The sequence below is a fragment of the Rhyacophila brunnea genome, unplaced genomic scaffold, assembly GCF_057557595.1.
Source record: "Rhyacophila brunnea isolate RB1 unplaced genomic scaffold, BYU_Rbru_1.0 scaffold_17, whole genome shotgun sequence".
Lineage (NCBI taxonomy): Eukaryota > Metazoa > Arthropoda > Insecta > Trichoptera > Rhyacophilidae > Rhyacophila > Rhyacophila brunnea.
Genome location: NW_028232827.1, coordinates 10,985,354 through 11,035,869, shown reverse-complemented (window position 1 = coordinate 11,035,869; position 50,516 = coordinate 10,985,354). Strand labels below are relative to the sequence as shown.

General features: G+C 34.0%; 2 protein-coding genes across 3 annotated transcripts; one reads left to right on the top strand and one right to left on the bottom strand.

The window, feature by feature from the left end:
- The first annotated feature begins 2,674 nt into the window (after nt 1–2,674).
- Nucleotides 2,675–10,213, top strand: LOC147073661 (translocon-associated protein subunit gamma). The gene is made up of 3 exons (XM_085944211.1): nt 2,675–2,940; nt 5,477–5,696; nt 9,905–10,213. Exons 1-3 carry the CDS (start codon nt 2,805–2,807, stop codon nt 10,101–10,103), a joined length of 555 nt encoding a protein of 184 aa, XP_085800337.1. The 5' UTR covers nt 2,675–2,804; the 3' UTR covers nt 10,104–10,213.
- Nucleotides 10,214–15,810: 5,597 nt separating this feature from the next.
- On the bottom strand, nt 15,811–50,137 carry LOC147073660 (uncharacterized). Of its 2 annotated transcripts, XM_085944209.1 has the most exons (3): nt 48,831–50,137; nt 29,527–29,637; nt 15,811–16,673 (listed from the first exon to the last, which is right to left on the bottom strand). In XM_085944209.1, exons 1-3 carry the CDS (start codon nt 50,125–50,127, stop codon nt 16,555–16,557), a joined length of 1,527 nt encoding a protein of 508 aa, XP_085800335.1. In that variant the 5' UTR covers nt 50,128–50,137; the 3' UTR covers nt 15,811–16,554. The 2 variants fall into 2 exon arrangements, with proteins under 2 accessions (XP_085800335.1, XP_085800336.1); XM_085944210.1 differs by lacking the exon at nt 29,527–29,637.
- Between the last annotated feature and the right edge of the window lie 379 nt (nt 50,138–50,516).

Below are 50,516 nucleotides of genomic sequence, written 5' to 3'. Positions count from 1 at the left end.
TTGTAAATTTATGGCTACGGCCGTATGTTGTAGCTTAGCCACTGGGAAATGCCAATAGAAATGGCGTATTTCAAAAAAATACTATCTTATTCTTAGGTCAATAATTATTATAAAGCAAACATTATTCATAGAATGTTTATCACATTTGAATGGTCAAAAACATAGCTTATAATTAGTATCTTTAGAATTATCTTCAAATGTGTTAATCATGCCCATTTTTTGAATAATAAAATGCCTAATTCTTGTCAAATTTGGGATCACAGAGATTATCAATATTATTTTTTATCGTAAATATTTCACTATAATAATGTCGACATAAATTATGCTGATGGTTTTATAAATGCGTTTAAAAATTAATAAATGTAAAAAATCTTAACACCACTGCTCATTTATGTACTGAAATATGACTATATTCTAAAACATTAGAGCGAGAGGTTTAAAAGAATACTATTTTATATTGTAATAAAAATACTTTATGCAGTCATCAAATGTTTAAAATAAATATATAGGATAATAAGGCTTCAAAATTATATAAATAGATTATCTGCAACGTTTAAGGAATGTCCAGGATCATGCTTTGAGGATAGCATAAAATCTCCATTTTGACCTACGCGGCGCATGTCCCCCCTTAAATCAAAAAGAAATAGCGGTAAAAATTATAAAACTCTCAAAGGCAAGATTATCAAGAAAAAAACTTTTGTCTATGCGGACTTAGTGCTGTCATAAGTTGTGCTATATATTATTTTCAGTTGTTAAACAAAATAATCAGTTTTCCCAAGTTTTGGGAAATAGGAAACAAAATTCAACAGGATGCACTGCTATTTACATATTTGGAACGGAAGCCTAAAACTACACAAGTTGTTGATTCAAATGCAAAGGTGAGGGATTTTCAATGGAAGTATTTTGTAGCAAATAAGGGAATCAATGTGAATGTGTGTAGGAAGTTTATATTATCACTTTTGAATATTTCGGAAATGAGGCTATGAACTATACAAGAGGCCAGGAAAAACGATACTCCTGTAGTAGAACGCAGAGGACACCACACCAATCGGCTGCACAAGATTGATGGATAAATTTGGTAAATGGTTGAAGAAAACTGGGCACTATATCCACATAAACGTTCCCATTATAAAAGACGAACATCTCACAACTACTTTGATGACCCAACTTTGAACATTCTGAAACTTTTCAATGGTTTTAAACAATTATTTACCGTTTTACGGAAAAACAGCGTTATTTTTTTTCCCGTATATTCGTTATAAACATGATTGTTTATCAAATAAAGTTTTTTTGATTAATAAACAGTGTTCACAATTACTCAAACCACCTTTATTCAAAAGAATTAAATATTTTCGATAATGGGTATCTCCACAACACCCAACTGAAATGTTTAACTGCCAATATCTCCGAACGCCATTTTCAGGATAACGCTCGTTTTCCGGATATGGGCTCAATTGAACCATCAAGTTCAAAAATATTTATAAGTAGGTAGGTACCTACTTTATCATAAATACTTATATAATTTATAGGTACAGACATTGCCGACTGAAGAGGAAAGCCGATACATTTCACCACTGGTCCTACCTCTCCGCCCTCTCGTTCTCTATGGATGACCTGTCATTGCCTGTCATTGTCTATAGAGTGCTCAAACTGACGCGTCTGTCGTGTTTACTTGTAAGAGTATTCTTAGTTTCAGATTTCTTTCAGATTATTTTAACATATCTTGGAGACCTTGGAGTTCATCTGATTTAGTGGTTCTGTGTTATTAATAATTGGAAGTGACGATCAACGTAAGGAAACTTCTTCTGTGTATAATGTCATTGTCAATGTGACAGTCGATTCTAAACGACAATAACTAATAACCTATTTATACTCTTCAGTCATTATAGAATACCAAACTCTGCTTGCAAGTTATTTTATCAATAAATAGTATGCCAGTGGACCACTCGTTGCTTGTGCAAAAAGTTATGCTCAGGTTTTATCTGAAGATGGCGGTGGTTCAGACCTACAATCTTATCTGGAGAATGAGATGGGAGAGCTACTGTCGAAAACTACCCAATCAGGACTCGTAACTGGCAAAATCTGACATTCAAATGACGTTTTTCAATATGGCGTCCTATGATAGTTCGTAGTTCCATTTTTGGCCATTCTCCAGATAAGTTTGTAGGTCTGTACCATAGGGTATTAAATAAAAAGATGGGTAAAGAATCGGCTCACTCATACAACTGAATGAAGCAGGCCAACAATAACTGACGACTTACGAGAAATAGCGACGCGATAAAAAAAATGCAGGGCCCATATAATATAATGTTACCGTGGAAATTTTGCTGCAAATTGATTACCAGCCTGCCTCATCATACTTGCCGGCTTCACCATACTTCCATAATATAACCTGCCGCCCCTAGGTCTGTACCTATTTAGTGCTTTTATGTTTTTGGTAAATACGTAAAATAACATAGAGAATAATTTGAAAATTACAGTATTTAAAGAAATCATTCAGCTATCGTTGTGTTATATATTTTCATTTACATATTAGAGGAAATGATAACATGTTACAGAATATTAATAATATAATAATGAAATGAATGTGGGTAATGACGCGAACTGGTGTATTGTATTTTATTATACATCCACACTAGTTTAGCACTAGGCAACACTTTTGACACGTAACGTCATTCGTGGCGAAAGTTGGATTCGGTGTTGAGTTACTTTTATATTTTGTGCTCTTAGGTCAGCTGTGGTCGGAGTCAATTCGGTGGATTTATCTGTTATAGTTACAAGTACAAAATTATTATAAATTAAAGATGACCTCAAAAACAGTGAATAAGGCTTTTACCAAGGAGGAAGAGCTCCTATTGCAAGACTTCAGCAGAAATGTGTCTACAAAATCGTCAGCTTTATTTTATGGAAATGCTTTTATTGTATCTGCTATTCCAATCTGTAAGTATACGAATATTACTTATTAATATATGTAATACTAAATTAACAGCATAAATCAAACATTCATTAATTTATGAGAATTTAATCACATACTTGCCAGAGATATTGTTTTATACAAGCGCTTACCAGCATTATAATTTATAACCTACATATTTACTCTCCAGCATGAGAAAGTGTACATAGTAGATTGAAATTTTTCTAGTTTTCTTTTGAGTTTTGCTTTGATTTATCTATCTCATTTTAACACAATCTATTGTTTTTCTAAGATATTATCACTTATCTACATACTGATTCAATAGTTTCTACAAAAACTGTCAAATATCTCATGAATAAATCTACTCGTCTTTTTACTGGTTCTCCGCCGTCGCTCGCTGTCATCTGTCAGTGAGCGCAATGTTGCCAACCGAACTATAATTATAGTACATTTTGGTACACATTAAAAAAGTAACATTTTCGTCCGCGTACTATTAAAAAGTATAGTACATATTATGTCAAAATTACCACAATTTTCTTAATTAAATTCGCCGGTTGTGCGAATATTCCCCATTGCTTTTAAAAGTTGTCTATATTGTCGATGTTTAAAGTTCCGTAAAATGTTCGTGCTTCAGTCACAGCAAATCGTAATAACGTGAAGCGAGGAATGTAGTAAGTATAATCTATATAATATAAGATCTCAGTGTGCGATATTAGTCTATGGACGTAGTCTTGCATTGTATACTCTAAAAAACTAACGTGACAGTTAATGACGGCGGCCGGCGTTAGCATTTTTCGATCATAAGAGGTGTTTAAATAAAGCAGGGCGTCGGATTTTCTCGAATTCTCCGTTATGTTAATGTGACAAACTAAAAACTTACATTTTCAAAACTTCCTATAATTTTTGTCGAAATACTATAATGTCTTGGACCGCGTACTATAATTCGATGACAAAAAGATAGCTGAATTCCAAAATGGCGACTGACAGATAAAGACGGCGGAGCACCATTAAAAAGCACCAATTAATGTAACAGGCAATGGAGCCAAGAAACAATTCATATTAATTGTTGATTGAACATGGTGGATTTATACTGGATTGCGTTACATCAATACTATTGTAGGTACTTATAAAATGCTGTCAAAATTCATACCGGATTGTAGGGCCAATATTGATGATTATAAACAACCAATATGATTATTAGATATTATATTAGGCCACATCTCCGTAACTACATTCGTTATTAGAGTTATCGAAATAAGTCAGTCGATGTATGGACATTGCAAATGAAAAATTACTAATATTCATAATTCAATTGGAACAGTTCCATCCCTGCCGACCATTGGCATTGTACAAATGTCTCTCTGAATTTGTTTTGATACGTTTGTGTTTGTTTTAAATATGTACTTGAACAATATACAATAATAATATGAAATTTAAATATATTAAACACAACCAGTAACTTGTTACTTGTACAAAAACAATCTTCAATATTTTGTGGTGACATCTTAAATAACAATATCCGGGAGAGAACAAAAGATGTTTAGTCGTTTACATGTAAATTGTACGTATTGCATTTCACCGTAGCACAGTTCGCCGCGAGCTTTCTTATCCGAAAGAGATGACCGTATACTACAGTCATCTCTATAGCACCGAGATGAAAAAAATACGCATTGTTTGTGACGCATTTTCATAACCGATTTTGGCAAAATTCACGAATTCAAGAATGAAAACCTAACCTAACAAATAATCGTACTTTCATAATCGATTTTAGCAGAATTCACGAATGAAAACCTAATCTAACAAATCATCCTATTTTCAAAATTTGTTTGCCGCTGGCTTCCTGTAAAGTATAAACTGACAAGAACCGTGTTTTATTTAGACATGAATTTTATCTCTGTACTATACGACCATATATTTCCGATACAACATTTCACGGTGAAGTGTGATACGGCGAACTGCATACTTACAAATTTATAGACACAATTTTGGTCTACTTAGAAATTTTTCAACCTATCAACACCAATGTATTTTATAAGCCAATTGATTTGCCAGCGTTATGATGATCCAAATATAATCAGAATCATTGGGTGTATTAGTTAAATAAAATCTCTGAGTTCATAAGACCGTAATTTAGTCATTATGACTGTGACAAGTAAAGGAACACTTCAATCTATCAGACAAATTATCAGTCTATAATCTGACATTTACATCATTGTTATATTATAATATGGTACATAAAGTGTTCTGTGAACATTCACTGTGAGGACAGTAACAGAATTAATTCAGTTTCCCAAAATTTCCCTGATTTCAATTTAATAACGAAATGTTTATTTCTTCCGTCTGCCAAAGTAACTGACAGTAAGCTGTACTTCTTGTATATGTCTTACATATGTATGTATATGCATGTATATTTCTTACATATGTAACTGTTGAGTTAATATATGAGAATTCCGATTTCAGGTATTATCGCAAAATAATCATGCTCGTCAATATGCACATTTTCAAGTCTTCAAGAGGTATACCTATGTACATAATTTTATTATTGGAATTTGACAATTTCAGGGCTCTTCTGGAGAGTACACATGATGGACGTCTTCTCATCACTGGCGTGGTTCGTCCTGGTGACGTGTGGTAGCACTTACCTCATGGCGATGGCATACAGGAATACCAAGTTCACCCTCAAGCACAAGGTGGCCATCAAACGAGAAGATGCCGTTAACAGAGAAATGAGCAAGAAACTCGCTGAGGATAGAAAAATGAGCAGGAAGGAAAAAGATGAGAGGTTAGTAATACATTTTCACTGCCTAATTCTCATATTTTTCTTCAGCCGCGGCCCCTCCGATGTTATGTATGCCTGGCGAGTGTCCTTTTTGAATTGACACGTCATGGTGATATCATGCTCATTTAATTTCATTTTGCTGGGATTATTAATTGTTATGTATTTCATCACTCTAATATTGTTTAAAAAACTTAATTACCATTTTCGTTCTTAAGCGTATGACCTACACTGAGAGGAGGTTATATTGACGAATTTGTTTTACGAGGAATGGTTGTTGGCCATTAGCCTAAACCATTGGGTCATTGCACTGGATCAAACAGATTTAAAAAAAAAAACAAAATGCATTTCATTTAATCGGTTGCGAAATTGAAACACACATTCGAAGGCAGTCATTGTAACAATTTTTTGATTAAAATTTATTTGCTATACACAACCCTTGAAATATCAAAGTACACTCCGATGTTCAATTTGCACTGATGACATCCGTGGTGGGTAGCGAGAGAGATGGTCAGGGCGAAACCCTACCTGCGGGAAGTAAATTTGCTGAAGATGCAAAATTTTATCGACTCACATTAAGTTTAATGGAAATGTGTGTCTTCTAGTTGTGATGGTACTTACTGGACATTGATATCTCTTAATTGACTTGTAAAGCCTAAAACAAATTTTAATGCTAATTATTGGTACAAAAAACACGAGTGTAGTAAACACATATCGTTAGTCCTTAGAAGTCAATTATCACCTGTTACTGTTACTAGAAGTGGGATTATGTAGTGGCGAATGTACTGTAAAGTAAAGAAACTGCAAAGTCAAGAAACTACCCGGCGACTCCCCTGACGAAACTAAAATACATAAAATCTAGGCATTGCCATCAAAATACCTTCCGCATGCCATAGATTGCTGACCACCGGTCTAGTATTATATCTATCAGTGGCGAAGGGTGACTTTTGGGAAGAGGTAAGCTGTAGAGATCAGAGAAAAATAGCACACTTGTAAGGTATACTTACAGGAAATAAGAAGATAATACTTACGATATTAGTACTGATGAATAATAATATGTGCACACTAATGACAACGCCACACTGAATCGTTGAAATTTCAATAGCTCACCGACGGTATAAAATTGAGCGATGAGTTTAAATTATGTATTTTCATAAACATTCATACACGTAACATACGCCCAAAAATATATCATTGGTGGCTTTGAAAAAAGCCGTTGTTGTCATTTTGCCATTCAAAACACTTCAAGATATTTCAGTAGGTAATTAATATAAAGGCTTACTATATGATCATTTGTACTCTAAGTCAATTCGTCTGTTTTTCTGCAGAAATTTTTTTAAAACATCATCATAAAATGTTTGCCCACGTTTTAATTTAATTAATAATTCTTTTTCAATAGCTATAATTGAAAGATTCGATAATCTAGTTTGATTTTGAGTATTTCGACAATATGTGTGGACACGTTTTAGAGTAGAAAAACTCCTTTCTGCCGTCGCTGTCGTGGTCGGTAGCGTTAAAAATAATTTGACTAGTTTATAAGTCTGTGAGAAAGCTTCCACTAGACATTTTTTGTTTTTAAAATATTCGAACAACTCTCTTAAATTTGAATCTTGAAATTCTGGTAAAGAATAAATGACTTTAAGTTCGTTTTTCAATTGACTTGAATCAAAAATACCAGAATAACTGTTTTTCAGGGATTCAAATAGTTTATCTGGAAATTTTCGTTTAAACGATTTAAATAGCGTCGGTTCAAGTAATTCTAAAAAATTTAATTTTTCAAATGAAACAAATCTATCGTTCATTTGCATTAAAATGTTATCGCAAACCTCCTTAAAAATGATTTTAAAATATTGCTCATCATTTAATTCATTTCTGCGACGTTTTTTTGGTGGTTCACAGAGGTTTTTATATTTATTATATAAATTACTAAAACTATTTTGGAAGTCGGTCTCTAACCATTTTTTAAATTCGTTAATTTTTTTAATGGAATAAGAAATGTTTACAGTTCTACTTTGAATAATTTTAAATAAAATATCCGTTCGGGCATAGATTTCGGAGAATATTCCTAAGTAAAAGTTAAATTCAAATTCTTTAAATTTACTATCATAAGCATCTGCAAAGGTTAAAGAATCTTCATCCCATTTAGAAGAATTATTCTGTATTGTCTCGAATGTCGTTATGAAATCAGATCTATTGTCATGTATTACATTAAGTATACAAGAGTGGTAGTGCCACCTGGTCGATGCAACACTTGGAAGACGGCGATCCATTATTTCATTGAGCAATGCACTTCTCTTTGTAGATGTATTAAAAAAACTCACTAATTTATTAATGTGTCCAAAAAATTTTTTACATTCCGCAACATTTTCAACGGATCTAGATAAAACTAAATTTAAAATATGAGCATGGCACGGTACAAATATGGCCATAGAACATTTTTCTCGAACTTTTGATTGAACTCCGTTTAATTCTGAAGACATTACTGCAGCCCCATTATAACTTTGCGCTACCAATTTTTCACTACAATTAAACTTTTCTAATATGGAGAATACATGTGAACTCAAAACAATGGCAGTTCTCTCTGAACTTACGTCTACATAACCTAAAAATCGTTCTTCTACAGAATTATTTGAAACGTATCGCAAAATGGTTGTTAACTGTTCACGGCGACTAATATCTGGTGTTTCATCTATCATTATAGAAACAAAACTAGCTTCTGCAATTTCAGCCTTAATTTCTGAAATAATTACGGATGATATTGACGAAATTAAATCATTCTGAATCTCCTGATAATCCAGAAAAGGCGCACGAAGATTTTAATGAATTAAAATGTCCTTCAATTACAGAATCGTAAGATGATAAAAATTGAAGAGATTCTATGAAATTTCCACGATTATTTGATGATTCACTTTCATCGTGTGCTCGAAAAGATAATTCTTGTTTACCCAAAAAAATTGTTGTATCTATCAATCTACGCATTATATTAAGGTTTCTGTCAACTTTCTCATTGTGTACTCTAGCAATTGCCTTTTGTTGTTTATCAACGGCAAATTCGATTCTAGTTTTACCAAAAGATTCCAGATTTACGATTGAATGTAAATGTTTTTCTGTAGTCACATGTTTTACCACTGAATTTGTCAAATTATTTAAATCACTTATACCAGAATAATTCCACGCAGACTTATCTGTGGCAAATAGCATACATGGCCAACAATATAGTTTATTTAATTGACAACTGCCAGTCAAAAACGAATATTTGTCATATAAATTGTTGTGGAAATGTCTAACATAAGTTTTTTTTGCTGTATGCAAATTTAAATGAACGGTTGATCTTCCAGCTTTGATAATTTCTGATTTTTGGATAAACGTCAAACTTGAAAATGATATTTTTAAAATTTGATCTGTACTACAGCAATAACCAATTTCAGTTGGAAAACTAGACATTTTTACAAATAATTTGTATTTGAAGCACTGACGAATGACTTAGGGTACAAAAAAAGATAATCTATCCACATTCAGAATACAATAAATCACAGAATTGTCTCACAAAATAAAACTATACCACTATGTTTTGAACAACAATCTGACTGAATTAAAACGATATAAATTATGTTTGTCTATGACTGAACTAATCTAAATAATTATCACGAGATACAATTATTTGTTATTTTTAAAATCAATTAATAATTATATCTGATTGAACCCAATAGACATTATTTTTTTAAATCATCTTATTTATTTATTATTATTTAAAGCGGCAGGCATAGACAATAAACTTTGCAAAAAGAGTTGGAAGGCGGTCACTCGAACGCTTCCAAGACGTGATAACATTTGTAGACTTGCTCGAAGAGATGAGTCATAAAAGGTATAGAAAACAATTTTCGATTATGAAGTCAAGAATCGACAATCGTCATTCAAAGAAAAACAACAGATGTCGTTACTCGCTTGTAATTTTTTGTTTGATTCTAAACTTGGCTAATTTACATAGTCTACATTCAAATTCACACAATAGATGACTCTTAATATTTTAAAATTTTATATATATTTTTTTATTGCAATTTGAAATAAATACTTGAAGATATAGTTTTCTTAGAAGGTAGGCTTTAAATAATCGCTTAGTATGGAGCCTTCGCCACTGATATCTATGTAGATAAAGAAATCTTTGTTTCTACTGAGTGACATTAAATTGATTGGCATATTGTTAATTATTTTAGAATTCTGTGGAAGAAGAACGAAGTAGCAGACTACGAAGCGACCACTTTCTCCATCTTCTACAACAATGCCATCTTCCTGGCGCTTGTAATCCTGTGGAGCTTCTACTTCCTGCGTTCCTTCTCGCCTGCCGTCAACTACGTCGTGTCAGTCTCGGCCGCCGCTGGACTTCTCGCTCTCTTGTCCACCGGAACGCAATGAGTTCCCATCAATCGTTAACATCCAACATGGCACACTGATGTGGCCCCACTTGTTCATCAAAAACTACTATATTTATTGTGTTTTTTCAATAAACGAGATTTTTTAAGGTACAGTTTGTTTTATTTTTGTGGGTGTTATCGTCTAAATAAACAACTGGTATTTGGCCGTGTGTCAGGCCAAAGGTTACAGGGAACGAGGAGAGCTGTCTCCCAGACAGAAGGATCGGATCGAGATTACCGTGGGTTTTCTACTAACTGACCCTAGCCCTAGTACCATATCGACAAATAGGAAACAGATTAAGTAATAAACTTATTTTCAATTAACTATTTTTTTTATTCAACGAATAATTCACAAGATTTAAGAATGTACCATTCTAATTATTACACATACATAATTCTGAAAACACTTCTGAGAGCACTAATGAGCGGGTATTAATTAAAGCCAATAGTTAAAGTTTGTCGCAATTAAGCATGGCAGTCGTAGCATAGTGGTAATACACAGGGCGCGATACCCAAGAGACGCAGGTTCAATTCCTGCCGGGTGTCTTACTTTTTTCGAAAAAGATTTTTTCTATTGGCTATGTTTTCTCATGAGTGTTTTCAGAATTATGTATGTTCAATAAACTTATTGATTGTATATTGGAATTGACATCGAAAACACAACATTGACTGATTTAATTAGACAAAAAAATTATGTTAGTACATTAGTTTCACTATCCTTCATACTCTCAATAATACTGTTCAAAGAGTTGGAAATTGAAACAAAATATTTTGTGCAGATTGTGTTTGTTTAAAATTTAAATCATTATGTAGGTAATTAAACTAACGATTGGGCAGAATTGCCTATTACTGCCACCCTCTCGATGTATCATTGCTATAATAGTGTGTTTTGACAAATGAATTACGATGAATACGTTCTTCTGGTGGGGGTGGATATGCTTTTTGTGGATTAAAATACATAATATGTATGCGTTTTTAATTGGCTCTGCAATGGATTTGGTGAGGTTTCTTTACCAATTTTTGTTTTACGAGAAATAGATGTTAGTCACATGATCAACCTATTAGGTCCATGCTCTGGATTCAGACACATTGGGAAACAGCATGTGAATTTTTGTCAGACCCGGGATTCAAATTATAAGCCAGACGAGTAGCCGCTCGACTGTGGGCGATTTGTTTGTCTATTTACGCAAACCAAAAATCTGGTGTCGCATACTACTTTGTACAAAATCTGCCGTGTGCTGAGTTTGGAAACATTTGGGCGGATAAATTTTTTAACAAGTCTGCGTGCACAAACTTCAGAGGCAACGTTGAATTCCGTATTGAAAAATCTGTTGTATTTATGTTTAGGTATGAAAAAGATAGGCGTCTCCTATTTTGATTTCTTCAATTAAATTTTGTAGTGTTCACGTTTATGACTGATATTAAGGTAATATGAAAACTGGTTCCAGAAAGCATCTTTTAGAAAGAAGCGGACCACATTTTATATTGTTCTAAGTTACAAGTTTATTTCAATAATTTTATTAGCAGTTATTACTCGGTGGTAAGACAAAAACTTTTTATGTCTTAAAATTATCAAGAGTGAGCAGTGTTACACATTCCAAATTTTCTTCAGTTTCTGTAATATTTTATGGATAATTATTATGAAAAGGTGATTGGAGGATAGAATTCAGTAGTACATGGGTAATAAAACAATATTGCCATTCATTGAAAAATCTTATATATTATTTACATTTTTTTTACAAATTGTATTCTTACAAAAATAGTCTTACGAATTATTAAATTAAATATTAGTTTCAGAGATTGTCATTAATGCGATAAAATAACTTGAATATTTCATTTTCCATATTAATTTTTAAGCCAGTCTGGCTAAATATTATCGCACAGTGAGTGTAAAACCAAGGCATCTGCAAATCTTTCAATTTCGAGATTAAATGCAAAACAACTGCAAAAGTCGTGAATTTGATAATGTAAAAGTGAAGTAACTGAAAGAACATGCAATATAATGTAGAATAAAATTGTATAAACCAAATATTATGGTTTTTTTTTAGAAACTCTATTTCTCCTAACAAAACGAAGACTTCAAACCCTAATATATCCAAAATATGTCTTTTGCAGATACCTTGGTTTTACACTCACGGTGCGTTATGTTGACCGTCTTTTCTGTTAGGTATACATATTTAACTCTCGCTTAATGAACATTCGTTATATGGAATTGAGAAATCATCCTACAAATTCCCATATACTGAATAAAAAAATTATTGACTGATTTTTTCAAATGCGAAAACGGCGAATCAAACTTTTTGTATTCGATTTACAGACGAATTTTCAAGAATGAAAGATTTTGTCAACTGAGAGTGAGGTGTGTTGTGATTTATTGTATTATGATATTTTATGAAATAATCGTGAAGATATTTCATTGATAATTTAGAAAAACTAGTCACACAGCGCATGAATCTCTTGCCAGAAAAATATACTATCTATTTGTTAGTCGCGGAGTTATATATAAAAAATATATTTGTTAAAAATACAAATTACTCAGTCGACCGAGTTTTCTTTGCAATAACGTTTATTATCTAACATGTGGTTCTAAACTTAATGAGACCGTAGTTACAGAGATCACGGCAAATGTATTTTTAATGAGCGACTATCGAAAGCATGAACCGCCTCATAAATTATTATAATACCTATACTCGAGACCACAGAAAAGATCAATAAATAGAATACCGATATGCTATATCCAATACGCCGCATCTTGATGCAGGGTTTTGAATGTGTGAGTGTCCTACGAAAATGAAGCACGCATTATGCGCGTGCAATAGTGTGTGTAATACACCAACATTAAATGAGCGTAAATGCATAAACGAGAGCAGTTTTCAGTATTCGACGTATAATGTATTCTTGACACGTGTGTAAGTTTAACCTGGATTCTTCCTTACTCGAGTTGGTTACCTGCTATTGCCTTACCCGTTAGGTATTTCAGTTCCCATTATTTCTGAGTTCCCTGCTCGAGACATTATATTATATATGTCATTATATTTTATTCGAGACGAGAATATGATAAAGATACCGGTTAGTTAGGCCGTGTAACGTATGGGACTTGCGCGTATGTGTAGTCAGTTAATACCGAGTGTCCCTTTATTTCGCACATTGTTACAATATCCCTCAACTCTGTGTTGTTCATCACTGTGTCCAATTATTAAAGCTCAGAATCACAAGACGCTCGGCGTGACATAGCTCGAGTCCACAGGTATAAAAAGAATGGTCAGAAGGGCTTGTTAGGGCGTGTATTGATATCTGGAGGGAAATATTAGCCTCAGCTGCTGCCACACCTATGGGTCGTGACCTGCAGAGTGGTCGGAGGGTTTTTTATAGGGGTTTCCGACTACTAAATAGTAAACTGAAAGAAATATTCACTATAATTCAAAATTTTATATGGAAATTCATTTTTAATCGGTGTCTTAATATTGAATATGGACCTTCAGACGGAATTTCATAAATACTATTATTTATCTTATGTCAATTCTATGTATGTGTCACTCCTGAGGGATTTAATCTCATCTCTCGCCGGGAGCCAGTCTCGGTATCATCTAAATAATGAGAGACCGCTCTGTAAAATCTTTGTAACAAAACTAAAAGTTTGTAATTGCTGTGTTTATTTCATCTTTAAAATAAATCTCAGATTACAAAAGTGTAATGTTTCCCGCAAATGCATCTGCAATGTGAAATCACTTTTAATAACTTAACCTTAATAATTATGTAACCTTTTATCGACTCGTCTTTCTTATTATATTTAGGCTCCCTCTCGATAGAACGAGGTTTTATTTAACGGCTATGGTTTCTACTATTCTTATAAGTTTTGTGTGTAAAATTAATCTTTTATTGGTTTAAAAGTTCGATTATGTCTTTCACACATAGTGACATTTACCTATCATTGTAATTAGTATGTGTGTATAATAAATAAAATTATAGACTTTCCGTTTTAGAATTAATAATTTAATATTGATTTGTGGTAAGTATTAAGTTAGTATTCTGTTTTTCTGTCTATTTATTAAATAATAATAAATGGGAGAAACTTCTCATCGGGAAGAGTTACCTACTTAAACATAGTAAAGTCCTTGAAATATGTAGGTATAAGTACAATTATTATGTATTTATTAATTAATCTAACCTACACTGAGACTTAAATTTAGATACAATAAATATTTACAACACACAAGCAACTTTTAGATGTATAAGTTCCTAGTATTTTTTATATAATGTTGACAAGCTTTTAAAATTTAAAAATTATAAAGGTTACCAGGGTACATATTAGGTTTTTTTTCAAGGAAAATAAACATCATAAATTTGAACAATAGAATAGAGAAGCCATGGCATCAAGAATGGTACATTTTTTTGAAAATGACTCATTAATTTATTATATAGAAATACTTGCACTTAATCACAATTATTAGCCCCCCGATTAACAGGCCAACAGCATCACAAAAACAAAATATGCAATTGCGAGTAAACCCTTCAAATTACATAAGAAATTGTTGAAAAAAAAATAGATAAAATATAGGTAAGTAAGTACCTCCACAAAATTGAAAAACTTTTGAACAAAATGTCATTGGGCTAAAGGCAAAAAATGTAAGCTAATTATTATAAATAATTACAAGATAAAAAGAACTTTTTATGTACAACGTTTTTAAATTTTCTGTTGAATTATTATGCTCAATATGCTCAAACTTGTACTTGATGTAAATAAAAAAAAAAATAAACAAATATAGTCATTTTGACACTCATTTTGATTTCCATAGTAACGCACGTATATATTAATAATTTAGTTGCTAGGACGACACAGTTAGCAACCAATAATAGTGGATTGGATTAAACTTTTCATACAAAACAGAATTAACTGAAAATGAATTCAATTCTACTTAAAGATGGCTAAAAGTATTAAAAGAATGCATTGGCATCGTGTTCTGATATATTCTAAAAGTTTCAAATGTCTAGCTAGTCGGTAAGTTAGTTAAAAATCGATTGCAAGATTTGCACCGGATAAACAACCACCGGACAAATAAGAATACGAGCTAATAAAAACGTTGTAATAATCATTATCTTAATTCCACGAAGACATTGCACTCGATATAATGCATGGTGCGATCCAAACATTTATTAAATAGGTATTTATTTTCCCACTGGATATACGATGTTCGCCTAAAACAATGCAAATTTGTCATAGACATCCTCAGTAATGGCAAGTCAACAAATTTTTGAAGGTATTGAATTTTATCACAAGTACCAACCTAAATGTATATTTCATGAATGAAATTAATTTTATTAGGTATGTACACCTATAAATATACCTATAAGTTTACCTAGCTTACCATAATATTATGTCCCGGTTTGATAATGGGTCACAAAGTCCCAGATGGTTTGTCATTTAGTTCCGGTTTATAATGTTATAGTATCTATTTTCTGATCTCCACGCAAGATATCAATAATTTGAGTTCTAAAATGCCATCTATTGTATTATGAAGCCAGTTTACCTTTTATAGATGGCGTCACATCATAATTATTATTATTATCATGTGTGTGCATTTTTTGTTATTATTATGTCAAAATTTTTGATTGATTTCATCAAAATATATCAATCCTTATTTTGATATGTCTAATATCTGATTTAGACAATTCATAATAATTGTTTCCATTTTCAATTTTGTGTTTTTCATTCAATAAATAATTTTTATTTTTTTAGTTTTTTTAATTTAATTTTGTCCTGGTTTGGAAAAAAAAATGGTATGTAAATCTAACTATAATAATAGATCATTCAACATGGGGGGTTATAAATGATGTCACACAGTTTTCGGAATTTTTCACCACTTCTTCATTACTGTTCGTCACAAAAATCATTTACCACTCAATTTAAATTACATCACCCCTGTTCATTGAAAATGATCGATTTTAGTATTATGTTTACGGAATATTATATTATCAAAAAAAAAAAAAATGGTTTATATTATTACCAAATTATATTAGACCTCTTCGAAATCATATATGGACAACTCCTAATATGCATTCTGGGACAAAGCCACACAAAACCCTAAAATTTCATCATATTATGTCCTCAGATGAAAGCTAAAAAAGTTTCAGTATTTTGGTTTTACTATAAATTCATTTGTTTTCTTCAAGATATAGGTACCTACATGTTTCTTACGACTAGTTGAGACAGAATTTAAATTATTTAGGTAGATAGGTACCTACGGGTAGGTGCACGTTATACTGTAATAAAGAATGGAGGAATTTTTACTATTAAGTCATTTACTTTATATTAAAATACTAGTTTTTTAGACACACAGATTTTTCAACTCATTGGCCAGAGATAATAATTAATATCTCCTGTCAAATGACAATATATTAGGAATACCTATATTATAAAATATGCGGGCGCTAAAAGTAATCCATAAAATTAATCAGTACATCATGCCCGGATGGACTCCGTCATTTCTCTGGAAGTAGACGTTGGGATTGCTGCTGAACGTTGGCTCCAGAGTCGTGTACATGTTGCCATCGTCTGACCTCATTAGCAATCCTGGAAATAGAAAAAAAAACTATGCATGAATATTCAAAGACGACAATAATGTTTGTGACAGTAGTAAAGTTATGTGATGTCGTCCAATCTAAAGAAAATGCACAATTTATGCAGTCACAATTTTATATTAAAATACAGTAATTCTAAAATATATTTATTTATGTATGTACGCCGTGACGTCCCGTGGGGGTAGGCAAATTGAGCGTCGCTTGGGGACGGCAGTTACCCGAAGGGCGGTAAATCAAGGAGAATCATTAGGTATATTAACGGCTTATTTTGTTTTGTTACGCCAAAGAAGTATAACTTCTAACGCGCGTACATAAGTACACACACCGATTTTTTGCTAACTGCACAACTACAGACATTGTAAGATATTATTTAAATGTGCGAATTGAAAAAAAAAGTCGGTGTGTGTACTTATGTACGCGCGTTAGAAGTTATACTTATTTGGCGTAAATGACACACTCAAAAAAAGGACCGCTTATTGGAACACCGTTGGTTTATTTCCATACACTTTAACTTATATTACTAAAGTATATAATTATTTATCATTGTTTATATTTTTAAAGTAACAACTGCCACTATGACGTTTAATAGTTTGTTTACGTAAGGAATTGCAAATGGCCGATAATAATAAATTCGCTGCCTAGCAACGGAACAATTCTAAACTATATACCTACTGTATAATCGTCACGATTGCAGTATCATTCTGTGACGTAATGGTTGTGCGTTCGGCTGATAACCGAACAATCGTTGGTTCGAATCCATGTTGAGTGTGTTTTTTTGTGTGAAAAAATAAATTATGTGTTACATGTCACACGCCAAATATACACTCTGATCTGATTTTCCAAACGCGCCTAAAGAAGTATAACTTCAAAAAATATGGGCAATAATGCTCTCTGGGAAAATATTAAACTCCCGTAGTAGTTTGTGTCCAACAGTTTGAGAAGCGTTGGCCTAATGCGTGCAATGGCACTTTGTTATTATCTGTATATACCTAGGTATTCTTTATTATCTTTGACTTCATACTACGAAAGTCAATACCTGACCGAGGCATACCTGTCACCCCCATTGTGAAGCTGTACGACCTGGAATACGCACATGACGCTTTCCTATTCGACAACTCAACTGAGTACATTCAAGGAACAATAGACAGGCTGCATTACAATTCATCTCGCGTTAGTTTGAAAATCAACAACGAAGAAAACCAACGCTCTGTGTAATAGCACCTGTCGTGATACAGATTTCTCCCTAATTAGCAACGGGAAAAACATCGAAAGTGTCGACAGCTTCAAATACCTGGGGCCTTATGTTAGAACTTACGAGTTGTAGTCGCCCGGTCGACATGACGTCATATGACATCATTGTGACGTACTACCGGAGTGATAATAGCATTCGAGAAAATAACGCTAGTCAAATGCTGGCGTTATTCATTGTCCCCATACACAAATAGGTGTTTCAGCGTAATATCTATGGTGAGGAGTGTGTGTTGGGCGGCTTGCCTCGAGCGTGTATTGGCTGACGTCACAATTACGTCATGTCGTCGGGTGACTTGATATCACTAGTTAGAACATAGGGCTGCTGGGGTACACCACGATAGAAGGCATTTTACATTGCGAGCTCGCTATCCGAATGGGAATGGCTGGAGCAATATTCGACTCGATGCGGACTGTCTGGTACTCACAATTAATGTACTCGGTTGCCGCGTATTGGATGCCTGCGAATCATGGCCTTACGAAGGCTCAGAGAAACCTATACTGAGCTTCGAAAACAGATGTTTGCGACGTAAACTTGGTGTGCGCTGTTATAACTTTAGGAGATAAGAGCGAACCACGCAGTCACTCATCTCGCTGAGTGATAGAACGTGAGACCTGACTCGACCACGTGCTGCGGATGGAAGAAGATAACATGGAAAGCCGCTAAATAATGTTTATAGAGTCGTCGCTGTAGGATTGGTTTGTCGAATAGACCAAATGTCAAATGTTCAGGAGACGAAAAACAAATTTGACTATTTTATATTTAAATACATGAAGGTATTTAAATTGTTGTTTTTACAGCATATGAATGCTGTTTTCATTACAAAGCAATTTAAATAAAAGTATGGTTCTGGTCCATTTAGATACAAGAAATCATGCTGCATTAAAAGGTCGATTTTGATAAAAACGGATATTCGACAAACCAATCTATAGCGACGGAGTGTAACGGCAGAGCTACGGGATGCTGGCATGACGAGCGACATGGATTCTTAAAGGTGCCTTGTGGTGTCCATTTGATCCAGGTAAGAGGCAGACATGGTTGAAGAAGAAGAATAAGAAATCCTATTGACCGAGAAATCATGGTTCTTCTTACTCAGTCATTCTTCGAGGCGTTCTTCATAACATATTGCATAAAAATACGTGGCAAAGTGGGCATAAAAATAAAACCGAATATCTGAAACCTGAACGTACCGTTTTTCTATGTTATGATTAAGTATAATGAATTGATTTGAAACTGTGGCCTACTTGAAAGCGGCAGAGTAACAAAATGACGAGCAAGCGACAATAGGTTAAGTACAGATTATAATAATTTCCAGAATTGATGCGCTCCAGATATCAAATAAATGATTTATGACGGTCTACATTTTTGTTTAAAAAATATTCACTGGGTGGCCGCTAAGTATAGCAATATATTATGATTACTTTTGTTTTCGTGGGCTTTTTGTAAAACCCACGACAAAAATGTCATGTAGGTAATTTGTAATCGATGACTTTTTTGTATAAATTGGCGCCAGCAATTAATTCTAACATAACCACTTGAATAATCTCGAGAGCATAATATAGTCGACTCTGCACTTCCACAGTTTTCCTTCAGACAAACCATACAATGGTGCAATGTCCGATAGCACTGTCTCTATATCAAAATTATTGACATTATTATAGTTAAACCAGCGCTCGAAATGGACAGGAACGCACCGGAGCGCAGCTCCTGTTCGTGAATTCCTCGAGATTATCGCTCCGTCTCGTGGAAAAATGAAAAATTGCATTAGGATTCGTGAATATTTAAATATATTTTTTTAAGTTTATACGAAACTGAAAACTTAACTCAATTTTCATCTACCTTGCCGACAACATTATGCCCAAATCTTGCATGCCACAAAACTGTTCCAGAAAACCGTTTAATCTTGGTAGGTATATAACAAAAAAATCTACTAAGTACATACACTCTTTTTATATAATCTTACATAAATATTTTAATATTTTCGGAAAATTATCGAGCGCTCCGGTTCGTAAAATTGCCCATTTCGAACGCTGAGTTAGACACTTGGAATGCGATTTTATACATATTCATTCTCGGTCTGCAGGGATTTATTGACATATTCACTTCACTGTAATATTTTGCTTTCTTACTATTTGGTTTTTTTGTGGACTTTTAACGTTATGCACTACAGACACATTTTCATGACTCTGAACCTCCGTTAGAAAGACATAATATGAAAAAATAACATCTAATATTAATATTTTATGACACCGTAGGAATTAATTTTTGTCTTTATGTAAAATTTAGCAGACAATACCTAATAATATGGATTCTAGCTTGACAATTGTTAAGATTTTTCGAAAATAAGTTTTCATATTGCGTATTTATTTTCTCGGGATTACTGGGATTACGGGATTACGGGAAAATTTCTTCACTGATAAATAATCACATTATAAATGATTTAAAAATATTAATACCAAAAAAATATTCAGACAAAGTGTCAAACGGTTTTTAGCAATTCCAGAAATGTATCGGGATTAAAATTGAGTGGGATCACAATACCTAGATCACAGTGGTGTTACCTTAATCGATTCTCAGTTTGATGGTACTGAGAGATAATGAACACCCGGTAGAACGGCAGGCCGGGTATGACCGTTTAATGTTCATGTCATTTGCAGAAGATTACAGTTGATAAGTGAAAACTCATTTTGTCATTAACCTTTAAATAATACACCGCCGAGCATTATGTGTGATGGCCGGCATGTTATCTCAGAAAATAATAAGTACTGTATTTTGGAAAACGTTTCAACTATTTTTAACACAACCCGTTCATTATTATTAGTTTAAGTATATTAATATTTCAGTCTTTTAGCCTTTCTTTCAAGGATCATGCGTATGTTTGAACAGAAAATACGTCTTGATGCAATTCGGGTTTATCTCTCCCTCTCCCCCTCCGCGCGCCCCGAATGTTGCTTGCTGTATCCTGTTGATAACTCTGGAAATTTGACTTTCCAACGGGTTATCAATTTTTACTATACGATAATATTTTTGTTGAGAAGTTGTTAAAAAATGATACCTACTAATTTCGTATACCATGTAGGCTATTTTTAAGTCTTTCGGGCACCACTGAGACTGTCCTTGTTTCTCAGTTTTGGACCGGGTCTACCTATATTGAACTGATTTAAAAAAACGTATTCTACGTAAAAAGAAATCTTACGTAGCTTCTGTATAAAATATAATAAAAAAATCAATTTTCTATGCGATTCAAATCTCCAATCTTTTTGAAAAGTTTTCCCAATGATGTACAACAATAATATTTTTGAAGTTATACTTCTTTTGGCGCGTTTGGGAAATCAGATCAGAGTGTATTTTTGGCGTGTGACATGTAACACATAATTTATTTTTTCACACGAAAAAAAACGCACTCGATTGGATTCGAACCACCGATTGTTCGGTTATCAGCCGAACGTACCACATTTACGCCACAGTATGATACTGCAATCGTGACGATTATACAGTATAATATTATAGTTTAGAATTGTTCCGTTGCCTAGGCAGCGAATTTATTATTGTCGGCCATTTGCAATTCCTTACGTAAACAAACGATTAAACGCCAGATTGACATTTGGTAAAATAAAAACAACGAGAAACGATTATATAATTTATTAATGTAAGTAGTTAAAGTGTATAGAAATAAACCAACGGCGTTCCAATAAGCGGTCCTTTTTCTTGAGTGTGTTATTTAACAAGATAATTAAGAGCTAGTTAAAGAATTTAGTTTATCACAAGTTTTGTTTTTGTACATAACATTAGAATATTGTATAGAACATAGTAAGTATACAATTTTGAAAAACATCTTAGAAAAAAATGTTTTAGGGTAGGATTCCTCAAATACGATCGATACGGGATTTTTAAAAATAACATAAAATTATATAAAATAAACATAGGTATGTCACATTAGCTATAAATTTGCTCTCAAATTGATCTAAATAATTAAAAAAAGAATGTAAATCGAGCCATTTACAAAATTATTACACAAAAGTACATCTTTCCAACTGATGACAGCGCACATGGGAAGTTAACAATGGTGATCAGTGATAAAAACTATCATGGCATGATGCTGCCAAAAATTGAGTGGATTGACAAGACAAGTGACCTATCGACGTCGTGTAAGTTGCACACTTAGAGTAGGTAAGCCAGATCGAGAGAATGAAGCTCGACGAGTTAATAGGTATTCGTCTGATTTAAACCAGTATTGTCATAATATAGCTATTTCTGTAAAACAGCTTCTGGTAAACTCAAGATAATTGTGCCAACGAGTTAAATATACCATCAATTAACTTAATTGTCTCAGCAGGCTTCTAGTTAGCGATTGGGTTGACTTCAACGCGTCAGCTGAATGCAGAACTATTTGAACTCACATTTGAGGCGTCTAATTCCAAAAAGCGATAAGTCCACATTTGGTCAAAATCGAGAAAAAAATACGCACGTATTCTTTGTATAATTTTACATAATATGTATCGATCTATAAATTCCAAAATGCGAAATAACCCTACGAAAAAAAATATTTTAAGTCTCGATTTATTACAAAAAGCGCCAAGTTCGTGTTTCATATTATTTAAAACTTGGTTGATTTCGCGCGTGTTTAAGTCAACCAATAAGAGAACGTTCAATATTGAAAAGGGCGTCTCCCATGATCTGGTAAACTCATGACAGTGCCACGGAAATATGTGCTTGAATTGAAGCTTGAAACATGAAAACGTTGTTTGCTTTTTGTAATTAGACGCCTCATTTGAAATATTTTCAGAAGAGTTTTTTGAAACAGCCTACTTCAGTTATTTACTATTTATATGGAATAGTGTATGCACCATTTTTTTCAACAATAATCCTACTAAAATATGATGCATCTATTTATCCGTAAAGATAATAAATAATTTCAGTAAGTTGTTTCAAAAAACTCTCTCCTCAAAAATTTCAAATGTAAGTTAGAATAGTTCTGTATTCAGCTGACGAACTTATTAACAATTTTAACACTTAGTTACGTCCTGTGGTCGTATGCAGTTCATGCGAGGCTCAGGGATGTCACATTACAAGGACAGTAAATAAACGAAATCAGGCACGCGCAAAGGGTAGCTGCCGCCCGGGTGCCAGCCCAAAATTGCCGCCCTCCACATAAGAAACAATTTTTTATTGGAAATATGACAGAAGTCGAAGAAAATTGGAAACATGGAGCAAGGAAACAATTATAAATGAATATATTTAACGGTAAGAAAGGGAATTACACCGCAGCCAACCTTTTCCGCCATGAGGTAGGTATTTGAATAACATACTATATTTTTAAATTATAAAATTAAAAATGTTTTTTTCGGAGTTTGGCCGACCCCGAATACTACCACCCGGGTGTTTCGCATTTGCTGTTTGAATCGCTCCCCTAACACCCCCGTTTGGCGCGTCGGAGAACGGAAAAATGCGGATACTTCTAGAGTAGCTTCTTGGAAATGAGATTTATTTCAACTCGCAGCGCTGACGATATGCTTGCTCTAATGGTGAGTGGATGTATATGTCAGAGTAAAAACAAATATTGCATGTTTCCAGATGTGGTAAGTGGGGAATGAATTTACAACACAATTGAGACAACAAATGGAAGGTTTAAGTCTGCCTAAAGACGTCTCACATTTGTCCTCTATATGCCTTCTTGGTTGTACCTACCAAAATACCACCACATTAAGCGCAGTCGTTTTACTAAGATTAGATGTGGTCGTTCAATTCATAGAAAACCATTTTCTGTATCCGACATATTTTTTTTCCTTATACGTATCTGTTTGTTTTGTTTAGCCAGAGAATGTAACATAAATAGAGGTGTTACGAGGAAAATATTAACTCAAAACTAAAATTGAAATTGGGAATAATAGATAATTATTCTGTCTCACATTTTCGTAAAATTTATTGGACAGGTTTCGTTTCAGGAATGCCAATGCCTTTCTTAAAACGTTAAGAACACGAGAAATAAACTGCTCAACTATATAAGACATAAGTAGCTAAGAAACTGCTATTATTTATCATGTAACTACATACTATTAAGGGCCTCTTTTAATGCATCTGGTATTAGGACGATTTTCACGTTGCAAGATATTTGTGAATTTTTGAAACGTAAATAATATTAGGGGCAAGTTGTGTTCCTCTGGACAATCTCCAGTTTTAAGCTTTCCTGATTTTTTTTCTCAAAAACTATAAAAAAATTAGAAAAAAAGATTAAATTATTTCGAGCTCAGATAAATGATACATCACTTTTTATTTTTTGTTTCAGTAAATGTTTTTCAATAAGCGAGATATAGACGCTTTTATAAAAACCTCTAAATTGTCCAGAGGAACATGCCCATGTATGTTCCTTTGGACATAGGGTCATGTTCATCTGGACAGTGTTATTCCTCTGGACAGCACAAAATCAATCATTTTTAACTTAGGAATAACCTATATATAAAACGATATTTATTACTCAAAATATTTTTATTAAAATTGACAATAAAAATAATACATTTTTGTTATACATAAGTACTATTTAATGAGACAAACATAGTCAAATTTGATGTCTTTGTAAGTACATCTGCAAATATTAATTGATACTCACTACTAACAGATTTGTCCGATTTATTATTTCAAATATTACACTTTTTACAAACAAAAAAACCTTCACGTCACTCCTTGGTATGTTTTCTCTATGATTCTTAGCAATACATGACCTGTGAACGTATTACTGGCATGTATCAATCACATTTTACTAGGTATGCTAGGTTCAGTACCCAACCTTTTATAAATGCTACAAGTAACCATTAACTCATTAGGTACTTAAGATCTCTCGATGCATATTTTGTGGCATTTGGCTGATACCGAGATCGACAGAATCAATAATTGTATCCCCTTTTCAGTTTAAGTTTTGGCTTAATATATCCCGTATAATTTTGTTTTTAGATTCCTTTTTTATGTTTTTTTTTCAATGACACTGATATTAATGCATTTTTCTCTGGTGTGTTAGTATTGACTAACACACCGATATTGATCCGGGATTTATCTGGTTTACTTCCACGGACGATTTTCTTTAGGGGTGCTTTTAGGTAAGAACTAACTAGTTCAGGTAATTTGCTTGTATGCACCATTTTTCTGCAACTCGAGGTAAGAAGAAAATGTGTCGTGCATCTGCTCAGTTGGCATCTGAGCAACTTCGATTGACTCAGAATTCTTTGTTTCCATGACTGAAATAGAGCCGTCCTCCTCTAGGTTTATTATAATCGGTTCAAGATTTTGCAGAGGATCTTTAACGTATTCTGATAAAAAATCATCTTCTGTAAAAATAGCATCGTTGAGAGGAGCATTACCTGTTACTTAGAATTGCTTACGACAGATTGTCAGTAAGTTATGATCCACGAGGTGTTCCCTTGTCTTTCCAAGTTTGCTGCGTGACACTTTAATATGAACTGGGTAGAGATTAAGTTACTTTGTTCATAAAAATATGATGCATTGTTCCTCTGGACGTGTCCAGAGGAACAATCAAATATTTGTCCAGAGGAACATGACATGGCAATTTATAACGGTTTTTAATGTTATACTTTGTGGGGTTAAGTTATCAAAGAGGTAATTAGCTCTAAAGCATTCTAAAACAATACACTATTATGTGACATTAAATAGTGCCATATACAAGGCGTCTTTACGATAAAAAAGTCACTTGATAATAAACAAAAATACTTACTTTTTCATTGAAAAAAAGACAAACACTATGATTGTCTTTCACTTTGAGACATGAGAGTAAACGTCAAAACAGTTTTGCTTGGTGTAAAAATGTGCATTCGAATGTGTTGAAAGAACAAAAATATGATTACCCGTTTACGAGAAAACACCACTGTCCAGAGGAACAATCGTTCAGAGGAACACAACTTGCCCCTATATATAATTTAAATCAGGGGTAGTCAACCTGGTCCCTACCGCCCACTAGTGGGCGCTCCAGCTTTCATGGTGGGTGGTAGGGGTTTTAAAAACATTTTAATTATGTTTTCATAAAATTCACCGTGACAGAATGTCATCAGACTTCATGCTTCTATGTATGCGAAATATAAATAAAAAGATAGATTTAACTACAGAGATAAAGATTTATTCTGCCAAACTTAACGAAAGTCTGACATAAAGTATTTGTTAAGTAATTATTATTGTGTGCTTTAACTTGCTGTAACTCTGTTTTATAAATTGTATACAGTAAAATTACTTCCCTACTGTATAACTCACCATTAATGAGGAACGAAAGAGATACAAAATTGGGCGATAGTTAAAAAAAGGTTGACTACCCCTGATATACCCAAACTACCCCAATATCAAATATCATATTTTTATTCAATTATACAAAGTTAAATAGAGGTGCTATCTGAAAAAATGAACTCTGAAAATAAAAAAAAATGATTTTGTTGGAGACAGAAATAGAATGTATATACATACATACTGTTAGAAATTTTGCATTCCTATATTATATTAACTTATTGTCATTGTTAGTATTATTAAATATTCTACTTTTAATGAAATACCCGTAGTTGCCTAATTATATATTTATTTAATAAATTAATTATTTAGTAGTATGTACAGAATAAAATATGTGTGTACCAAAGATGTAGCCTTATGTGGTGTTCCTTATCAAAATTTCTGAAGCAAGTTCCAGTTTGACGTGTCATTTTTCAATATAACAACTTACCTTTCCTGTTATTTTTTTGCTTCACTTTCTTGTATGTATGTTTAGGCTCCCTTATAGAGATTTATATACTTAAAAAAGCCTGCACCTTCTGAGCCTTCACCCACGTAAGTGAAGCTGATGACAAAGTTACTAATGTTTATGATTTAAATAGCTGCAAGGCAATTCATATCGTATGCTTATATGTAGCAAAATTCACTTTTGTGAGTTACTAATTATCGGTATTATAGGCGGGTTACTAATTATCGGTACTTATATAAAAAAATGTCTATAGATTAAACCGTTGTAGAAACGTTACGAAAATGCTAAAAAGTGTTGTAATATGAAAAGTTTGATAAGCTCCCTTTTTATTCTCTCGCAGGGATCGGCAACCAGTGTGTCTTCGGAACACATGTTATGCACCCTCACTAGTCGACAAGAATCGCCTAAAAATATTGCAGACAAAAGTTAAGAGTAGAAGCCATTCAGATGAAAAGTGCTTTCAGCCTTGTAATTTCTTATTCGTTAAACACATTAAAAAAGTTACCGATATCGCAATTTCGTTTGATAGTTAGGTAAGTACTATATACATTTATAATGTGCTTTTTTAAATTGCGCAATGTGCAAGCTTTAAATCCGCAAAAAAACAACTATCGTTATTGTTGATTTTCAAAATTCTGATCCCGGGATTTCGGGATTTCAATTTGACAATCCAGGGATCCCGGGACTGGTCCCGGGATTGGCATTTTTTTCCATTGTTAATATAAAATTTTTATATTTAGAAATAATATTGACAAAATCGGTCAAAAATAAATCTAGTATAATTTATACTATTTGAGACATTTATTGTTAATATTGTATACGTTTAATCTTGGAAATATATAAGTTTAATGGAGTCTAATAATGTGAATTTAATATGAGATTGCTGTTTCTGATAGTAAAGACTTAATGAATGGGTTAGCGAGATTTAAAATAGTAAAGCAAATCATGGTGTACCGTTAGTCCCAGAAGTACCCGACCTGACGTATAGATAGCAGTTGTTGTTTGAAAATAGTGACCATGATAGAAAGTACCAACCTTATAAAGCCTAAGTTTGAAGTTTGACGAGGCCGACGCTACGTTGTTCAGTAATTATTTGTCAGCCATCAACAGTGAACGCTCTCAGTGAATTTGTAAACATGGAAAAAATTGGTCAAATTTATGTGATACAATACTTTCATTTGAAAGGCTTCAGTCCAACCAATATCAAAGCGGCGCTAGATTCTACTCTGGGGGTGTCTGTTCCTTTGTTTACAACAGTAACATATTGAGTGGGTGAGTTTAAACGAGGCTGTACGAGCTGCCAAGACGGACGTCGCAGTGGTCGACCAAATGAGGTGACCATGCCAGAAATGGTGACGAAAATCCACAAAATGGTATTGGATGAACGTCGACTGAAATTGCGCGAGCTAGTAGACATGGTAGGCATTTCAAAAAGTGCTGTACATCACATATTGACTGAAAATTTGGACATGAGAAAGCTGTGCGCAAGGTGGCTGCCGCGATTACTCACAATGAAACAAAAACAGCATCGTAAGGATGTTTCGATCGAGTGTTTGGCGAAGTTTCACAGCAATAAAACAGAGTTTTTGCATCTGATGAAACATGGGTCCATATCTTTAGACCCGAGACGAAAGAACAATCAAAACAATCGACTGAAAGAGGAGAATCGGCTCCAAAGAAGGCGAAAACAGTTCCATCTGCAGGCAAGGTCATGGCGTCAGTTTTTTGGATGCGCGTGGGGTAATTTTCATTGATTATCTTCAGAAAGGAAAATCAATCAACGGCGTATATTATTCAAACTTATTGCAGCGTTTGAGTGATGAAATCAAGAAAAAACAACCGCATCTTCGAAGAAGATAGTTTCGTTTCATCAGGACAATTCATCAGTTCACACATCCGTTATCGCGATGGCCAAGAGCAATGAGTTAAAGTTCGAATTGCTTCCTCACGCACCCTATTCGCCAGATTTAACCCCCTCGGATTATTTTCAGTTTCCAAATTTGAAAAAATGGCTCGGTGGTAAAAGATTTGCCAACAATGAAGAGGTGGAGTCGGCGGTTGATGGCTATTTTGAGGAGCTCGACGATTCTCACTATAAACAGGGTATCAAAGCTATTGAACATCGCTGCAAAAAGTGTTTCGACCTAAATAGAGACTACGTAGAGAAATTTAAAAAAAAATCCCAATTGTTTTTTGTGTTTTCTTTGTTAGGTCGGGTACTTCTAGGACCACCGGCCTTTCAGCTTCATAAATCTAATTAGTCAGCCATATATGAAACTGCCGTAAAACGTATGAGATCATGGTGGAATTACTTTGTTAATAGTGCGAAGCATTGTTTTTTCCAATCTTTCTCATTTTTATTAATTTATGTGAACAAAATAAAATGAATCGGCAACTTACACATGGGTAGGCATAAATCAAACTTCATTCAAACTCAGTTTATTTCTAATGTAGTTATTTGTTATTAAAAGTATTTTTTCTGTTATATTTTCGTTTTTATTTTATTTTCCATAAAAATCGATAAAAAAAATCAATCCCGAAAGTTTCGGGATTATGTTTATCAATCCCGGGATTCATAGGTATCGAAAATAGCTCGGGATCCCGGGATTGGAATCCCTACTCGTTACTTACCTCTGATATAATAGTATTTTGTAAGTAAATATAAAAAATAAAAAAAAAAACTGATAAGTATACATTTTTTCCCAAAAATAAATAAGTAAGCTTTTATGAAAAAAACACGATAAGCAGAGGTGTGGTTGCATAAATTGGAGCGTGCCGGAATGAGAGTTGTTTGATTTCGAGCTTGCATTGCTTTTATGATGGTGTTAGTGAAAAGTAAGAAAAGTGCATGGTGGTGCAGTGGCTTACCTGGTGTGAATCGGGGCGGCGGGTAGTAGAAGTGACAAGGGGGTGCAAAAGGGTGCAGAGGGGGCATGCCGGGGTAGCAGTACAGTCTCGCCAGCGCCGCAGGGTACCGATCTGCGAACCATTGCCATCATAAGATGATGAGGAAAATTAAGAAAAAAAGAAAACTTCTATAGGAGTTTGTACATTAAAACTAAAAATGATTCGTAGAACATTTATAAGAACATAAGAAAAGAACTGCAAAAATGTGCGATTTAAGCAATATAGAATAAAAATTACTGCAGTAATATATTATATCGCTAGTAGAAGAGTTTTATTCCTTACATTGGTGAGGTCAGGTGAGGTGGAAGAATCAGCTCCACATACATATGGCGGAAAGTTCATCGAAAAAATATCACATGTATTATTTGCAGCGCTCGAAATGGAAAAGTTTACTAACCGGAGCGCTCGAAAATTTTCTGAGGATATTAACATGGTTATCAAATTTTATGGGTATTTATTAAACATAAGTGTGCTAGATTTTTTGTTATATGGCATATCTAGCTCAGAGGGTCAACATATTTTGACCACGAGACGGAGCGATAACTTTACAGATCCACAAACCGGAACGGCGCTCCGGTGCGCTCCGGTCCATTTCGAGCCCTGATTATTTGGGATATCTACTTACAATAATTGGAAGCGAATATTGAACATAATTAATTTGGTTTACTTTTGAGACAAATTTTTGAAAAAAATCTATTATAAGAATTATAATAATACGCATCATGACAGTTAGTATGGATTACATTTCCCGAAAATGTTAAATCAATTGAAATGTTCAGTACAAAGTTTCACCGAATATAATATTTTACTACAATACGTCAATGTGCAATGCACATATTGACTAAAGAATAAAATAATTCGAAAACGTACTGTGGCCACGGGAGTTATGGATAATGCCGTAACTATCTTTCCTAGAACCATTACTGATTTTTCAGGCTTAGATACTTAATTATCTAATATAGGTAGGTTATTAAAATTATTAATTTTCGACCGTTTACTGTCATATGCAGGGTCATATGTCTAATTTCAAAACTATACACTAGAAACTTACAGACTGTTAACCGGATCGCACATCTAAACTTGCCTCGACTACAACACGTCGAATATTGTGTCAATGTAATTTTATTGGTATTCACAAAACAGCTGTCATTTATTGTATCTCCGTACGCAGCTCGAATGCGACATTTTAATTAAAATAAAAAACAGCTGATGTCGGAAGTAACAAATTTCAATTACAATTGTGTCGCTGAATCAAAAAAAATGAAAGACATTGTTATAAATAATTCGTCATTTATCTAACTTTCATGTTAAATGTTTGTAATACGTCGCCATCTTGGATTTAATATAACGTTGTAATTGTTTATTCTTAATAGTGACATGAAATAGTTTTAATAGGTAAAAAATATTTTTAGAGTTTATCATGTTGAAAAATAGTTAAGAAATATGTATTTTAATACTTAATATTATGTAGATGTGGCTTTTTGACAGAGATATGAAGGCGTGCGTAGCGAACAATGACTTCAGCCAAGTCCCGTTTCGACTCGCATAAACATTATTGAAACAACACTTTACTTACCTGTACTGTACTCTTACAAACTGATTATCTCCACTCTGCGTTGCATAAAAAACAGCTGCATTTAACGCTGAGTCATTTTGCAAACTCACTGAATTAGCGCATAAAAAGGTTGATTTATTATTACATACAAAATGGGCAAACGTTTTGTTTCAACATTGTTGACTTGATTGACAGAAATTGAGTAGGTTGAATTAATCTGATAATTTTACTTAGGAAGTAGAAACAACCAATTATGTACAAAAAATACATATAAGTGAAACTTGTGACATATGGTATTTAAAATGAAGGCCTCAGCGACTGACAGTTTTGATAAAGGCGTAAAGCTTTATCTTGTGACCAAAGTAAAAAAATAAAACTAGAATTTCCGCTTTATGAATTGAGTAGCTTAGTATCAAAGTGGGATATAAGCCATTTACAAAATTTTACAGGAGACTTACAAACATGTGTGAAAAGTGTCCGGTTTTCATATAAAATACCAACTTTAAACTCAAAAATTTCTATGAAAACTACCGTTTTTGATACTTTTGGTGGATTTTTTGAAAAATAGTATCACTTGCACTACCATAATCAATTAAAACATGAATTTAGTGGGAGGTGGCGTTTGTCCCACTTTGATACCAAGGTACTCAATTATATAGACAAGTTATTTAAATAAAAGCATAGACCGTTGAAATTAAATGAGTTTTAAATGTACTGATCATTTTTCAAAAGATTCAGTTTCCGTGGAGAGCATTGATGTTTCAGTAGACTTTATTGTAGGAAACATAATCCCAATCGGAAGGTGATAATAATTAATTGATAAAATACGAAAACTTTAAATGTCATTAAAGTAATTAATTCATTGAAAATTGTGTCTACTTACTACATTAATAGTACCTATTTATTATTATTATAAATACCGGGTCAATGAACATATTTTTCATTGGGAGTGCAATTCAATATGAATCTTGACCGCCTCCTGAAGATATTTCTTATTATGAATGGATATTACCCAATTTCTCAATCTATCAGAGTCTTTGCTCTCGGCCAAAGCGCACATTAAAAAACAACACGTAAATTTGCCAGACGCGGAATTCAAAGTCGCGACCCACGACTTCATAAGCGGATACTTTCGCGAGCACAGTAGGACAATTTATCGCGGGAATTGATCGTCTCAATACAAATTTTATTTGAAATGGATACAGTGAAAAATAAATATTTAAAATACAATTTAAACAGACGTGGCTTTAACTATCTATTTAATTATTTGTTTAAATTTAAAGGCAAATAATGTAAACTTATTAAGTACTTCAGCGACAAAACTAAAAAACTTAAAACGACTTTTGACGTAATTTGAATTCAAATAACTCATACTGAGTGCGAAGTGTGGATTAAATAATATATAATTGAGGGGTGTGGTCGAAAAACTGAATAACCACAGCATATTGTGATATTTATAATCGACTAAAGAAGATTTTTCTTTAAATACTTCAATCATTTTAAACATATATTAGTATATGGCAGTATTATATAAACATACATTCCACATTTACGTTGAAAAACAAGACGAACCACAAACAAGATCTCCGCCGTTAGAGATTCTTGGGAGCATTGCAAGAATTCAAACGTCAGTATTGAAGAAATCCAGGTGATTTTTTGTACAGGAAATAGTGACAATCCAATCTGGTGAACCTCAAGCTTATGTTGAAATTGTTAATAAATATGAAAATAGTGAGTGCCCTATCAGATAACTTCAATGATTAAGCAAACAGTCCCTTCAAGTTGTATTTTATGTAATTATCCAATTTTTTACAACGTTATTATTAGCTCATATTCTTGTTTGTCCAGTACAAATCTTGCAATCGATTTTTAACTAACTTCCCGACTAGCTAGACATTTTAAACCTTTAGAATATATCAGAACACGATGATAATGCATTCTTTTAATACTTTTAGTCATCTTTAAGCAGAATTGAATTCATTTTCAGTTAATTCTGTTTTGTATGGAAACTTATTTCAGAAAAATCCGTAAAAAGTAAAAGACTATTATTGGTTGCTAAGGGGATGGTCCTACTAACTAAATTATCAATATATACGTGCGTTACTATGGAAATCAAAATGACATTTCAGTAAGTATTCTATATTTGTTCGTTTGTTTGTTTTTTTATTTACTTCATATCAAGTACCTACAACTTTGAGCATATTGAGCATAATAATTCAACAGAAAATTTTAAAACTTTGTATATAAAAAGTTCTTTTTTTATCTTGTAATTATCATTATTAATGTGTGCTTGACTTTTTGATGAGAATTTTTAAAAAACAAAAAAAAACTTTAAATAAATATCATTTAATTTTAAGGATTTAAACAAAACTACTCTGTAAAATAATAATACTATCTAAATCCATAGATTTTCATAATATTGAAACTCTAGTTACGCCATATTAAAAACTGTACCTAATTCATAATAAAAATGTACAAAAATTAATAGAATGTGTGTTAGTTATAATATAAAAATACCATGGGGTCCCGACAAAACCGACCGAACCAAAACCGCCCAGACATTGCCGCCAAAACAATTTAGAAATGAGACAATTTTTATTTTTACATAATATTATATTTTATATACTCGTACATAAATAAAAAAACATACGGATGAAGATATAAAAAAAATAGTAGATACTCTAGCTATTCTATTAGGGAACTCAGGTATCAGCTATGCAGATGCATCAGATTAAACACGTATTTTCGGCAATTTTTTTGTTTTTAGTGTTAAAAGCTGATTATTTTAAGTTATTACTCTACTATCAGCTGCAACGGATTAAATCTAAAATTACACTGATTATCGTAAGTATGTAAATTTCTATCGACACGCAATTCGAAAAACCAAAAAAGCACTTGTTTTATAATATAATGTTGTATTTTTTGCGGGCGGTTTTGTCTAGGTGGATTTGTCCGGGCGATATAGACGAACACTGGTACGGTCAGATTTGGTTTGGCGACAACGTGTGAGCGGTTTTGTCGGGGTGCCGTATTCGTTGTCAGGGTGCATTTACCATTGGTGAGGATACCGAAAGGCGAAACCCGAGTCACAAAAAACGACTCAAACGGAGTAATACAAAACTTAAATCCATCAGAATACAATATACTTTAATAATAAATGACGCCTATTTAAGAGCAACTATATTAGTTTTGTTGGAGTTGAATTTTTGCGATGAATTGATTATTGACGGCGAATTTTAAGCGATAAATTATCGGTAGTGAATGTTTCTAATACCATATTATTATACTATACATCAGTGACGTAGACAAAATGTAGCCCAGGGGCAGTGCCAAAATGGCGCCAAATTTTTTTAAACAGTACTTTTTATCATCCTTTCATGACTCCAATAACTAAGAAATGTGTTGTATGGATATATTACTGACAATATATATACCACTAAATCTAATTTAAATGCCATCTCTGGTTAAATAGACAATATTCCGAGTCTACGGTTTCAGATAGGTACATTTAAAAATACACTTGACAACTTCCAAAACTCACGAGGGACTGGTAAATATATTTGGATATTTTTTAAATTAGGTATGCACGTGTCATTGCTGTTCACCAAGAACGTGACGTCCAAGGACAACGGAAGTAAACAAGACATCGCGAATCCGACAAAAAAATAAAGTCCTGTTAAAACTTTCATAGTACGTACCTAATTAATAAGTACATTTTGTTTCCAACAAGAGGTCTGAATTTTTTTTTATTGAAAGATATTTCCGTTATTACTGATTTTAGTTAGCTATTTCTATATATCTAATGATTCTCCTCGATTTGCCGCCCTTTGGGTAACTGCCGCCTCCAAGCGACGCTCAATCTGCCTACCCCCACGGTACGTCACTGCTATACAATATATAAATTATATACTTAGCTACTAAACCAAATTCAATATGGTCCTACGTTTATTATATTTTCCGTATTGGCTATATACTCGTACCTGTATCGGTAAAACGCGAAACCTTACTTATCTACTTACCTTACATATCGAATCGATATTGGCTAAAAGCTAAAACCAGCTCTATATTTTTTTTTTATTGAAATGTTGTTTCTGTTGTGTCACGCTAGAAATATGTCCGTCGTGGAAAACATATCCGAAATAGAAATAGTACGGAACTGTTGCGTTGCGATTCGCTGTTTCACTGCCTATTTCTTTCACCATTAGTATTGAAATACTGTTTTTACAAAAGAGGCGTTTATAGCGACGTAATTATTTGTTGAGATAAATGATAAATTATCGGTTTGCTGAAATATTTTGCAGAACGTTGGAGCGGACCTCGGACCAGGAGCACGGAGCAATGGCATTTTACACGGAGCAGGAGCGGAGTCAGAGCACCGAAAATTTGTAGTGCTCCACTGCTCCAGATGTTTTTTATTATTAAATTTTCGTCCTAAAATCCAATGGAAATTGTATATTTTGACACTTTGCAACACTGTAATTATTTGAAATATGGCAAAACTGCCCAGTGATAAATAACCTCACTTTTTTGACAGAAAAGGTAAAGAATGAGAAACGATTTGGTGTCGATTTGTTTAATAGAATTAATAATGAAAATGACGATTATTTTAAAACTATTTTTTTTTTAATTTTTTTAACATTTGTATACATATAACACTTATTAAAACTTTTTACCCGGAGCGGAGCCGGAGCAAGTATTAGGTCCCGGAGCGGAGCAACTCAAAAAAGGGTCCGTTTCAACGCTCTGATATTTTGATTCTGATAGTGTTACTAAACTTATTTACATAAAAATACTAATAAAGTACCTATGCAGACTGGCGCCCCTGACGAGATATGAGGGCGTACCTTACAGGCAGACAGATCTGATGGAATTCGATCGAGTAGTTTGTCAGGGTCCATCTAATCACTGGGCCAATTGACCACGCCGTCTTAATGTCAACTGAGGACAACTTTGAGTCATTTGAAAAGTTTGCTGCGTCGTATGGAAGACGGAATAATTCCGATCCCTCATTAGATTCATAACTTTCAACTCCTGACTTCTCACTCCAAGGGGCATCGTCGCCAGAAAAAAACAATAGGAAAAAAAATGAAACTATAGGAGAGAAGTTGATGCCGTGCATATTATAATATTGTATTATAAGTATTTTGGTGTTTTGAAATTTCATATTGTGCTAATAATAAATTAATACTTGTAGCAGAAGAAGCCAGGAATAATATTGTAAATAATAATGTCCAATAAAAATCCTAAAAAATATCATCTTGATTATTTTGATTCTGTAAGTAGTTTTGTAATATTTAGAAAATGTATGCTATATAAATAACGGGTACTTACATACATCAATAAAAAAAATCCATTAATACAAACCTACACATATTTGAGGTCCATATGATATTATTAGAATCGGACATGGCCAAAAAATTTTTTTTTTTCAAGAAAATTTGTTTTTATGTAAATCTTTGCATTAGTAAACACCCCCCATTTTTTACGGTCAGTATCTAGGTTCGTGCATATGCTTGAATAGGGCCTCGCACTTGATAGGACCGGCAATGTAAGTACGAGAACAATAATAATTATTGATGAACGATGGTGGCATTTTATGAATTACCGAGTTATGTAAATAAACCTAAACACGTATGTTTTCGAATTCTATTCACAAATTGAACGACCTTATTGTACGTATATCCAACAATGATGATTGAATGTGATTTACTAAAAAATAAAATAATAAAGTGACCATTGCCAAAATCTTGATTTTTTGGTATCCATAATGTTATTTTGACTTGAAGCTTTCGAGATGTGGCTGTATAGACGCGTCCTCAAAATTCCTTGGACTGACCGGGTGACAAATGTTGAAGTTCTCAATCAAATGGGGAAGGACCGAGAAGTTCTACGTAGTATCAAAACCAGGAAACTACAATACCTCGGCCACATTATGAGAGGACAAAAATACAGCATTCCCCAACTTGTCATTCAAGGAAAGATCAATGGGAAGCGTAGCAGAGGACGGCGCCGCATTTAGTGGCTTAAGAAGCTCCGTGATTGGTACGAGTGCAGCTCCACCGGACTGTTCCGGGTTGCAGACGACAAAGATAAGATCACCTTGATGGTGGCCGACCTCCGCTAGGGGATGGCACAATAAGAAGAAGAATGTTATTTTAGCAATACGTATAGATATATTATGAAAAAATGAATGAAAGCGATTTAAAAGAAATGCTTCGAGTATGGTAGTAAAGTCAGTTTACTTAGATACCTACATACTGCGCCATAACCGCATGACAATAATTTTAATAATCATAAATCAAAGCATGTCATCTCTTTATTACCTATTTATCAAAAAGATATGGACACTAATTGAAATTTAATTCCGTTTTTTTGTAAATAACCAAGACGTGATTAATAAAAAAAAAATACTGCCTACAGGATTTAGTGTTGAATGAATGGATAGAAATTTAATAATGTTTGTAACATTGAACGAAGTTTTTTTGCGCGCTTATGTTTATTTATCTATAAAATTGCGTTCGTAATAATTCCATGGTCCAATTTGTTAGTCAGTAATCGGAAATCTGTAATTCGAAATTAGGGTCAGTAGCATTCATTCAAAAAAATCAATAACACTTAGAAAACAGCGCGATACTTTGATGTGTTTTTCAACGTAAATAATAATGACAAAAAATACCTCCAAGTTAACACCTGAGACGCCGATAAAGTCGTAAGCTATTTTGAAGTTTATGAGAAATCGGTAGTCTTTTTTGATTTTTGTCGATAGAAACAATACCAGATGGAGTATGAAAATAAGCTACTTTCACAAAAAATACAAAATTTTCCTAAATAGAAAAATTAGCAGCTATCGTTAACGTTAAAATCAAAAGACAATATTTATAGTTTTAACTTAAAATGAACAAACCAATTTACGACGCACTGTGACATTAAAGAACATTTTTTTATATTCACTAAAATATTGAGACATGATACTTATGTATTATAATACGGGTTGGAGTAGTTTTGAAAACTTCAACGGTCAATCGAATGGTGAATATTTTTTTTTATTTCGTTCAAAATAATTAACCAACAATACAGTAAACAAAGAATTATCGTGTAAAAATCATGGAATTAAAATATTGTCTTCTGTGAAAAATAATTATTGATTAAGCGATCTATCTTCCATGACACCGGTATTTTTCAAATTAAAATAGAGTTTCAAATATTAATATAAGTATTATAATATTCAATAATTAATATTTTATATTCTAATGGAATAAAATTTTGTACTATTCCATTCATCCAGCATAAATCCATTAAAATTTAAATTCAAATTCCATCAAGTACCTTCGGTCGATATTATTAATATTTAAAATATTTTACATTTGTATGTTCCTGCAAATTATAATTTTATTAGTATGATTAAAAGTCATTATTAGGGAGCGGATTTGTATGCACCAAAAACATGAATATATGCATGCACATATGCGCTTAAAATCATTAAAATATGCACTAAAAACTAAAAAAATATGCAGTTAAAAATTGTCAGTTTTTTATGGAAAGATACCCTGTATAAATACCCAATATTACTGATAAAAATCGAATAATAAATTAATAATTTTAATAAATAATATACAATAACAAAAAAACACAAATAATCAATATAAAGTTACAGACAATTTTATTTTCAAAATATATATTATCTATATAGCGGCTCTTGTGGTGCAGTGTGCAAGGCGCTGGCCTTCCATCACGGAGTTCTGGGTTAGATTCCCAGTGAGGTCAAAATATATTTACATAATCTAATATGTAAATTCCTCAAGCCAGGGAGTTTTACCACTATTATTGGGCTTCGCGGCCTGTTGTGGTGTTTAATAAAGAAACATATTAACAAATAATTTTCAAATGACTCATTATCATAATGTTTGAAGAACAACGAGAAAAATATAAAACTTATCAACAAATAATGTTTGGATTTGAAGGGGTTACTTGACATTTTTGTAATACAAATAAAGCAATGGAGAAACAGTAAACACACGAAAAGAAAATGTTCTTTGCAACACTGCTCACTGAGGTAATGTTTAATTAATATTCAGTGTAAAGAGTTTCTTTAAAATTTCAATGCTTACAATATGTAAAGCATTACAATATATTTTAGAGGTCAATCGCTGTACCATTTAACAAATAATTACAAGATAAAAAGAACTTTTTATGTACAACGTTTTTAAAATTTCTGTTGAATCATATAAACTTGACTTGACTAGCTTAAACGATCAAAAAAAAAATTGTACTTGATAGAAATACAGAATAAATATAGAATACTGAAATGTCATTTTGACATTTCATATTGATTTCCATAGTAACGCACGTATATATTAATAATTTAGTTGCTAGGACCACCCACTTAGCAACAAATAATAGTGGATTGGATTACGGATTTCTTCCGAAATAACTTTTCATACAAAACAGAATTAACTGAAAATGAATCCAATTCTACTTAAAGATGGCTAAAAGTATTAAAAGAATGCATTGGCATCGTGTTCTGATATATTCTAAAAGTTTCAAATGTCTAGCTAGTAGGGAAGTTAGTTAAAAAACGATTGCAAGATTTGTACTGGATAAACAACAACCGGACAAACAAGAATACGACCTAATAAAAACGTTGTAAAATAGCTGACCAATATGTATGTTATAAAATAATGTATAGAGGGCAATGGACAGTACGGGTAATATTATACCCTCGAAAAGTATCCCACAAACAAATGACTATTGTATTGAATCACTGGGGGTAAATGGTAATCTGTACTTGATTATAAATACGTGAATGTTGTATAATAATTATCAATTGCCAAATGTCTTTGGCTTTCAAGATAACTTCATAATCCATAGGTAGTTCTTTATTTTCAATATTTATAGTATACCGTGTTCCCTTTTTACGTATTATCAAATTAATGATACTCACTGTCTATACACGCATTGGCAGTACATGCTATCACAAAAGCCGAAAGCCTCTCCTCTGTGAGTGTCTTGGTCGCCGTCGATGTAATCTTGGAACTACCCGGAGGTCAACGCTGTATTTTATGATGACCAAATGTGGTTGAAACACCCACGGTGGACGCGCGGCTTAAGCGTTGGACTATCACGCCGTGGGTCTCAGGTTCGAATCATGGGTCTGGCTAGTACACATATTGTTTTTCAATTTGTGTGTGAGTCAGGGTATGGACCTAATAGGTTGAGCAAGTGGCTTACATCCATTTCTCGTAAAAAACAAAATCTGTTAATACAAAACCTTTACTCTGTGGAGGCCCATATGATCCTATTAGGATTGGACATGGTCGGGAAAAATGTGGTTTGTTCAACTCGTAAGTGCTATCTGTGCTCTTCGGTGACTGGGAGATGTGACATCTTAACAAGGCTCTAAGCCCTAAGGAATTGACTTTTGAGTTTTGAGAATCGATACTTCCTACGAATTTTAGGTATACACTGGTACGGTCACATTTGAAGCACTCGAGGTGGTACTTTCCGTGGCTGGGGCATGTATTCCATTTTTTGTCTTTCGACGGTGTAACACCCGTGGTCGACCCTCCCTTAGCCTTCAGCGATGCTAGAAATACGTTTCATGTGCTACAGTTTCCACACGAAAGGAGTCGGGACGTGGTGATGGACCGAAGGAAGTGTAGCTACACGTAGCTACGTTATACTTATATTATTCAGGAGCGTGATAAGGTTGAAGTGATAAGTACTTATAAAAGTCAAAATTCTAAAGCAAAGGTGTGCAAATATACTTAGGTAAGTACCTACTTGAAATGTAATTTACATAATTTGTTATTATGTAAGTAAATTTTAGTTAAAAACAGTTATGTATTTTAATTATTATACCCAATTTATTTAAGACAATGGAAAAAGCTTAATTCTATTCAATTTTGTTTGTTGCGTCATAAACGTTTGAAAGATGCTATAGTTTCCCAAAGTGTACCAAAACGCAATTATTTTATCTGAAAATTTTGCTAATTTGAATAAAATAGAAATAGACGATCCCACATAACAGCATTACCCATAATCCCGAAAAATACTATCTTCGAAGAACAACCAGATAATCTCGGTTGAGCTTTGTAATTAGGGAGACGGCAAAAATAGACCGTTGTATTCGGATTGTTTGATGTCATGAACTCCGATCTTCGTCTCTTCTTTCACAGTGTCACGACCCAGCATTGGGGCATATGGCAAGCACAAGTTAGCGCCACTTCCCTCGATCCATCGCCAACTTTTGCGCCTCCCGCCATTCCATACCTGCAGCGCGTAGATAGCTTTTGTAGTACCGCTGCAGAGGCTGTGCCACAAGGGTACGAAGTGTCGCACTCTTTGGCGGCATCCGGAACATAGCGCTTACACCTTGATAACCAACTTATTATACATATTAATAGGACACGGTGAACGATGGAACGATCGATGAAAAAGACCATCGTGGATTAGAATAACAATCGAAATCGCCTATGTAAAAAAAAACTTATATAAACAAGTCGCCCTAAAACCTTCCAGATCGAATTGCATTTTGCATCAAAAACATGGACCCACCAAATCAATCCATCCCATACAAAACTTGGTCTTAATCGAGCGTATGACGAGGTCCTAAGTTTATACGCAAATACAATAAAATTGGCATTTTGGCTCAAAGAGTTTGAGCCTGCCGATGGCTTGAGTTTGTCAGAAATCTTCTTCTTTGACCATGTTTGCCTCACCGTGGGGGCAATTCAGTACCGAAGGGCGGAGGTAGGCTATTAAGATCCGAAATAAACAGTGGACATTACACTTTGTTAGTCATACGAATTTGTTTTTATTGAACTAAGACTACAATTTACAGATGGTATTGGCTAGTTTTTAAAAATCAATTAAACTCTACTTAAACCAAACCATAATAGTTTTGGTATATTTTGGGCAATACGACAAAATTGTGCACACATTTTCATTAAATTTCGTTGGATTAAGAATACATACAACACCTATATTTCGTTTATTTTTTTGAATTCACTAAGCCCTGCCTAAACCAAACTGTACGAGATAAAAAAATATTATTCTATCTGTAAAATATTCAAAGCTATGTATGATTTAATTGCATAATTTTAAATATTTTATGGATAAACCAGTATTTTTTTACTATTATTCATTATGGCTTGGTTGTCGCAGGGTTTAATTGTATTTTAAAAACTAACCAACACCATATGTAAATTGTAGTCTTATTTCAATAAAAACAATTACGTATAACTGACAAAGTTTAGTGTGCACCATTTATGGCGGATCTTTACAGCCTACCTCCGCCCTTCTCCATTGGGGGGTATATGGGCACCACGAAGCGTCTCCAAGAATCTCTATCGCTTGCCAGTATTCTTGTATCTTCCCAAGTCATGCTAGTATCGCGTATCTCCGTCGTATACAACATATGGAAAGAAACAGCAGGCCCGGTTGAAATTCTCTCTAGGAATTCGTAGCATGTGGTCGAGTCAGGTTCAATGTCACTTCTTCATTCTCAATGTGATAAGAGATTGTTTCCTGTTATTCCTAAAAAAAGCATATGTTTTCTCAGCCCAGTATACGGTTGCTCTGATCCTTCGTAGGGTACCATGACTCGCTACCATAAAGAAGCATCATCAGAATATCAGCTTCGAATAGGCAGGGTTTGGTTTTAAACGAGTACAGTCGTATGTCCCGAACATTATACATCGAAATGAATATTACTATTTTTCAAAGTGTCAGCAAAAATTTAAATCAAAAATACGTGAATGATATGGGTGGTAGAAACTAAGAGAACCTACATAGAGAGTGCGTCGACTCGGTTATCGGTGGTAATGATGTATTCATATTTTACCATTAACCAAATATTTTACTGATTACTTTAGTATTTACCCATTGCCCCCACAAGAGGGGATCTGACAGGGCTCTAGCCTGGGGGCCCGGGCTCAAGAGGGGCCCGGCGAGGCGAGACGACCAGATAAGTGAGATAAACACATATCAAAAAATTGCTTTAACAGTAAAAAAAAGTTGCCCGCGGCGCTATTTTCATTCAGTAATATTATTATTTAAAGTTATGTGGTTGTACGATACAATTTTTAATTGTGTATCAATACTCGACATCTCATAAATCAAATGGATGTATTAAAATATACAATAAAACACTAAACATACACATTAATTTTACCGCGTACACTATTTGGAAAACGCCACTGTAGAGCGTCACACTGCCTTTATCCTTAGCGGTAGGTAGGGGGCCCCGCCAAAGATCATAGCCTGGGGGCCCGCTTGACGATGTGGGGCCCATGTTAATTTACCAGATAGATAGTTTACCACAGGATAGATAATTAATGAAACTCAGTTGAGCATTTTCTGGATCCACTAGTGTGATACTAAAATACGCCACAATAATTATGTACGAACCATGGATTGGGAATATCTGGTCTAAGATAAACTGTTTTGTATAGTACTTATGTCAGAATAATAAAACGAAATGCTAATTTAAACATTAACCCAATACATTTTATCTAAAATTCTCATAAGAACCGGTTGCAATTTACGAATCTTATGATATGTAAAATTTATAACACGTTGAAATTATTTCCAATAAAATATAAAATGCCGACCGGTCTCGTCAGTTGAAAAGTTGCATTTTGGTGTACGGACCCGGTGCCAATCCTTATTGCATTATTTGGATTGAATACTATGTACTGTTTATTATATTTTATTTTAATTAACATCAAGTCTTTATATCAAGAATTTATATTAATTTGCATCGTTCAAAATATAAGAATTCAATAAAATAACCTAGCTTATGTGACCATGAAGTAACACGCTATGAAGAAGTTTTATTATACTTAAACGAACGTCAGATTTTGTACCAAATGATACCAATTTGTTCATTAAAAATAATACAACAAACTATACAATATAACATATACCATTGAAGTGTTTGTGATTTCTGAATATTTACTTTTAAATCACCGTTTTGATCATTTTCACGATATCTAAACACTAAGTATAGCTTTTTTGTCTGTCTATTTTTTTTTTCGCGAAAATTGAAATTATTTACGGCTAATATACATCATTGGTACCAATCTATAAGACCAATTGTACCAATAGTAATCGCTAGTAGGTAAAATGGTTAGATAGCAGCGGTGGAGTGGTGAGATTTGGGTAGATCAACGCGCGCCTACTTGAAACCGTCGTCTTTATAATATTATGTGGATATATTACATTAAAGTCCATTCTGTATATCAATTTACTTTTATTTCCGTATTAAACGCACGTAAAACTGGAGCACTTGCCATGTGTGCTTATATTATATTTTCATTTTCATTGGTATGACATAGTTTTTGAAATAATTGCATTAAAATACAAATACAAATATAAATAACACTAAATTAGAAATTATTTTTTTCACAATTGAGTATCATCAATGAGCTAGCAGTGGATACGCCACTGGAAAGTAATTGTAGATAAATAACAACTTACTAGATAACTACATCGGTTGTAAAAACAATATTTATTGAACGTTTCATCGCTCTCATCATTTTAATTGATGGCTATTAAATATTGATCGAACAGTAAGTAACAAATAAAATATTACGAGTAAAGAAATTAATTATGGTAGCTCTACCGGAATATCCATTCAAAATAATTCAACTTGTAATAATCAGAGACGTACTTATCGAGAATTAAAAAAAATAATACATGCTCCAAACGTCTTCCGGCTTTAAATACCTATGCAACAGTAATGGAATAGAAATCAAAGATTTGTCAAATATTGAAAGAAAAGTAACATAAATAGCAAGAGGCCTAATTACAGACGGATAACCGAGGCCATCGGCAGCGAGAAATCCTCGGTGTTCCTGCATAATATTCTTCAACTCTTTGGCCACACAACTTAAGCTAGGAAGAGCTCCTTACATGTGGATGGACCGATTCAAGAGTGCCACAAGTTTTATACTGACATGACCCTGCCTGACATGAACGCGGAGAAGGCCGACAGCCAAATAATCCGGATAACGATCTTTTGCCAGAAGACCCCGACGAAGAAGTCTAGAAATGAAATTATAAATGGTAAAAAATGAAAGATTTCCATTTGAGTGATTCATTTAAACAGCAGTTGTATTTTATGAAAAATTTTATTTGCAGTACTTTTGATTGTCATTTTGAGTTGAAAAGTAAATAATAAAAAATATATTAAGTATAGGAAGTGGAGTTTGAATTATGTAATTAAACTATTGGTTGACCAATTTAATAGCATTATTTTACTCTGTATTTATAAATACTAATATTTTATCAAACTACATTGTACGGTAGGTGTGAAAAAGATTTATAGATCACCTAGAAATATACCCACCGTGGAGCAGTGACAAGCGCTCTGGTTTATGATAGCCGTGCAATGGTTCACATCTCGCTGGGTGTATACCTATAATTTATATTCAGATCTGGTCGCATGGCATAGACTGATGCAGTAAGTTCTTGTAAGAGTCTGATAATAATATACCTCCATACCAGAGAATACCGATTAAAGTATTATTTGCCGCTTTATTTCTAACGTATAATAGTGAAGGCAGATATTTTTTGTTTCATTATATTATGATAACATTGATTACATTGTAAATTTTTATTAATGAAATCAAAATATTCTTTCTCATTTAGTTCGATATGGTATCGCATAGTTAACCCATATAAAACTGAAATCCACCATTGTAGTAAGTATATTATATAATGTGTGTATAATATGCAAAATACATTGTAAAACTTTATTAACCTTCTGTAGCTGTAACGCATTTTGAGCCAAATATGAAACCACTTTAGGTTGTGGGCTTGTGGCAGTATATGGAATGAGAATTTCGAAATCCCGTTGGAACCGGAGGTCTGTGGAGCGCTCTGAAAGTATGTAATTCTTTCGGTGGGTACCTAGGTACTCAGAAAATTATTAATAATGACGTAGCAGTATGCGATTTCACTAAAAAACTGTTTTATTATAATATAAAATATATGTGTATGTATATGACGTCACAATTACTTATGTATAACTATAATTTGCTATTCTTACAAATTGGCATCTGAACTTGGAATATTAAAAAAGTCTAATTTTAATATGTGGTATTCTGTGTATAAATAGCTACGTACCTATACATAATTCACAATAAAACACAAAGTGTGTCTGGAATTCAAGGGGTCCAAAACGGCAGGCTCTAGAGCGCTGAAGTTTTTGCTGAAGATTCTTTGGTTAAAATTAGGATCAACGCACGTATTTTGAGAATACATGGTATTTATCAAGAATGTGTTTTTTCCATAATCCCATTGATTCGCTATTGATCCGAGCGACTTCAATTATCAATTATTATCATTGCCTTCACTATATGACTTCACTATACTCATAACAATGAGTAATAAGGTCAATCATTCGATACGACAAGAACTAACTTATACCCCGTTTGCACGTGCATGGATTTACTGCTGACAGTACGTATTACCACGGCCATAACAAGAAAATGCACGTGTGAACATGTATTGCATGCATGAATAATAAAAGTTGCGAAGCTTCTGAACTTTCACGCGACAGTTGAGATTTGTTCGATTTCTGCGCCTACGCAGATAGTGGCGAACTTGCCGGTAAAAAAACGAACAGCACCGCGCAGAGACCCATTTTGAGGTTAACCGATTTTCATGACCTGTCAAATAGTACCATACAATGATAACATCGCGTCTCGCTTGGTCTTGAAGAATGAGATCGGCGAGACAGTCAACACTTTTATGTTTAAACAGTAAAGTTATTATCGCGATAGTTTAAAATACACACCATTGGTGCAAATAAATCCATGCACATGTACAGGCGCTATTGCGTGGTGAATATTGCAATGCATAGTAAATTTTAGGCCGCGACTAATTTATTACGTAAAAAGTTGATCAAACAACAAACAAGTTGGCTACCCCTGATGTATAGGATATAAAAATGCCAAATTAAAATGATTTTCTAAAGGTCAAATTATAAAATCGGTAGGCATTTCAAAAATATTTTCAAAAATACTCAGCTTTATTTTTAAATAATATGATACTCAAAAATAATTATTTTTTTATTTTTATTTTATTTATTATTATTATTATTATAAAACATGGTTATGTAGGTACTCGTATATCACGGTATATCTGAATCTGTTTTATAGCATTCATTAAGTAAATGACAACGTTCCGATTACCGAAATAACGATAATACTAAAATAGAATATACATAAAATTCAATATTAATTGATACCCAGGCAGCGCTCGAAATGGAAAATTTTACGAACCAGAGCGCTTGATAATTTTACGAAAATATTAACACTGTCACTTATCTAATTCTATACATATATCGACTGTGTTTAGGAAAAAGGGCGTAAGCCTCGATTTTTCGAAAAATGCTTTTATTAGATATTAACAATGAATACAACTAAATACACATTCTGTAAAATGGAAGTAAGCTGCAAATGCCGAATTATTATCTAAATTCAGGTTTTAATTGAGCTTTAATTAAGTTAAAGCATTTACCCTTAATTTGAATGATTTTTCTGAAATGATTTCTTTAATTATTATTAGATCAAAAAGATATTACACTAAATCATCAATCATCTTGCACCCAATGTCAGTGCCTATTTTTTTTTTATTAATATTGAACCAAAATCATTCAAAAAACGTTTTTTGTCTCTCCTCTAAAATTTGTTCTGTGAGGGTTATGCCCTTTTTCCTAAACTCGGTCGATATGTATTTATAAAAATGATTTTGTTAGATTTTTTTATATTATGACATATCTCGCTCAGACGGTCAAATTAATATTTACACGAGACGGAGCGATAATTTTGGGGATTGTATGAACCGGAACAGCGCTCCGGTCCATTTCGAGCCCTGTATCCAGGTACATCCATTTGGTAGGCATTTAGCTTAATTGGTAAGTAGACGGTTATTTTTAACGAGTCTGCGACTCAAGGTCTTTCTTTAGTTCGATTGCCGACCTTTAAAAGGTTTCAAAGAAATAAGATTTAATTGAAATTATACTAACAGTCGAAAGATAAAATTAATTACTTTGTGGATTTGATATAATGTTAATTAATGATTCATCACTATAGGGTTTCATTCAGTGTTTATTTAGGAGCAAATGAATTGGATTATTAATTGTAGCAATTAATTTGATTGCTTTTTAGGATATATTTGTTATTATCTCGATTAGTCGAGTATATCGAAGTGTATTTAGAAACATTATATAAATATTTAAGTATATACCGATGTCAAAAAATCTTTTTTGAATATTTAAATGCAAAAACTCAGCAATGAACAATTTCATTACGTAGCTTATAACTTAAAACGTTTTTTACGAGAATCAGTAGTCAACTATCCACTCAACAATTGTTGACAATGACAAAGTAATTGGTACGATTTGAAAATGGGAATTGAGTAAATGAATTTGTTATTAATTGAAATGCACGGCGTAGTTTGAGGAAACACTCATATGGTCGAATTTATAAGTTTCATAACTTTTTGTTAGTAATTTAATAAAAACGTATTTACTTATAAGCAATCCGTGATTATAATTACTGTAATGCATTATTATTATTCGAGTTTTTGTAAGACATATTACTTAGCAATAAATTGCTCATTGAGCAAATTGTGAATGGAATGGATTGCATAGGTACCTACACAAATAATTATAATGACTATGAAATATATTGTAACTTACCAGCGGGAGGTGGCGGTACCGGCTGTTTCCGGGCGGTCGCTGATATATGAGGCGGCGCCGGACTCTGGACGGGCGTCGCGGCGCCGACGACGCCGTATTTCACAGGTTTGAAGTGAAAAAACGACGGAGAATATCCAGAACCGGCTCTACTCAGAGAGCTCAGCCTCTCTTCTCTGTCGCCGGCGTTGGCGTCCTTTCCCATGGCCGCGAGCTGTCTTCCCTTTGGCGCGAACATGACGAGGAATACCACCGCCGCCGTCAGCGCCATCCCGAATCCCAAACAGCCATCTCTGTGTCGAGGCGACGCCAACAGGGCTCCTCCCGCCCATCCCGCTGCCAGTAAGGCTGCTCCGCCTGTCGCCCAGGCGATGTAGCCGGCTTCTCTGTGATTATCTCGTATTCCACGTGACTTAACTGATAAAACTCCTACGAATGCAGCCAAAAATGCTACGTAAATAAACGACAATAATAAATCACCAAAAGGCGCTCGACACCTCGTAGGAGAAAATAATACTTTCGGAGGGGTCCCGCCCAGCCATTGCGCTCCGATCGCGACTTGAATCATTACAGCGAAAAATAGTAAGAGGGCCTGGTAGGGCGCCGGAAGGTAGACGCCTCCGTTGAGACTCACGAGGAAGACGCACTTGACTAGCAGCGCCGAAAAGACGAGCGCGAGGGCGACGCCGGCGCCGAAGCGGACCGCGGCGCAGGTGGCCGGCGTCGGCGACACCGCGAGAATCGCGCCCTGCGCCGCGCACGCGAACAGCCCTAGCAGCAGCATCTGACCCAAGAACAAGTGTCTTCTGCTGGGGGCGGCGCGCCACACTTTGCACAACACGAACACTTCGAATGCCACCATCGTCAACATGACGAACGAAGACAGCGCCAGAAGTGGAAGCGCCCAAGGTTCCCTTCTCAGCCCCCCGGTCGTCGGGAGTGGAGCCGTCGCGTTCACGACGGTGGCTATCTTTTCCTCTTCTTCTTCATTATCATCGCTCTCTACGTGAATTTCTCGGTAAATCGGCCGTTTCGGTTGTTCAGGCAGCGGGTCCAGTTTGGGTTCCGGTGAAGGCGGCGGTATTCTTTCGGGTATCGCGAAAAATTCTGTGCTCATCTCGAGACGATGCGCTTCCGTGTGGGCCTCTCTTCTCTCCGGAGGGTTGGGTGACGCCGGAGGATTCCCTTGCGTCCTGACCCTCGGCTCCAGTCGGTCGCCGAACCTGGCGAGGGCGCGCAGAGGCAGGCAAGTGGCGATGATGATGAGCAGCGCGAGCGGCCGCACCGCGCGCCTGCCCATGCTGGACTGTGTGTCTGCGCGTCAACCGGGGCCCGAGGTTTGGCACTCTTCAATGCGCGGAGGGGGGTTCCTCCCCGTGAGCGCGAGCGAGAGGAGGGAGTCTGCGGCCTCGCTCTGCCGGAGGAGACTGTTGTGCGGTGACACGCGCGCCGACTCTCCTGTAGTGACAGTCATAATAAATTAATATGTTGTTAATATTTTTTTATTAAATACACGAGTGCTGTGATATGTTTTTTCCAACTTGTCCGAAGTGTTTCGAAACAGATTGAAGACTATGGATAATTTTATAAAACACATAAATTAAACCAGTTAAATATATTCATCATAGACCGTTCATTATTATTGAGGCGAAGTATGAAGTAGCAGTTTTCCAGTAAGCGAATAAGGCT

Bases quoted from the DNA above. Each gene is read 5' to 3' on its own strand.
- LOC147073661 (XM_085944211.1), top strand. From the start codon at position 2,805: ATGACCTCAAAAACAGTGAATAAGGCTTTTACCAAGGAGGAAGAGCTC. The intron at 2,941-5,476 runs GTAAGTATACGA...TGACAATTTCAG, and splicing joins TGTATCTGCTATTCCAATCT to GGCTCTTCTGGAGAGTACAC. The intron at 5,697-9,904 runs GTTAGTAATACA...TAATTATTTTAG, and splicing joins AGGAAGGAAAAAGATGAGAG to AATTCTGTGGAAGAAGAACG.
- LOC147073660 (XM_085944209.1), bottom strand. From the start codon at position 50,127: ATGGGCAGGCGCGCGGTGCGGCCGCTCGCGCTGCTCATCATCATCGCC. The intron at 29,638-48,830 runs GTAAGTTACAAT...AATGGTTCGCAG, and splicing joins GGTACCGCCACCTCCCGCTG to ATCGGTACCCTGCGGCGCTG. The intron at 16,674-29,526 runs GTAAGCCACTGC...TTCTATTTCCAG, and splicing joins GCCGCCCCGATTCACACCAG to GATTGCTAATGAGGTCAGAC.